Source organism: Corylus avellana, chromosome ca3, assembly GCF_901000735.1.
Source record: "Corylus avellana chromosome ca3, CavTom2PMs-1.0".
Classification (NCBI taxonomy): Eukaryota; Viridiplantae; Streptophyta; class Magnoliopsida; order Fagales; family Betulaceae; genus Corylus; species Corylus avellana.
In genome coordinates this window covers 28,550,056-28,621,845 of record NC_081543.1, presented here as the reverse complement: position 1 = coordinate 28,621,845, position 71,790 = coordinate 28,550,056, and the positions used below count along the sequence as shown (strand labels likewise).

Genomic DNA, 71,790 nt, shown 5'->3' with positions numbered 1-71,790 from the left:
CCCAAGGGCTTTGGGGGTGGCTTCGGCCACCCCTTTTTTGGCTATTGGGGGTGGCCGAACCACCCCCAAGGGCCTTGGAGTGGTTCAACCACTCCTAATGGCCAAAATGGGGGTGCCTAGCCACCCCCATTGGCCAAAATGGGGTGCCCAGCCACCTCATGCAATTTTTCAAATTTTTTTTTTTTTAGGTTTATTTTTTTAATATTATTATTATTATTTTAGTATTTTTAATTTTTAATTTTTAAGGACATGTGGAATATTTTGGGAGTGACACGTGACATATCGTTTTTTCTCACGGAAATCAAACGGAGGTAATAATTTCGTCTTTTCCCATAGGTTAGGTAACATTTCAGACTGTTTTGAAAACCTAGGAGAAAAAACAAAAAAAACTGCAAACCCAGGTACTAAAAAAGTTATTAACCCTATTTAAAAATTAACAAAAAAAAAAAAAAAAACAACTCATATGAAATTAAAGGTAAATTTGAAATTTTATAAAAGTTTCAGGACTATAAAGGTCATTTCATCACTTTTAACATCCAAAAACTGACAAATGGAGTAGATTACATTAGATTGAAAGTTTTGATGGTCAAATTAAGAGGTTTTAAAATTTGTAAAGTCTTTTCAAATCGTATAGTAGTTGAAAGATCATTTGCGAAGGTTTTTCAAAAATTAAATAATTTAAGACATGTCCTGTCAACATAAGACATAGTGCGAAATTAGCATTACTCATGAACCAATAAAAACTAATAATATACAAAGAAACAAAATAGGCTATGAAAAAAGAAAATAGAAAAGACACAACAAAGGCTTCAGGTGTGGTAGAAAGTAGACACCACTACCTACCCTGGCCCACGCTGGGCCGCATAAATGTCTCATTAACAGTCCCGGTCACATCTGGAAACGGTGCGTCCTTATCTTATAAAATAGGATGTAAGAATTATATCTTTGATCCAACGGCTGCTGGAGTTCCAATCGGACTAGAGAGAATTGCGAACGTGATTGAAGTAGGTATGAAAAACATGTTAGTATAATAACTCATGTCATTTGAATATTTTAGGCGAAGGGAAAAGTCAGGCTGCTGATTTGTTCTTATCCCTAATTTAATGTTGTTACATGAAATCTGTCGCATACAAACTGACGTGACAGCTTATGTGACATTCATTATGCTAACGAAATTACGTAACACTTACTGTGGTAATAGTTTACACGACACTTGTCATATTATCTATTAAAATATGAATCGACACATGAAAATTTGTAATATAAAATGTAGTTTTCTTATAAAAATTTAGCTATATCACTTATTACAATTAATCGTCATAAGATGTCTCGTATCACAATTTTAGACTTACATTAGATAATCCACCTTTCTTTTTATATAGTCAGTCAACTGTCATGAATGACCAATGAAGGTCATTCATTGTGATTCAAATCAATCCACTATATCAATGTGATTCAATGCATCTTCACACAATACATTCACAATCTATATCCACAAAATCTTCAACCTCTTATTTAATAATAACTCATATTACTTTTATCAATATTTTGTATTAAATTTAATACAGACAACGTGATTTTGCAGGTATCCATCAACAAGCGACATGATTTCATAGCTTTCCTTCTCGATTATACTCAAAACAAATTTGAAGATAATGATAAATAAATAAATAAAGATTTCTTTATATGTGGTGCCAGAAGGCCCAGAACAATTGCTGGAAAATGAGATTAAGTGATGAACTTAATATCTAACATGAGCTACCTCGTGTGGCTGTTGTGGCCTGAAGCCTACCTCCATTAAACCTGCAAGTCAACCTTCCATTATTAAACACTCAAATCCCTATAGACACTAAAACAAGCTGGTGGCCTCAATGATATGGACAGACAGATTTAGATTTTCAGCAATTTGCTACTGTTTGATTTTTAACAATTTTGGACAACAATTGTGAAAATTCATATACGACTCACCTGCTCAAATTAGTGATTGGGCAACTTAAAATTTAAGGGAAACTTCACTTTAAACTCTTGAACTACCACGTGATTTGACATACACCCTCCAAACTTTGAATCCTCTTGATTTAGACCCCTGAATTTTTAATTGCAATCAATTTACCCTCCTCCATCAATTTTTGCCGTTAAAAATCCTAAAAAAAAAAAATTACCCTTCAATTTTCTTTTTATTAAAAAAAAATTGAAAAAAAGGTCACAAGTGTGATTTTTTTAATATATATAATTTTTAATTTGAAATTTTATAAAAACATTAGGAGTATAAACGTCATTATCTCACTTTTAACATTTAAAATTTGACAGTTAGGTTTAAATTGACTGCAATTAAATGTTTATGAGTTCAAATTGAGAAGTTTTAAAATTTGGGAATATGTCAAATCGCGTGATAGTTTAAGAATTTGAAGTAAAGTTTTTCTTAAAATTTATTTGTTTAAATAAACTCTCTCGCCCAATGTGTGTTTGATCTATTGATTTGACAGCCGACAATGCAGTATCAATCAGGACATGCAGATATTCTCCCTAAACAAACAAACAAAGCAGATAGGTATGTTGTGGACCAGATGTGTGTAAATTTCAAAAGTCCCCAAACATAAGCAAGAAAAAGAAATGAACAAAAAAAAGGAGGAAGAATCCGGATCTAAAGAGAAATATAATAATAATAACAATAATCAAAAAGAGAGTTTACGTTGAGTTTTGACAACTAACACATCATTGCATTATTATATTCTAAGCCTTGAGACAAATAGCATAACATTAATTTCAGTCCATGCACAGGTCCGAACGCGTGCAGGTGGCAGAGCAAAAGAAGAGTATCGGAATTGGCTGCAATCCCCTACCCGGATCGTAGCTTATCTGACTGCAATTGTAAGAAGCCTTCGATGAGGCCCACGTGCTCAAGACAGGCAATTGCACGAGATCTGGTCCAAAAGAAGACATGTTCAAGCTCAAGAGTTGTGTTCCATTCATGTCTTTTTTCTTGGAATGTTTATTTTCAAACTTTTATATAGATACATACATTACCTGATATGTATAGCAGAAAGAGATACCAAGTAAGATGTGAAGGAATTTGGAATAGTAGAAATAAATATGACACAAAGTTTCATCAAGATGATCTCCATCCACATACCAATCATGCTATAGAGTTGACTACTATTGACAAGTCAAATTCCAGAGCCAGATGTACAGTTACTTTGGGTTCAGCCATATGAATCACTTAATGGAATTTGGATAAATCTAAAGCCATAACTTGTTGGAAATGAAATGTAGCAAACTAACCAGATCACAACATTGGCTGAAATGGTTAATGAGAATAGCTGTAGTTAGGAATGTTTCCATTGTACATATGACTAGATACATCATGAAATTGGAATTGACCCTTACAAGCTTCTCGTTGCTGCTTCCACTAGATTTTATTTGCCTGGTGTGATGGAAGGCAAAGAAGCTATAGTGGAAGTAGCAAAAAGAAGCTGGGTAAGGGACTGCACTATATTGATTTGAAACAAAAAAAAAAAAAAAAAGTACAAAAAGTATAGTACTGACTACAAAAGCAAAGGGCTTACAGTTCTACTAGCCCTCTTCCTCTGGCACAATATTAAGCAAAGCGCTTACAGTTCTACTAGCCCTCTTCCTCTGGCACAATATTCAGCTTTTTTGGAAATGAACAGATTTGAAAAGATATAAAAGCTCCAAAAATAATATTTTGAGATGATCCACAGCCATTGTTAGGATTTAGACAACTTAATGGGTCAGCTGCCCAAGAAGCCGGCATTTCTTGCAATTGCTGAGGATAAAAAAGCAGGCTTCAGGTGATCAGGATCATTCCAAGGTAGGCCAAAATGAAGGAGGGTTTGCTTTGACAATGGCTTTTTAGAAGGTGTTTTTTGTTTTTTTGGTTGTGATGTGACATAAAGGTAAAAGTAGTTTTGAGTGTTTTGTGTTTTGAGTTGATTGCAAAAAAGCAACCTCAAAAGGTGTCGCCAAATGAGCCCTGAATGTTTAACTGTCAAATGTGAAGACCTTAAACATTCGTTATCCTCCAATCCAATGACAACCACTTTTCATAAGGTTGGGCTATGCAGTACTGCGTTGTAACCATTTTGATTTGTAGATTTTGGCCCTTCGGGGATCAACGATCTCAAGAGCAGCAAGCACACACTTGTGGTACGAAAAATCTTCAACTGTCCCGTCCATCCGTACCACTTCAAAGCACCGCGTATTCTGATGCTTATGGTGGCACCCAATCTGTAAAAGATAGGGGAAAGAATTATCACCAAACCATCCACGGAAAACATCCAATATAATCAAATCAAATATGTCATGAACATTAATAGTGACCACTTATAAGCAGGGACTTCGGGCACAAATCCCCATCTTTTCAATCTTTAAATGATTTGCAGCCAAGCTGCAAACTCGAGCTGCATTCATCTCTTCATGATGTTATAGTCTAGCAAGAAATTAAGGTTTTCGAGTCTACAAGCACTTCAAAAGCAACAGTTCAGGCTTTCTGTTGATCTTTCAGGTTCTATACTTCTGTGCAAACATATGAAAGAATTTTTTATTTTTTTTAACAAGCTTGAACCCACACCCTCACCTGAACTTTGCTACACATGGATAAATAAACACTTCTAATGTAAGTAAGGAGAGATTTCTGTATAGAATACAACCATGTGTATTATTTAAAAAAACAACACATCAATGACAAAGCAATACAAAAGTCATATTCGTGCCAACTAAAACCCTTGGAAAAAGCAACTTGTGTTCATTTCCATTAAAAAGATCTCCTCTACAACTGATCAAACTCCAAGTATATGTACACCCACGCCTAGTCCTCCTCTCCCTTATTTATGGAAGGAAGAGATGCCATTTCATCAGAGGACTAGTTGCTAAAAGAAGTAGAAAATTATTAAAGGTTTGACCAACTTATTTCCTTTTTCTTTACAAAATTTTGTATACCTTTATGTCCTGAGCTCCACTTCCAATCTTTTCGTCCCTTCGAGGATGAAAATATAAAGCCCTCATCAAAGCTGACTTGTCTTTTTCATCTAAACTGTGATTGATGGGATACCTACAACCAAAACAGGTATGGTTCTATAACGAAATTCCAGCCTAATAATTCAAAAAAAAAAAAAAAAAAAAAAAATCATATATATACACAGAAAGGGAAACAAAAAAATAAGGGGTAAACATCACATCATTCGCAGAAGTATCATATTAATGTTGAAAAGCAAAGCACCAAAAATAAGACTATTTGCTATTAATATCAGGTATGACCCTTGTGCATACTAAAAAACCTATACACAGAAAAGCAAATCAACATAGAACTTCCCGTTGCAGTTTAAGATGATGCCACCAATAACTAAAGATAATCAATCAAAATTCAAAAAGAAAAGTTCGGGGGAGTACAGCTTATTCTTTTTTATTTTATTGGTAAGTTACACATGCACTAATGAGCCTTGAACCCATGAACTCATCTTCTATCTTGTTCTAAGTGGAAGGTGCTATTTGAGCTCAAACTTATTGGACTAACAGCATATTCTTAGTAACTCAAAGGTAATCATCAACCAGTCAAATTGTGCTACAGAGGAATGCCGTTCAGCTTGGACATTGGCAAGAAAAGTTTCTTTGACATGAGGGTCCAAAGATTTGGAATTCTCTTCCCTTGTGTTTAGTAAAACAATTTGGAAAGATAGGAATATAGTAGGACATTTGAGACCATTTTATGATTGGCTGACAGCCAATCAAATCTTAATTTTTGAGACCATTTTATGATTGGCTGACAGCCTTAGGCAGTGTCCATTCCAGGTCTCTTTTGAATTTTGGAGAACTATTCCCCAAATCTATCTCTCATTAGCAAAATCTCCCTGCCTCGTTTTGCTGAAGCTCTACCAGTATGGTACTGTGCTCCTTTTTAGTGTCTCTATATTTGCTGAACACTTCCCAACCCTAGACACTCTAATATCCTTTTTCAAATCAAACCTACTCCCATCTCAAGTCAAAAGGTAGATAATAAAGACATCCCATTGCTTTGATCAGGAGTGTTCGTAGTGAATGGTGGTAAGATCTTCTGAACTTCAGATTGTAATACTTTAGGAGCAGTGTAATAGAGCTTTCTCCTCTTTCTAATAAATTTTATATTATTAAAAAAAAAGTACTTAAAGGTAGCGCCTTCAAACCAAAACAAAAGATATTAAGACAATACTGACCTCTTTCCTGGACAACACCAAAGAGGGCACATCTCAAGGAAACCCATGGAATTATTGTTGGACTTCTTAATCATGTATTACTTTCATCCTTTCTTAGTTAAACTGAACTCCCATCCTCCAGATCAAATAATATTTTATAATACATTAATGCCTTTTACTGATGGTAAGAACTCTCTAAGACGTCAGTGACTTGAATTAATGTATTAAAATCGATATAGAATTTTTTTTACTAAAACTATTTTTCAATATGAGAGTCTTACTAGGTGATGCCATTAAATTTGAAAAACACAGACATTGTTTTAGTTGAGAGTCCCATTGAGCTAGGAAGATGGATAATGACAAGTAAAAAAATATTGACAAAAAATCACCACTCATAAATTATTAAGGAGCCACTAAGAGTAGCATGAGAGAATGCAGCACAATATACAAGGCTAAAAAAGAGGAGAATCATTGGAGGTCTTAACTTACTTGTGCAGTAGAACCCTCAATCCATGGGCCCAATTCAGAATATCATTTGCTGTCAAAAAACTTCTTAAGAGTGTTTTTGATATTTCTGACTTTTTAAGTCCTTTTGGTACAAGATCGCCATGCTTGTAGGCAAATTGAGCATCACATTTGTCAGACATACTTTTGTGTATAACAGGCATTTTGATCTGTATATTCTGTTCATCAGAAATAATTTTGCTGCCCCAAAGATTATAAACATCTACAGGCTTCAAAACCTCATTCCCCTGATTAATGTGATTGAAAGGATTAGATCATTGGAAGACAAAAAATGCAATGGCAATATAGGCATGATTAAAAGTATAAGAATCCTAGTGAATACAGTCCATAGAGTTGGTTGAGTTTCACTTTGTATATTTGTCTGTTAAAGAAGACTGATCAATTTAGTGACAGGGATGCAAGAGAAAAAATGAAAACGGCTAGACAGGAATGCTTAGCAAAGCTGTCCTCATTTAGGGAATCATAATTGCATCTCAAAAAGCCTTGAAGGTAATAACACAACTTGATTTTAATACAAGCGTTGAATAAAAATCAACATGCCACAACTTCTCAAATTTATCTCAAAAAAGCTTATCAAGGCACAGGATCCATCAGAATTCCGCAGTTAAACATGCTTCATCAAGAATTTGCTAGGATATATAATCTACTAGGAAGTCCTTGTCTAGCATCCTAGTGAAGAACAAAAGAAAAAGGAAGGATACCAACACATTATCTACCTTCCCAGAATATATAATATCAAAGTGACCACCAGTCCCTGTAGGAATAACCTTTCCCCATGCCAATGCATCAAGGTTACCCTTAAGATCATCCACAACACCAGCCTTAGCAGCTTTAATAAAGCACGCACCAGGGCTCTGCACAAGTAACAGAACACAACACATAATTTCCTTAATTTGAAAAGTAATAGCAATACCAAATTAAAGACAAACGTATATGAGAACTAACAGAGAAACACGCTTGCATAAAGGGTGACGAGACAGATGCATGTTCTCTATGTTGTGCAATGCCTTTTGCATTCAAGCCAACAAACTCTCCTGTAGCTGATAGACTATCAGCAACAAGCAGCAAATGCCGAGGAAGTATAGACTTGCCAGTATCAGATATTGCAGATTCCAGCCTCTGCGCATGAAAATGGTTAAAAATAAGTAACAGTTTCCATGAACCTTGAATGCAACTCCTGGGTGTTCCAGAAGAAACAAACTTTAGTGGAGGGAACGCACATTGAGAAAATATTTCCATCCAGCATCTATTCCATAGGCCAAACAGAAATCATGAACATTATCTGGATGACTTCTTGACCAATCGATCATATCCATTATTTGTAGACAGTCATTCTTAAGCAAACTCCAGAGATTTGTTCTATAAGAGTCTCCTGACATAGAAACCCTCAAGTATAGTTCACCACAAGAACTATGACGACAACTTGATAGATTAGGCAGATCATGCCACAAAATATCCACCTTCTTGATCTCAGGGTAACCTACAGAACATTTTAGAAAATTCAGTAATTAGAATAAATAAGTCATATCAAGCATAAATGATACACTCAGCAAACAATAAATAGATTAAAAAAAAAAAGTAATTTAACCTATAGAAACGGAAACACCAAAGCAAGACTAAAGAGATGCCCTAATGCATACCAACCTTTAACAACAGCTCCAAGAAGGAAAGGTATGACTGACTGTCGAACTGTATCCAATTGTAAAGAAGAATTCTTGGAGATCTCAGCTATTGTGACATTGACGCAAAATGTATCATTATTTCCCTTCTGTGTTTCAGCTACAGAACAACACCTGCCATTTAAGCAACCAAGTCAAAAAGGGCAGTAGAGCTCAAGGTAAAATTTAAATGCACGTGCTCACAGTGAAATATTTGCCTCACATGTGAGAAATCGTACATGTGGAACATGCTAAAACTGCTTGTAGCCAATGTCTCCCACAAGTTTCTTTTCATTATTTATAATTGTATATATTCAAATTTTAAGTTTATGTTGTTTAAGCCTAACAAAAACAAACACTTCATAAAATTTATGCAATGTAATAATATTTAAGAGCTCAAAAAAACAGCTTGGACATGAAAATAATAAGCAAATGATAAATAGTACGTACCTATATATTTTACTGGTTTTAACTTGGATAAAGTAACAATAAAAGTTTGCATTGTGACCAACTATTTTCAATTCTCATTTTTTTCAAAATGTGGACTCGGGTAAGATATTTATTTACAGTGTATGAATTTGATTGAATAATGTGTGACCAAGAACAATCATTCGCATGATTGTTAGCTGTATATTTTCAAGATATATAAGTTAGTGTAGTCTTATGTCAATGTTATGATAAGATTAAGTGTTAATCTAAATTAGTAGAAAACCATAGGTAGCCATAAAGGATGGCTGTAAACTCTCAAGCTTAAAGAAGTTGTTAATCTTGATTAGAAAAGAAACAAAAAAAAAAAGACAAAATTTCCATCTAAGAAAAAAAAAAAACTAGCATGCTATTAAGATATAGAGCTAATTAGTTATGTCTAACAACAAGGCCTTAGTTGTTGTAATAGCCATAAAGGATGGTTGTAAGCTCTCAAGCTTAAAGCAGCTGTTAATCTTGATTAGAAAAGAAACATTAAAAAAAAAAAAAAAAAAAAAAAAAGAAGATAAAATTTCCATCTAAGGAAAAAAAAACTAACATGCTATTAAGATATAGAGCTAATTAGTTATGTCTAACATCAAGGCCTTAGTTGTTGTAATAACAACTTATAGAGGAAAGATTTTAATTAATAAGGAAACCAGGCTTTTGGTCACAAAAAAAAAAAAGAAAAAAAAAAAGACATGGTCATAGTACTATATCGAACACCTTCATACTTTCGTAAACCAGTCGTATTTCGTATGAAAACATGAGTAAAGTTTTAAAAATGAAACAAAAATAAAGTTTTCTCCACAAGAGATTGAGAAACATGTCATAACTTACATTGTGAGAGAGAGAGAGAGAGAGAGAGAGGAAGGGAGATTAAAACAACAATGTTGAATCTTTGAGATATGTTAAATATCAATTATCTTAGAACCTTAAGTAGGTAGAAAATGGTAAATTTAATCATTTCATTAATGCTTTAACATTTTTCCTCACGTGTGAGCTCGAACACCCCCTCAACAAGTAATGCCCAACACGTTGAATATTTAACATGAAATTTTCATGGGGTAAACTATGGAATCATAGATCGAACTCATGATCTCTACTCTGATACCATGTTAAATCATTAGTTATCTTAAAAACTTAAGTTAATAAGAAATAACAAATTCAATCACTTAATTAATACTTTAACAAGATAAAACAAAATGATTGGAGACTCTTTGTTTCAAAATTTGATCAAAGATACAATGAATGAGATTAATTATATCTTGTTTCTATGTTTGGTACATAGAATGGATATTCAATTAGAAAAATGAATAATTATTACTAGGAATGAAAGATGGTGATGAAATAGTTATTCATATTCCTTAGTTTGGTGACAACACATATGTTGTCAATGGAATTGAACCAAAATCACTAAAAACACTGAATTAAAAAATAAAATTATATATAAAATAAAAATAAAAACCTACATTATTTTTTTTTTCAAATCCAAATAAAAAAAATATTCCCATAGAAATAGCTATACCTAAAAATGGGTGCAGTCAAACAAAAGATAGTTATTCCCATGGAATAGTCATTCCATTCCGGGGACTTATTCCGCAAACCAAAAGTGGCCTAATTGATTTTTGGAATTTAAGAATCTTCAAAAAAAAAAAGAAAAAAAGAAAAAGAGATGTACAATTGGTTGCAACCACAATTTGGAGACCCAACTGATATGCATACATACATATGTGTGTTATTTTGAAATCTCGATAAATTAGAGCATGCTGGTGACAGCAAGTACTTTTACAAGTATATATTATGAATTAAATTAAGCTTGGAGCACCAGCGCAAAACAGAACTTCAAAAAGCTTAGGAACAAAAGTTTCATTGTAAGACATCTAAAGCAACCTAACAAAGAGAATGACTCAAAGTGAGTGTAGCAGCTACATTCCATGACCTAGCACTAAAATTCAGATGCATGACTCACTTAAGTTAAAAAGGCCTTCCTCTAGGCATGTAGTTCAATGATGCTTTCTCCTGGGATCCATAGTTGAGAGGTGTGAATGTTATTCAGCTCGTTATTGTCATACGCTTTACATGTAAAACAGCTATGCAACATTTTGTTCTAAACAAATTCTTATTTACTCTGTTCAAATTCATAATTTATATCTGTACATATCCAGATGAAAAATAATCATAGAATTACAATAACAAATTGACACAATCTCAGCAAGTTAATACCATATTCACTTGTTCTAAGAAATTATAGATATTGAATATCACTTAAAAATTTAGAAAACTTTTATATAATAGCCAAAACAAATTATCTTCAAAATTCCGGAAATTTAGGCACTAATAAAATGGTAATAAGTAGCACCTATGCTTGACATTTATTTTGGTTATTAATTGGTTCGTGTTAACATGTGACATTACTCCCATAGGTAGGCATATTATTTTCAACCAATTACCACGTTATGAGTTTTGGCAAAATTTCAATTCTCAGTAGACAAAGAACATATTCCTGTTTCAAACTAAAAATGCAGTGAATATACTGTAAATCCCCCTTTATAACTGTTAACTAAATCTTTAGCTCCACAAAAGAAGCAGCTTACTTGCTTGTTATTTGCGCTTTGGAAAGATTCAATTTTGACTCTGTTCTGGAAGAGTTACACCTCCTGTAGAGGGAATTGATGACTGAATGCACCTTTAGTCCTCTTCTCCTCACAATTTCCTGAAAGTACACATATTTATACCAGATATACGGGAGTTGCATTAATGTAGAAAATATATGAATTTCCAAATAGCACTACCTTGCATATATGAAAATGGCAAACCCAAGGACTGAAATGCATCTTGCTACAAGTCTGTGGGGAAAAGCTAACACCCACAGAACAGATAAATTAATATCAAATGAAAACAAGAAAAATGTACCAATTGTTAAAGTAAAACATGAAACAGGAGTTAAGCAAATAAGAGAGAAATGAAAACTAACATTATCATGACAGTAGACACAATGTCTGAAAATATTAGTCTCTCCAAATGATTCTTAACTTCTAAGGCTCCATACTCGAGCCCATGCCTCCGTCTTCCAAGTTTCTTGGACAAAAAAATTGACATAGTTCTGTCCGTCTTACGTTTTTTCGAACCAGACTCCAGAACATTCTGTACCATTAAATCAGAACATAAAAGTTTAGTCAAGAATTCCCGAAAGACAACAATATGTAATGCATTTAATCAGCAAAAACATCACTTACCACTCTGAGGATTCAATGAACCCATATATGCATAGAAGATAGCAAGTAACCAACGTAATGGAAGTCCATGGACAGGTCATGCCCCACTTCCAGAGAAAAGAAAAAACAATGATCTACTAGAGCATGAGCTCCAAAGACCATAACAAGCTAATGCCAGGAATTATAAGTAATTTTCATTATCAATATCATTAATTAAGCGCAAAAGGGCACAACCCTAATACACAGGGAGTATACAAAAAAAACCCCTAATCTAAAGAAAAAAAACAAGAAGTCAAAAAATCTACAATACTAGAAACAAGCAACTATTTTAATAAAGTTTTTTCATTACTTATCAAAGAAAAAAAAAACTAGAAACAAGCAAACTATGATGGGCAAATATGTGTATATAAAGTGTTGAACACAATCTTCCGCCACTCTGTCACCAAAGTCTTTACATCTTCAAGGTTTTAATTACCATGCTAAGGAGTATGTTTCATTGTCGTCCATATCTTGGTCAAGAAAATACCTCAAGTGTCTTCACCAATATGAAAAATAGATCGAAAATATTTTGGAGAATGGAGAATACATAAGAAAAAATATCAAATAGGAAAGTTGGAGCATCATGAGAAATTACAGGGGTGGTAGGACACACGTCTTAATGGTCAATTGTTTCTTTTGTGAAGCAGGGGAAGGGAATCATTTACTAAAAGTAGATTCAGTGAAGTGCATTGGTTGAAGTGTAATTTTACAGAATTCATTAAACATGATTCTGACAAATTGACAATTGACTTGCACACATTTAGTTAATGCTATTGCAGGTTATCTCATATATTTCCCCAAAACAAGATGGCATGGAAACCATACTTGAACTGTTGAGAGAGAGAGAGAGAGAGAGAGAGAACACCTTCAGATTCAACAGTGGAGAAGTTTCAAGTAGGCTAATTGGTTGGTCCAAAGCACTGTATGCGGCTTCTGAAATGGCAGAAGCTGAAAATGAACCAACAGGCTGGCCACCTATCCCATCATGAGCATCAACGCTCCCACCAAACAAGTCGTCAGTGCTGCTGTTTGGAGTAGATGCATCCTTCTTACTATCATAAGAGAACTGAATAAGTTGATTACCATATGCATTTCTCACTGTTCCATCATATGCTGTGTACAAATCACGCATTAAGAACATAAGACGACGGTTCAAAGTCCCAGGTAGATCAGCATTGTCACTAAAAGAACTATCTCGACTTGTGACTGAATGAACAAAACATTCTAGAGGATTCAAACCAGTTATAAAAGAATTCTCAACAACAGCATATGGAATGTAAGACCGAGTATGTTCAGGAGTGTCATCAACCTTCTGGACTGAACCAAGTTCCTTCTGATTATTCCAAGCAGCACATGAGAGCTGGTGGGGAATTCTAAATGATAGTCGAACCAGTGAATGTTGCAAGCCAAGACACATGCTATGCTGGACCAATTTCAGCAAATTACCCTTGCTTCCAGCCTTAAACATAGTCAACAAGGAGTTGTCCTTACCTGCATACTTGTAGACTAAATTTTGGATATCCCGAAATACTTGCTTGAAAGCATCAACAGAAGCTTGACTGAGCGCAGCAGATTTTTGCTTCTCAAAGCACAAACGCTCCACATCAAGAACCACAGCATTCTCTTCGCCACCTTCGACGAGAAAATCACGACAAGAATCCAACATCAACTGTTTGAAATTACACGTCTGATCTGCTTCTTGTAACCCACAACGGATTTCATCCATCATGTTTTTCCACGAGCATGAGTCAGAGGAGAGGTATAAGTCCAAAAGTGAAACACTCAAGCCCCTCATTGACAACCACTCACAGAGAACTTCCTGAGCAGTATACAAGAAGTCAAGTACCTTACCCTGGCAATGTTTGACCAGACTTTGAAAAAGGTTACTATTATTGTCACGCAACCAAAAAGATCCTTCAGAAGACAAAAGCTCTCCATTACTAATGTAAACACCATTTGAAGGAAAAACATAATCAAACCCTTGAGGCAGAAGCATGCTGAATAGTTGCTTGCCAGTCCAAACAAAACTATTAAGTGAGGGAACTTTGACAACTGCTGGTGACAAAAGTTGATGCGGGCAAAACATTTGCAGCTGCTGCATTTGGAAAAGGTTCAAGAGAACACCATCCTCCATGACCAAATGAGCAGCAGTTAAACTATCATGACTAAGTGAAAGAAGGTTCCTACCACTCTGCCCATTAATTAATTGTTTATCTAAACCAACAAGCTCACTAAGTTCAACTCTGGCATCAATTGATTGAGGAACATAGCCATGAAGACAATCACCATCAAAATCCCCACGAAAAGGAGAACAGCAAAGTGGGTTTATAGAAAGAACTGAAGTTACTGGTAGGATCTTAACACATAGAGCTATAAGGGAGTGTTTATGTATAGAAGGAGGTCTGTTTATCAACACAATATCCCCATCATTCAAAGGCCTATATATAGTGTCCCCAATTTGGAGCTCAGTGATACGACGCACACGAACCAGAATACCTTTTCTACGAACATAAACCTCTCCCTTCTCAATGAAACATAATCTACAACAATCACTTAACTTATCAAAGTTCCACCTGTTCAAACGCTCAGAAATATGCAACCTCTCAGCAACATGACATGGTATACCAATTTCACTGAGCTTGATATGTGGATCACCAACAACCACCATGCGGAAACAATGATCACTCCGCTTCCCAAGTACAACATCTTTCATCCATCTCAACCCAGAAGAGTGTGAGGGATCTGCCCCTTTTGTTTGCTGGCCATATACCAAATCTTTATTTGAAGACACATCTGAGCTTAACTGCATATTAAAAGTATATATAAGCAAAATGAATAATGATCCACAAAAAAACTTACTCAAATACTGGGAGAAATCAAGGTTGTGCAGCTTGCCTTCGAAATTTTCAGGCAGTCCAGGGCACGAGAACCTAGCTCATTAGCTATCCCCCTAAAATCAACCAACTTCTTGTAGGCCCTGGTCCGTTCATCCTGCAATGCTTAATCAGGTAGAATCAGCACAAGTAGAAAACGAGAAATTCTGCAAGATTATGTGTGAAGGAGAGCAGTGAAAAAGAGAATTCTTACAAAGATCAATCGCTGTCCATTAGAAAATGCATGTGTAACTTCAGTCACACGATGACAATTCGGTGTAACTGGGAAACAGTTGAGAAAAAGTGAATCTGTCCTCAAAACAAACTTCTTGATCAGCTTTGGATCGATATCATCCAACAAATAATGGACCTGAAAACCAAAAATAAGGCATCATAAAAGAGGGGACAACATAGACCCTCAAGTTAGCATAAGAACTAGAAGAATGACTGACTGTGAGAACCATTAGAACAAAGCCAAACAAACAGCTCAGTAATTCTGAACAAAATTGGTGAACAGAACAAAGCATGGTCTGCAGAGAAAAATGAAGAATAAAAAAGATGGTAAAAGTATCCTAGCGATATGGTTTGATGTGATACTCTTGGTTGGTGTAGTTTTGGCCTAGTTACTTACTACTAAAAGTACTTTAGGCCTAGTAAATTTTCCTAATCCTTAGGGATGATTGCAAAAGCTACTAGAACATACATTAACTACTTTTCTCCTATCACCCACTAGCCAGTACTTAAGAGAACTATTTAAGCAGATGAATAAAGATATTAAATTATTAGATAGATTCCACCTCTAGAAGATTGGTTAATTGGTTGATTAAATTTGAGCAGATCCATAAAAAATAGCAAGTTAGCAGCCATGTCGTACTATTGTTAGAATGTAGTAACAAATCCAAATTCAGAGGATTTAGTTGCACTTCTAGAAGCTACAGCATGAAGGAATGGTCTCTTGGTAGGAAAAAAAAAAAGAATTATAGGAATTGCATATTGAAAGAGATACATTATGGATGATTAATGAGAAAGCAAAACATCCCTTGTAAAATAAATAGCCTTCCCTTACATTCTTTTTGTCTATAAGCAAATTTGGAGATAATAGTCTCTCATTTCCATAGAGAATATTTTGGGGGAGGGAAAAAAAGGAAGAAGAAGAAGAAACAATTGTTTGGAAGCGAATAACAGTGAAGGCAGAAACCCACAATGCTTGATTTGGATTCCATGGCCTTTCACAATGCTTTAGAAGCCATACTACTTTCCATATAATAAAATTGAAAAAATAATTAACTGTCGCTAAGAATAAACCTCATTCCTTCTGGGTTTCCACAAAGAAAATACAAATAACCATTGATTCCCTGCATTTAGTTTTCAACTCTGCATATCAACATAAAATTCATAACCATATTATAGTTTGTAAGTGATAGAAAAAGATAGGATTAGTAGTGGAGAAGGCTGGGGAAGGGAGGAGTCAGCACATGAACCCCAGATTTCCACTTTTATAGTCCTTATTTAACACTATCAATATCATACTCTGCCTCAACATAGAGTTTTTTTCGTTTTTTTTTTCTTTTTTTTTTTTCTTTTTCTTTTTCTTTTTCTTTAAATCTCAGTTTAACAACCGACAATTTTACAACATGAATGCGTTTTTATATGTATATGAGTGATAGTGTTTTATAGTTGGATAAATGGTCAAATGAAAATGGCTTCCAAATATAACTATTCAGGGATGCAATTTTAAAACAGCACGTAATCATGCGCTAATCACAATAATTCAAATGATCAAATAAGGTTGCAGAATTGAGACATCTATATTGGAAGGCCATGTTACCTGGGCATGTGATAGAACCCTTCTGTTTGGTTTCAAACAACTTTCTTCTTGTTGTTCATCTTTTGGAATAAAATCCCAAAAATCAGCAGGCAAGCCCCTAAAATTTTTCTTTTGAAACTTCTTTGGCAACTTTTCGTTTACCTCTGCTATAATTGCACTATTTCTAAAGAGTTCCGTAGAGGAAACTTTAAACTTCACTGTTGGATACCACTCTATTGACTTTCCCTGTTTATTATGGAAGCATGATTTTAAAATCACAAAGGCTTGAAAAGAAAAAAGATTAATAAGAGCATAGCAAACTTACAGTACAATATTTGCAACTCTTAGGTTGAGGATGGCTAGATACTGAATTCCCACCCTGCCACATGCATAATAAGGCGAGCATAAAACACCATCAACAACAAGCAATCAACTAGGAAACATGCATTTATCTAAAAGTTAAAGTATCCCACGTTACAATCCACAAAGAAGAGATATATGTGTAATGATAACTTGTAGCCAAGAACTTTATCATCCACAAAAGATCTACACAAATACAATAATTTTAGACAGTGAAGATGGTGTATAATATTAGAAACTTTAATGAGCTTACCCTCAATAAGCTAAAGTATGTTCCTGAATTGCTTTTGAGTGGATGCGATGGAGGTTCAAAGATTTCCTCTCCATCAAATTCTTCTGACATTTCGAATTTTAAATTGTAAGTTATTAGGGGACCTTTGGGATATTTTCTATGTACTTGAGTAGTATGCTTTTTACTTTTCTTTCATAATAAACATATTATTAGGAAAAGAAAAAGGATTTCTTTATCAGACAATGGAAAAAATTCCATAAGTAAGATAGGCAGATGTAGTTTGCACAAAGGTCAACACCAGATTTACACAAATCTTTTGGAAGAGATGCTCTCATGTTAACATTAATGCTGATACAGCTAGTTTTAACCCAATTAATGCCAGAAACAAGTTCAAGACAGAAAATAAATCAATAAGAAACTTCGATGCAAATTTAACGCATTCCATGCTCTATTATATAAATAAATCTAACCACATTCTGGTAAAGTGGAGAAAAATTTGACTTGCACAAAAAAACAACAGTTCTATTGTACAAAGAGTGAGGTACCTGACCTTGACCTTTACTTCTTGCCTGACAGATTTACATCCGGGGCAAATTCTGTTCAAAATCTTTACAACTTCCGATAAATAATAAGGATGGAGTATGGTGAATGGAAATTTGATAACCCCAAAATGACCTTAAAAATCAATAATAATAAATGTTTAGTGCATTTTCCAGTAAAAGTATGAAGAGGAACCCATCATGTAACATATATTTAATATCACTTGCCCAATCATACCTTCGCAGTATTTTAAATCATGGGCACCACATGTGGAGCATTGTGAAGAGGGATTTGGGAGTCCCAACTTAGGATCAGTGACCTCACTGACTGCATCAATCGCTATAACAGATATCTTCTCCTGTTACAGTATGACAATGTTAACTGTTTTTATTTTATGAATAACATTATCTAGATTACTACTCCTAGTAAAAGAGATTCAATGATCTTTCATGGAAAAGCCACGATTACACTGAATGGATCATCAACAGACAGAAGATAGCATTATTGACTCAAAGAATGCTTCAATAGCAAAATAAATAAAATTTTAGGCCATGGTTTACAAAGACAAGAACTTACCAACAAACACATGCCACAATTTGGCATATTAGGGTATGATATATATAAGGGATTGCGACCAGCCAGTTATGAAGAGAGTGAAACTTAACCAATTGAATGCAGCAACCCACTAAGGAACCCAATTCACGTTTCAAATTCCATCACAAACCCACATCATTGTGCATCATAAGAAGAATGTACAGATTGACCCACAAGCCCAATTAAATGTCTATTTTGAAACGATAGTACCATTTTTCTGATAAATAAATTTATTAAATGCACCAAGGGACACAACATAGTAGCATTTTCTGATGCAAAAAAATAAAGTTTTTAACAACACCACAGGACACAAAGGAAGTTAAGCATTAGTATATTATCTAATACACCGACATCAAACAAAAGCTAAAACACAAAAACATAAAAAGTTATTAAAGACACCAAGGGACACACATAAAGTTCATTATTAGTATTTAAGATAACACAGCCAGATCAAAGAACCATCAAAATACAAAAGTTTCTTCAACAAGTCAACTAGCCTCTGTCTCCACCACCCACATTATAGGAAATAGAAGAAAGTGCCTTTTCAATTAAATTTCCAGAAATCTAAATTCCTCACCCTTGAAATGCCATTGATTTCATTCCCAACCAAAGGCACCAAAATAAACATATATCTGCCTGTTTATATCAAAATTTTATGAAGGGACATCAAGCTAATAAAATTCACCAAAACCTGAACCTGTACTCATGTTTGATTCTTCAAACCCAACCTCGCCCCAAAATTAGCTTAAACCCCAATCTTCACCCATAAATGAGGTCAAGCAGGTAAATTAATTAACGCAACCCATTGCAATTCCTAATTAAAGATATTCATCATTTTTTTATTTATTTAGTATTGGCAGCTACTGGTTTGCAAGAAAAAACAAGCACTGGCAAACCACCAAATAAACAGCTAAAGCATCAACCAATTAAAAGTACTTACTATATCTGTCTGAGTAGAAAAATTAAAACTTATGCCAGTGAGCAGACCAGGTGGCACTTGTTGCTCTTCATGCAAGTCATAGTCCATGGGACTCGTATGGCAACAAATCAAACAGCCTGCATAGCAAACCAAAAAAACATTAAAATAAGAAAGGCTGAACAAGCTTCAAAATTTTCCAAGCACAGAAATTAACATGGTAGCATGACAGTCTGAACAAAACTTGATGTTTATCATGAAAAGCATGCTAAGGTGTAAAATGAAAGGCATAAAAAGAAAAAAGAAACACCCAGAATGCCTCTCCTTGACCAACTGAGTTTACTAGCATGGCATGCCCAAATACATGTGCCCAAAGTAAATAAACCACCAAATAATCAATCTTGGATGCCTAAGGAAAATACTAAGATTAAACTGGAAAATTTATAGGAGGCATAAAGTAACTTCTGACATTTTTTTTTTTTGATAAGTAATGTTGTATATATCACAAGCGCAAAAGGGCGCAACACTTAGTACACAAGAGAACGCCTAATTAGAGGAAGATAATAGAACAAGAAAATCGGAATAGCTAATCACTAAAGGAGCTAGATAAGAATTTGTCCAATTGAAGAGGGTATAGAAGAAAAAGGACTTAAGTTCCTCCAAAGTCCTCTCTAAATCCTCAAAATATCTCGCATTTCTTTCCCTCCACAAACACCACATAAGACAAAGAGGGACCATCTTCCACACCATAGCACTCTGAGAACAACCTCCCGTCCACCAACATGCAAACAAATCTGCCACACGCTATTAGGCATAACCCAAGACAACCCAAAACGACTGAAGAAGGCATACCATAAAGCACTGGCAACCTCATAGTGGAGAAGAATATGATCAACGGTCTCCCCATCCGATTTGCACAAACAACATCTATTAATCATGATAAGTTGTCTCTTCCTAAAGTTGTCCAATGTAAGTTGTCTCTTCCTAAAGTTGTCCAATGCAAGTTGTCTCTGCCTAAGGTTGTCCAATGTAAGTTGTCTCTTCCTAAAGTTGTCCAATGTAAGTTGTCTCTTCCTAAGGTTGTCCAGAGTAACTTCTGACATATTACTGTGGACATATGAAAACGAAATTCAATCAAAACCTGTCACATATGCTTATAAAAAATGTCTGCTATCTTAGCAGGTAAGGTCTTTGTAGGCAGCACTACAGCCTGATATCAAGTCTTCCAAGAGCTCGTACAACTACTTCACTAACTTGACCGCCAAAGAGGTTTAGGGAAAAGGAATTAAACATGCTCTTTTTTTTTTTTGATAGGTAAAATGAAGAGAAGGAATAAAACATGCTTATAAGTGAACATATGGAAAAGTTCAAAAGAATCTAAAAAAGCAATGAGATTAATGACAATGGTAAACGAAGTAAAACCCATCTCAAACTATTGCAGAATTTACCAATTTTTTCGTTCACAACTAGTTTATTTTACCCCTAATTAAGGTCTTATCTATTTATTGAATCATTCCATAGCTCCCTAACTTTGGTTGTGAATCACACAGCTTACATCTCTTACCCCTCAGCAAGAAAATGCTCAACCATATTGTCGAAGCTCCTCTCTTATTATGAGCTCATACAGAAAGTGAATGAATAGCATAAAAATCCCTCCTAACATAGTATTTTAGAATATGAAGTTCAGAATGTCCCGAAAAATTAGAGAAATTTTTGAATTGAGAAGGCAAAATAATGGGCAAAGATTTTCTTGTAGCATATGGAACAAAGAAAATTAGCAAGCAGAAATTTCAGATATCTTTCAAATTTAAACCATTTAATATTAGTTCATTCCATCCACAAAGTGGAAAGGGCGACAGTAGCTAGCATGTACCAACAATATATGAAATGTCAACAAACACAAAGTTTTTATATAGACATCCATTTCAAGTATAATTTGTTTAATTATGTTTTTAAGCATGTCATGCATAATATAGCTTCAACAGAATTACCATCCTTACTTTCTCCTCATAATGATAAATATAAGCTAAGGAATTAATTCAAAACTATATGATGAACTTTACGTAACTTCCACCATGCATGAAATTAATATTGTGTCCTAAATTCAAGGATGAAAAAAAAACATGTCTAACATTCGATATTAGCTACCGCATCAAGGACCTAAAAATTCCAAGTAATCCAAAATCAGAAACTTGTTAGTTTTCCTAAGGTATCAAGTGTGCTGTGAACCGAATAAAAAATGAGTTATACAGTCCTGGACCTCAATGTAGAAAACTAAATTGGTATAATTCCAGGCACAATGACTAAGGTAAATAGGAAAAAGAGTTTCACAGAAATATTCACTTCAAGAGATCAAGAATGAAAAGTCCCTATTACAGCACCAAAAAACAAAAAAGAAAAGAACTAGGCATACGTCAAAAAAAAAAAAAAAAAACGTCAGTTCATGGTACATGGCCACTTTGTGATGAATGTGGTACTGATGGCAACTCATGATACATAGGGTGTAAGGCTCCATGATTTCGGGCGGTAGACTTGAATTACACTTTACTAGTTTTATCATCTTCTCTACATGATATGATCTTACAACCAATGTAAAGATAGTAACAGAACAACAAAAAAGTAGTACCATGCTAGAAAATCTAAAACGTGGACAAACCAGAATCTAGGATCTGAACATGTCTTGATTGAAACTCATACATTCGAATTTGAACAGAGATCAGAATAATGAAACTCATGATAACAACGAACCATTACTAACCACAAAACTGACAAACAAGTTCCATCCTTAATTGATAAACACATCAAAGATACCATAAAAAGGACTTGTAGATTGATCAAATATGCAGAACAGATTATACCCTACTTATCAGATATTGAAACATGCGAAAAAAAAATTGAAATTTGTAAACTCTTGCTATTAGTTAACACAGAAAAAACTGTCATCACAAATAGGTAGCAGAACAAGTCCCCCACCTTCAATCAATCAAAATGTCAAACATAAACCGCCAATATCACTCATTGATCAATCAGGTATACGCATCAATTCATAAATTCATAAATTCATGTAGCAAACAAAACCTGATTCGCTCAAAAGTTCACATCTCAGACAAAAATACTGATCATAGCAGTGACAACAGATGACGCACCTGAAACCCGATTTTCCCGACAAATTTACGGGCAGCAGTAATCAAAACTGATCAGTAAACACAAAATTTCTATGCACATTGTTTAGAGTTCAATTATTTACCCCTTCAAAACCGATGATCAACATTACATGCAACACACTGAACACAGACCCGCCATCATGCCATGCACATTGCACAAAACCTTTCAATTTCAAGACCCCTTATAAACCCAGAAGCTATTTTCGCATGCAAATACAGAAAAATACCATAATCACCAAAAAGAGGAAAAGAAAAAAAAAAAACAACCCCACATTCAGCAATCAGATAAAGAACAAACTCCCATCAAACAAAACACGGAATGCAAGATTAATCATGGAAAACTAAACAAGAAAAAATAATAGCAAAAGAAAACTTTACTCACTCTCTCTTTGAAATAAGAAAACACGGGCTCTCTGTAGGACCGCTTTTGCGAAATAGATGAGAGAGTGCAAGGCCAAAATAAATACCCTATGGGGGATTTGCTCCGACCTCTGAGACAGTAAGACTGATACACTGAGCCGGACCAACCAACCAGTGTAGAGTTGTGAATAGAGAGGGAAATCTCAGAGAGCTCCTGGGTTCTGAATGAAGAAGAGGAAAAGAGCGACAGAGAAAAGTGAAAGGTTTTTTTAGTAACGCCGCCGGTCTGTTCCGCCTTAACCAAAAGACAAACGTTGAGTCCAAGAAGAACTGTGTGAGACCTGAGACCGAGATAAAAGCTTGTGGGTTGTGTCAGATATATAAACCCAACTTTTGTCAGCACAAAACAAGAAAAAACCCAACTTTTTGTTGTTGTTGTACGATTCAGGCCCCCGAAAAATTATCAAGAATTTTGGGAACCAAAAAGGATTTCTTTTTTTTTTTTTTTCTTTTTTCTTTTTAACAACAGGTTGTTTATGTTTGTGTACTTGGTTTTTTTATCGGAAGATAAATATATTAATTAGTAAATATTATTTAAATAATTAAATTCACTTCTATCTTTTTCTTTTTCTTTTTATTTTTCATATTTGCACTCATTTTATCATTGGAGGATTTTGACATTAGATTTGTTTCAAATACTAGTGATGGTCATTGAAGACATGAACCGCTGGCCACATTTATTATTAATCACTTCTTATAATGGTATGTAGTCCAATCACCAATAGATCGGGACAAAATGAAAATTTTCTTTCCTATTTATTTGGGAAAACTTCACTTACTTTACAAACTTACGTTCTTTTTGTAGATACTCTTTTATTGTTCAAAATCTCTCACTTTGGTGTATCTAATTTTCGTTTCGTTCCAAATACTCCCTTACAGTTAGATATTAGAGTTAAATCAAACAGTAGAATGATTAAAATACCTTTATACCCCTACAATTTTTAAAAAATCCAAATTTACCATTATTTATAAATAAAAAATTATTATTATTATAATGATTATATTAATAAAAAAATAAAAAATAAAAATAAAAAATAAAAAAGAAGAAGAAAAAGAGAAAGGTGACCTCTGGAGGGTCACGACCCAATGGAGGGTCTATGCCGGTAGTCATTTGTGACCCAAAGTGGGTCACAAAGTGACCAGGGCGGGTCACTTGTGCGGCGGGTCATTTGTGACCCTCCAGTGGGTCACCACGATGGGTCTTCCTTTTTTTCTTTTTCTTTTTTAATTATTTTTTAATAAAAATTGAGGGTATTTTAGGAATTTCACACCCCTCTGTTAAGATTTTTCAAAAAATCCTAACGGAAAGGAAAAAGTAAAAGGAAATAAAAATTGGATACACCGAAATGAGAGATTTTGAACAATTGAAGAATATCTACAAAAAGCGCATGAGCTTGTGAAGGTAAGTGAAGTTTCCTCTGTTTATTTTATAATCAACATTTGAAGTCAATATATATATATATATATTAAATTGTGTTAATATTAATATTATATACACAATTAGATACACCAACGTGCCTCATTAAACCAATGGGTTATTTGGGTGCAGTCCAATTAAATTAGTTCAAAGTGTTCAAGTGAATTTAGGCTAGAGTTTTGTTGGTGGGTGTCACAAATATTCTAATACAAGCATTGAGCACTTCCTTTTTTCTTTGTTCTTTTTTTCTTTTTTTCCTTTATAGTCTTTCGTTTTGGGAAGGGTTTTTTGTCTTTTGGGTTTGCTGGGTTGGGTTACATGGGGAGACAGAAACGCCACCCTATGTATGCCCTAAGTTTTTTAGAATATTGTTGCTTTCCAAATATAGTGGTACATATATTTTAATCACCCTTATTATACGATATAATTTAGCTAACAATTATGGATGATTTAAGGCAAGTCATATATGGGATGGATCCAAATTCCCTATTATTCTTATTAAGAAAGGAAGCGACACCAAATAATAACAAGGGAGTGAGAGAGAGGCTCCCCTGCTAGCGCGAAAGGCTCAGCAAGTAAATGCTATCCCGACAACGAAGCTCATCTCCCATACCCTTATCCAAAAAAAGAGGAGAGATCATCAATCATGGAATCCTATCTGTAAGGTATCACAAATAATTAGCACTTTTTCAGGTAAAATTGTATTCCTTTTTTTCCAGAAAAAAAAAAAAAAAAAGTAATACTAGAGATATTGCAAGTTTTATTGCAAAGTCCTTTAACAATGAATTAAGATCCTCTCCTGTTTCACAATAAATAGAGCATTGCAGTTCATAATTAATGAAATAATTATATGAGCTAACATATCAATCATATACTCTTAATTATTTCACTGATTATTAATTATTGCATCGATTTGTAAATGACTTTATATGAAAAGTTCTAGTAACTGATGATGCATTCTCAAAAAAACAAGTATCAAAGTTACAAATTACATCATATGCATGCAATTCTCGCATATATTTTAAATACTTGTCAATCAAATATATCAACCCAATTTTAAGAAGAAAAAATATATATTTTTATTTTGAGAGAATGTCATTTCAACCCTAATAAAATGTTTACTACCCTATTATCTGTATCAAAAACACTAAAATCTTGTCTTGCTTTTTTATTTTAAAGGATGTCATTTCAACTGTCCAAAATATTGCTGTCGTGTTCTCTTCTCACATGGTAGGGTCATGAAATAAAAGAGAGAAAATACAAAAACAATATTGAAATGATAATTTGTCTTTATACTTTTTTTCTTTAGTTTTTCTTTCCAATGGGGAATTAGTGAGGATTTGGGGAGCCATTATTAGCTCAGATTTCAAAGCTAGAGGGGGTAGTGATCATTAACTCTCATTCCAAAGTTAATTGTTAAAGATGAAAACTAACTTAATCTTGCTTTCTTAAACCTTGACAACCTAATGGCCTACAAATTTGACATTGGTCTGGTTGATTATTAAGCTAACACTCAAATCTTAAACAAATGCATTAGAAGTATCACCCACCAACATTTCCATTGAATATTGAATATGCCTATTTGTGTAAGATGGGGGTATGTTGGCAACAAAGGGTGAAGTTGACTTGATCAGGATTGGTTGCACTAAATTGCAACAAATGTGGGCAATCTTTGTTGAGATTGAGAGTCTCAAGTCCACTTGTCCTAAGCAAGTGGACTCACCCTAAATTGCTCAAAATTGACAAGTCCAAACCTTCTCAATGTAAAGCTACCTAGTTGGCTGCAGTTCGGTCAATGAATTGCAGCCAATCCTAATAAAAGTTTACCATTAAAGTACATATGTTGACTAAACCAACTTATATGGTAGTTTTGTTGATTAATAATAATAATAATAAAAGAATGAAAAGGGCACTGGATTAGGTGGATTTGAATCTCCTACACTTTGAGTATCCAAATTGTTAGTCATCATAAAGAGAGGAGTGGCATAATCCACTTATCTCTACCTCCCCCAAACAGCCCTCACCTACTATCGAAACAAGTGGACCCCACAATTCCTCACTTTATAAACGTGCCCAAATTGCCAACAAATTCAGCACTTAAATGTATAAATTATCTTCCATGTTAGGTTTGGTGGTTACACATCATCGAATGTTTGAAGTACAGACAAATGATTTGGATCTCCAATAGTTTTATGTCTTATAAGAACACTCAAACCTATAGTTGAATTTGTAATCACCGTAATGTTTGTTGTCTTTAGCCAGTCCAATATGAATGAGAGCAAAAGACGTTAGTCTATAAGGGGCTCTGATACCATATAAGAACACTCAAACCTATAATTGGAGGGTTTTTTCTCTCTCTTGTTTAGAGAGAGAAGCTCTAGGAAAACCCTAGGGTTTTTTCTCCAGCCGCCTCCCCTGTGAGGTCCTTCTTTCCACCTCGTGTGGCCCCTCCAGGGAGGAGGAAAAAGTTTTGCCTTTTCCTTTTTCCTCCCTTTCCCTTCGTTTTTCTCTTTTCTTTGTGCTTGTTTGGTTGTTTTTTGTATTTTCTTTTGTTTTCTTATGCAGCCTCGCCATCCATCCTCGCCGCTTAGCCCGCCGTCCGCAGTCTCCCAGCCGGTCGTCGTCCAGCCTTTCACCTGCCATCCAGCATCTCGCCCAACTCGTTGTTGTCCAGCCAGCCTAGCATGTCGTCGTCCAACCAGTCACCATCCATCCTACCCAGCCTATCGTTGTCGTCCAGCCCAGTAGTGGATCTGATTTTTGAGGTTTTAGATCCGGTTTTTTCAAAACTCAATCTAATTTCCCATGTAGATCTCGCTGCCAATCAAGCCCTTCCTCCATCTTCACTGGCTTCCCCAGTTTCCCTTCTCCACCAGCCGATCCTCGATCCGTCCATTGCTCACTGGTGCCCATTCTGTTCTTCGCTGGCGCCCGATCTGTTGTTGGGTGCTTGTTTTGTTTTGTTGCTGTTGTTTGTCTGTAATTTATGTTTTATTTTGCTGTGTAATTTCTATTTTATTTTGTTGTTTGTGGGTTACTATCTCCCTGCCACGATATGGTTTGATCTTGAGGTGGAGATTGTTGCTGGTGGTCATTCTTCAATGACTCCTATTTGGTTCTCTACAGTGCCTGCTTGGCAACAACCATTTTATAGTGGTTGTTGTTTTTACCACAATGGACTTCTCACGAAGTTTTTTTGCACTTTGTACCGCTTTGTGCGGCCCTGAAATAGGCCCAGCTTGCTTCTAGACCTTCTGGTTCCATTTGCAATCACCATTGCTTGCTATTTGATCATTTTGGGCTGGATTCAGACTTTGTTAATGTATTTATTCTGCAGTTACCATTTGGGCTCTGTTGTTGGGATGTCTTCCCCTTTTGTGTTTGTTTTAATCATGTAATCCCATTTCCCTTGTTTGCTTAAAAAAAAAAAAAAAAAACCTATAATTGAATTTGTAATCACCTTAATGTTGATGTAGAGATTACATAGAACTCTTACCTCCTATCCTATAATACATTGGATAATTATTATAAAGATTAGATAGAACTCCTAACTCCTATCATATTATTTATTGAATAACCATCTCTAAAGTTTAGATAGACATAAACTACTAGTAATCGGATAGGAATGATGAGTCTAAATTGCTAATTATTCAAATAGTAAATGTAAGAATATATATAAAAAGTAGCAAGATAGTCCGCGACTTGTTCAAGTAAATAATTCTATAAAAATTTTATACGTTTTGTTACTTTTAATAGCAATAAAATTGACGAAAATCTATTTTCACTGACAAAGGACAGAACTGTTAAAGCGCGAGGCATTGGAATCAGCGAAGGCTGCGAAGCACTGTGGCATTGCTACTCACTAGTTAAACGACAGCCGTGGGCTAAAGGGTGAAGATTTACTCAATCCAAATGCAATTATGCAAATATACAATAAAGTTGCTTTTTTTCATTTTTGTTTTCAGAGCAGAATAAAGTTGCTTTTAAGTCTCAAAATTATAAATTAAAAAGTAAAGCAAAAATAAGCACACACCTTCCCACTTGCTCTCTGAAGCTGAAAGGTCTCACTTGCTGGAATAATAAGAGAAAATAATTGGAAGGTTTTTTTTTTTTTTTTTTTTTTTGCAGATTGTAAAAATTAAAAAAATTGATAACTATATATATATATATATATAGAAAGAATTGAAACTCGTTAGGATAATTATCAAATCATATCATATCTCAAGATTGATCATATGTGGATTATTAAAAAAAAAAAGAATTATACGATAATTATTATGCAAGTTGGTTTCAAGTGTGCAAAAGGAGATTTTTGAGCGGCTTGACTAAAAGAAAAATACTAGAGTGGTACCAGTGGGCGAGCTTCCGGTGTTAAAGTCATTAGAGTATCTTTTAAGGATTTATCTTACATCTTGTATGCTATAGTTTAATCAACGATCAACATTAAATTTTTTAAAATCTCTTTTTTATTTTATCTCTTTTATTAAAAACTTCTAAAAGTAAGTCAACTTTAAGATTCAATCTTAACCGTTGATTAAACTATAACACTGTTATTTTAATAACAACATGTAAGCCGAATCCATTCTCTAATCAGAAAGAAAGTAATGTGAAAAATGGTCTAAGACTTTAATAGAGACAGGGTACCTTTAATGCTTGAATAAAATGAGAGGTGTTAGGTGGCGAAGACTAGGAATAGGATCTTCTCCATTTCATTTGAAATGGAGAGTATCCTTCTCCGTGAAGACTATACATCTTTTCATGAGTTTTAAATCCTCCTTATGCTAGGATTACGCCTAATGAAGCGGAGGTCACTAGTTCGAATCCTCCTTCCCCCTCTTGTGCGGATATGTCCAAAAAATAAAAAATAAAAAATCCTCCTTATGCCAGGCTTCTCTTGAAGTGATTCCCTAGTAAAAATTGATCGAATAATATCAGGGCCGTAATAGTGCCACGATTAACTACCTAATCGTTCAACCGCAAACCGCCTAGGGCAACGCAGTTAGCAATTTTTAGATTTGACGCTAGTTAATCGCCTAGGCAGTTAGTGAAGGCGGTTAGCCAATTTTACTAACCGCCTTTTCACCTTATAGAATATCATTGGTCACACAGTCTACTCTTAGACTTTTATGGGCCTTTTTTTGCATTGGACCTTTTGGTGGAGGTGGCCCTCTTATTAATTGGGTCCAAGGCTTATTCATGGTGTTGTCAAAGTAAAATTGAGTCATTTTACGCTTAAAATATTATTTTTTTATTGCATTAACAGTATATATAATATTTTTTTTTTTTTACATGTTCACATAAGAGGGGGAAAAAGGAAAATTCGAACTAGTGATCTCTGTTTCATGAGACGTGGTCCTCGGTCGATTGAGCTACATCTTGAAATATATACCATGTAATTTAAACATGTTATCACATCAATTAAAATTTTAAATAATATGAAAGCATATAAATCTGTAAAATTAAATTCAAACCATCAAATAAATTATATATTTTACTTGAAACGAGCAACCAAAATTGTTTGACTATTATTGAAAGTGGAGAAGTAGTTGGGAAAGGGAAATGCGATGATGTTTGTGGAAAAGTGTAAAGAAAACGGCGGTGGGAACGTCCGTGAAGACGGAGAGCTTGGGAAAGGTGTCTACGTGGCATGCATGCTGTAGAGGAAACCACGGAAAGGAGTGTGGTCCCCTGGGCAAACTTTCTGCCCCTTTTGTGCTTTTTATATGAGTTGAGCTTAGCTTCTCTCCAATAATTACTAGTACATTTTAGTCCTGTCTCGTCAGTTTGAAAAAAGGTCGCTAGATTTCACACGTGATAAAACATACCTTGTGCTCTTCAAAATTTATGTGAAAAATGTTTTAGGTTTGCATTATAGTTTTCTTAGAACCAACAAAATAGTTTGTGTTAGTGGCGGTCAATTACCAATTTCGAGTCGAGTTAGCTCAAGTTGGGAAGAGTTTTGCCCGACCCTATTAAAAATGTACGTTTTTTTATTTTTTATTTTTTATTCTACGCAACACAAGGGCCGGTGGAGGGAAAAAATGTTTTTTTAATTTTTCTAACAAAGAATATTTTGGCAAGCACCACTATCGATATTACAAAAAAAAAAAAATTTAAAAAAAAATCATTCTATTTGCATGGGATTTTTCTCATTAAAGTTTGGTGAGTCTTGATATACGAGTCAACGACAAACTCATGCCAAACAACTTCGGCTTGGGAACTCCTCGGAAACCCCAATTTTCCATGGTACCAATGGCATCAATTAGCTTCGATTTTTTAAAAAAAAAAGAAAAAAAAAATAGTCAACATCCATATTCTGAACTTTTTATTTTCTTTTTTCTTCAAGATATAGCACGTTAAAATTAGATGCTTTTAAAATATGTGCCAATTATTCTGGGATTTCAATTCGTAACAGGGTTAAATACTTGAAATCTTCGTATGGTTTCACTTTTTTATTTTTTTAGGGTTTATTTTGTATTATAGAAGGTTTTTATGGTTTTGGTAAATGATGAAATTGATCATTTCGTTCATTGATCGTTAGTTGATCTAATGAAACTCCACGTGGACCAATTAGAAGTTGACATTTGACATAAGTGTCCATGTCATCAATGATGACGTGGTACCTAATTAAATTTTTATTTTTTTAAAATTAAAATTAAAATTAAAAAATATATATATTTTCATTAAAAAATAAAATAAAATTGGGGGTGGCTCTTTGGCCATAGGGGTGGCCAGGTCACCCCCATCTGGCCGGATGGGGGGCTGGGCAATATTTTTTTTTTTTTTGAAAAAATATAAATTTTTAATTTTTTAATTTAAATTAAATATATATATATATATATAGGTGCCATGTCATCACTGATGACATGACCACTTATGCCAAATGTCAGCTTCTAATTGATCCACGTGGAATTTTGTTAGGTCAACTAACGGTTAATGGACGGAATAATCAATTTGGTATTTTACCAAAACCACAAGGACTTCCTGTGATACAAAATAAACTAAGGGGAAAAAAATAAAAAAGTGAAACCCTATGGGGATTTTAGGTAATTAGCCCGTCGTAACAATTTGTTATTTAGATTGCTAACAAATCGAGCAACAAATATGATAAAATTTTTATAGTGCCACACTTATTCGAGCAAGAGGGTAGAATGTTTGATATCCGCTCAAACAAATAAATTCAAAAAAGTTATCTCATATTTACGGTAAGAATATTAGTAATTAGTATAATAAAATTGTTAAAAATCTCTATCATATGGTACAATGAGTCAATGAGTCAATCATCATAGTACTGTCCTAGGGCCCTACCCCAATAATAATGAAGAGAGAGAGAGAGAGAGAGAGAGAGTGGCAGAAATGGCAATGAATTGGTGTCCATTTCGGGTAGCTTTATGTCATATGAAAGCTACTATTCACTTCCAAAATGAGACCCTACAAATTACTTGGGTTTGCTGGGTTGCCATTTCTCATTGTCTCATCCCTCACAAACAATTACTACTCCATTTTCTGGGTTTCCCACAAATTGAATAAGATGGTTGTGGATATGAAAAGGGATCTCTTCTCTTATTCTCCCCATCTTTTTGGATAAAGGTATGTGAGAATGGCTCTCCTACCCAAATACCGGACTTCTTGCACAAATAACAACTCCTCTACTAGGGTAGAAAAGCCTTCTCAGTTCTCACAATCCCTCTATTATTACTCAGGGTCATTCTTTAAACAGAAAATAATAATAGAGAATCACCATCTTGTAGTTGTATGTGATGGAGGCCTCTCAATGCACATCATCTTTGAGATTTTATTTTATTTTTTTAATCTCTTGGAGATTTTTGTCAAGGAAATATCACCCATTATGCATACTGAATTTTTTTCTCTAAAAGTTATCAATACAAATAATAAAAGAAAAACCTGAAGGGTGGTCGAGTGGTTCAGCCGCCCCCAACCACCCAAGAAACACTCCTCAAAACTGAGGGTTCCCTTCATTTTTTTTAAGTTGTTTTTTATTTCTTAATAGCTTTTAGGGATAATTTTGATAGTTCAAGTACAAAACGTGGGCTCTCCAGGAAACAAATAATGCAAGCTAATAATGTTAGTCCTCCAAGGCCCAAATACGCCTGAATGAGATTACACATCACGTGTGCTAAATGTTTTCAATATGGTAGACAATAGAAATAGGGCTGTAAATAAACAGAGTCGGCTCAACTTGGCTCGATAACAATCCTAACTATAAATAAAAAGAAAATAAAATGGATCATCATAATGTAACATCCAACAGGTAATTGATATTATTTGATTAAAAAAAAAAAAAAAGGTAATTGATAAAAGGGTGTGAAGATTTAAATTCCAATTTTGCAGCAAAACATAATCACTTTCATTCCTCTCTTATGGTACAGGTACAGTGGCCTCTTAAATGCATATATTCATAGAGACTAACAGAAAAGAAGAAAAGAAACCCACTTGGTTCTAGAGTCCCAAAAGAAAAGTGGCTGACAAGCCACCCCCTTGCAAAATTTAGAAGGTAATTTATGAGGAAAAATGAGCTATCACCCAGGTTAACATTACATTGTTGAAGCTCCATGCAATACAATAACCTGCTGCTTACAGTAGTTTTCATGATGCCGGGGCATACTCTTGAATGGCTGTTGCCAGTTTATTTCGATCCTCCTCTGTTTTTGTCCGAATTAAGAAGGTACGTGCGACGACGCTGTTATTGCCACCATCATTTCCATCATTATCGCCCTACAAAAATCAAACAAAACCAAACGTTTCACAATGCACACAACAGCTTCAATGAATGTCAAGTCACACATCTTTGAATATCAGGTCACATACAGACCATCAGTTATCTAGAGTTGAAATTTGGGGAACAAGAAACAGAATTATAAACCAAATTTATATGAAGCAGGTTCTGCACGTCTAGGGTCGAAATTTCTTCAGAGCAGGAGCATCCTAGAGCATGTTTTTCTACATGTATTTATACGTTATTATATTACACATATAATATAGAGGAGACAATTGCAAAAGACAAATTTATGTTTACATCTCAAATTAGTAAAGATAATAAATTTCTCTTGGGTGTCATAATATCTAAAAAGAACAGGTCCTTAAAAAAATATTTGATCCTGACCTCTATAAAGAATACAGAAATAGGAAACAACCGGGAGAAGGTAAGAACTCCCAAACTACTTGCAGCCCTTATCCTAGGAGCCAAATGCTGCCTAAAAGCAATTATACATGGCTTCCTTTCTACAGCAAAATAGAAAATAAAAGGGTTTGACATTTGATCCTGAGCTCTATAAGGCTGCCTTCTAGTATTATTAACTGCATGACAACCAGGGAAAAACTAACTAAAAATGTTATTAAATATAAAATATGCACTTTCATCATGTATTTACCAAAGAATGAAATATTGCAACGACGGAGTTCTTCTGTAAATTTGTCTTGATGCCAGGATACAGCAAAGCATTAAGCAGCAGTTTCCCAACCTGCAAATAGTAAAGGTTATAGAAAGTGAAACTCTTTTTAACAATAATTTAAAGTTGCCATGGTTTAAAGTAAAAACAGGCGTCCAAATGCCAAATAACCATGCTAGAGTGGGATATATTCTCTCCCCACTCTAGCAGGGCTTCCATACCAGCTAATATGTTGCTTGTGTACCTTTCCACTTCACAAGTAACAAAACAAACTTATTTCCCATTTCACTCTTTTACCTCTCATATCCAACACTCCGAATGGCACATAAACAAAAGTGAGAAGCAAAAAAGAAAAAAAAAAAAAATCCTTTCTCATATCAACTTTTCATGCCAACCCTAATATTTAAAACAAAAGTATTAAGGAAACATACATCATTTCTAACAACAATGGTTGGTTTGGATTCTTTTGTACCCTTGTCGACACCCTCTTTGCATTTAATGTAAAGCTGCCCCATGCCTTTATCTTTCCATGCATCTTTATCTGCTGGATCACTTGGCTGAAAATACAAACACCATAATAAGTCAAATTGGCACTAGGCAGATAGCAAGATCTCAACTCATCCACAGTAAGCAGAATGCAACCCATCGAGCAAAAACATATCATTGAATATCATTGATGTACACCCATCAACATAACCTTCTTCACTGTCAACAGCATCATTAAACTGAATATGTGAATAAATGGGAATAGCACGGCCAACTCATTTCCATCGTTAAAAGTCCTACTTGAGGAGAGGATGGAAATTGAACCATTATCCCACCCAGTTAATATATGGAGTGCATAATTAATGGTTGTCTCAACATGAGTCCCCTATAAAATTTCTGAAAAGCTGCCAGATCACTCTTATACCAGTTACAACTGGTTCCCTTCAACAAACTCATGCATGTTCACACATACACGTGTATACATGTATAAATAAAGTAAACTGTTGGCACATAAGCAAGTTTGTGAAGGCAAGTCAGCGTTGTGACATGGCAAATTTCTATAGCCCGGATTATGGGCTCAGACAGCCCACCACATCTAATCATCCATTATGATAAATATCACTAGTGATGCACACAATATTAATTGTTCTTTTTTAAAAACCTCAGTCAGTCCTCCCTCTGATTACACCAGGACTTTCTATTTTTTATTTTTTATTTATTTATTTATTTATTTTTATGAATAATAATTTATTAAAGAAGAAGAAAAGCTCATGTACACAAAAAGTATATAGGAGAAGCTACCACCCTAATGGGGTCAAAAATCTAAAAAGATAACAAAATCTACAAGATTAGAGGAGGGGAGATTAGGAACAAAAGTAACAGCCCAGTGTAGAAGGGAGCTCAACCAAATCCACCATGATGTATATGAAACCGATTAAGGTATAAAGCCATAAATCTAACTGCAGTACTGTAATATGCAACAGAAACATCAGCATTAATTGATAATGGAATGAATTCAATATAGTTCTAGCCAAATGAACAGTCGATGGATAAGCTACTACACCCTTAAATTGGCTCTGCGTGAGCCCTGACATGACAAAGCAAGCTTGCATACATATCAAGTATGCATTCTTCTTGTCTCACCACTGAAATAGGTACATTTAAAACAAAGTTCATTGATGATATTAACAAAATGACATGACCTCAAACTGTCATTTGCACAAATTCAAAATGGTAATATTTATTCTGATAAAAATTAAATACGTGTAGCAATGAGACATATGACATATATAGTAAGAATATTGCTTTCTCTAAACATGCAAAATAAGGGCAAACAGCATAAATGAAAGCAAACTAAGAACGCTACAGATGCTGTCTCGATAAGATGATATCATATAAGTTTTCACAACTGAAGCGACTGGCCCTTGGACCAATTGGCATTGCCTCCCCACTTAAGTAATAAATTGAGGGTGGGATCATCGGTTCCATCCCATGCGGTTGCACAAGTTGTGTTTTTACATATCAAAAAAGGCTTTCACAACTGAATACCTTTACATAAAGCTTGCACTTGATTTCATGAACTACAACTATGCCCTTCTCTTCAGACTTTTTAACAGATGGGCTGCTAGGCTGCTCCAACTCATTTTCTATAAAAAGAAGAAGAAAAATCATTACGTATCTCATAAAAAGAAGGCAAAAAAGAAAAAAAATCGATGTTTCTTACAAATATAACCATCAAATTAAAAGTTCTACATACATAGCAAATAAGGAGTGGATTCAGACAATAAGTGGTCAGACCATGAAGGTGAACATAACGCCTCATACGAAAGAACAAAAGCTATATCTCCTATTTTATACATACCCTCTAGTTGAAAAAGAAACTGGATAACAAACTAAGCAAAATTCCTACCAGAACTCTGGTTCACACCAAATGTAAGAATTCAAAGAGGCATGAAGTTTTTCATTTCCAAACCAAATAAGAAATCATCTTTTCACACTAACAAAGAAAATTTCAACAGTAGACTCAGTTGTTTATTTGGGGGCTTTCAAATTGCAACAGAAAAAAGAAAAAAAATAGAGAAGTGTTCATCTGTTCAGTAAACTCCAAATTTAGCAAGGTAAGAAACTACCTTCATGTTACTGGAAAACTTTTTTTTTTGATAAGTAATGAAAAGTTTATAGAAAAAGCATTAGGCGCCCCTAAGTTCGTGTTAGAAGAGTTATTAGGGTTGGTGAGTCATTAGGGTTTGGGAGTATTTTGGTCATTGTAATATTTCTCTAACCCAATATAATAATATGTGTGGTAGGCTACAAGAGAACAAGTTTAATAGCCTCCAACTTTTATATCTAAACCGTTCATACAAACTATAACATGGTATCAGAGCCTTAGGGTTTAGATTTTGGCCATTTGTTTGTAGTCTTAGTTTTCCGCTCTTTTTGTTTTGGTTGAATCCCTCATTCTGTTGTTGGGGAGTGTTCTTCTGGTGGTACCGCCCATGTGGGCTTAGTGCCCACACGGGTAGTGCCCTAAAAGATGTTCGTTGTTAGAAAATACAATATATATATATATATATAAATTCTGTGTTTTCACAGTGGTTGTCGTTTAGTTTTGTAGCACTCGTAGTTGGTGTCGCCGACAAGATCTGAGCTTCCAGCATGGTGTTTTTTGGCACTGTCTGGTCGTCTCCGACGAGTTCTGGAGGATTTGTAGTGTTTCACGGCCGTATTTTGTGATCTCCAGCGATTTCTGAGTCTCCGGTGGCCTTTTGTGGTGTTTTTTGGCGCTGTATGATCGTCTCCGACAGCAAGTTCTGGTGGTTCCAGTGGATTCCATCAATTTCCGGCAAGATCTGGTCATCGCCGGTAGGTTTTTGGCAAGTTAGTTGGTGAAGAAGATATACGTTTGGTTTGGGCTACATGAAGCTTCCATCGGGTTTGTTGCTCAAGTAGTTCCTCGTTGTTGGTTGATCACATGAAACGTGATCGTTGTTAGTCGTCAAGATCCGATCGGCCTTGGTGTTTTGCTGTGAGATCCGATTGGCCTTGGTGTTTTCCGGTGGGTTCCGACTGGTCCTTGTTGTTTTCCAGCGAGATCCTATCAGCCTTGGTGTTTTTCGGCGAGATCCAACCACCCGTTGCGGTTTCCGGCGAGTTTTCAACTAGCGTTGAAGTTTTTTAGCGTATTTTCTTATTATTTTTTAATTTTATTACTCTTTGTAATGTATGCTCCAAGCTGTTCCAGCTTGAGGGGGAGTTTATGTTTTTCGTTTGCTTGTTTCTTCCAAGTTGGACTTATATATGCTCCAACTTGAGGGGGAGTGTTAGAAAAGTTATTAGGGTTGGTGAGTCATTAGGGTTTTGGAGTATTTTGGTCATTGTAATATTTCTGTAACCCAATATAATAATGTGTGGTAGGCTACAAGAGAACAAGTTTAATAGCCTCCACCTTTTGTGTCTAAACTGTTCATACAAACTATAACACATATAAACATAACATGTTGAACTGAAGTCACATATATTAGACCAAGATAGAAATCTAACTTAAACAACCAGGCAGTACTATTGAGAAAACAAGCACAAACTGTATAACAAGAGTATGCTTAGTCATTGTACTTTCGATAAATGGCTTAAAAAGAGCTCCAAAAAACTACTCCCTCCATTCCATATTATTGGTCTTCTATTTCATTAAGGGTCCCAAAATATTGACCATTTTAAAAAATCAATGAACACAATTTCAATAACTTACCATCTAGTTTATTTAAAAAGTCAATTCCCATTTTTTCATTGCTTTGGTTGAGTTTTAAATTGAGGGTAATTTTTGGAAAGTTATACCTCTTTTTATTGAAAGACAATACGTTAAATGATTTCCCTTAACAAGTTGGATTTTCTAAACAGACCATGGACATGGGATGGATAGAGTATTATTGAACTTAAATTTAGAAGACAAAAGAAGAGTAAAAATTCCATTTTCTCACCACCATCTGCATCGTCTGAAGCATCATGGTTTGTGGGAACCGAACTTTGAATAGCAGTGACTGAACTTTGACTCCCTGAAAAGATAAAAAAGTAGGATGTCAACTCATTTCAATCTCATCAAAGTAACACATACAGCTCTGGATTAAAAAATGGAACAGCTAATAGAGATAATTAAGGATATCAGTTTATTTCCTGAGCTTTTAACTAAGTTCTAATGGCTTATTTACTCAAAAAATTTGCATTCTTTGTTATATAATAACCAATATGGTCATTACCAGAAAGGTCCTGGGTTGGATTAACTCTTTGTGAAACACTAAGGCATGGAACTCACTTTAATTCACGGAAGACAGTGATGATAAACACAAAAATTTCAACCAGTTTAAGTTTCGGATTAGAATAAATCATAACTTTTAATGACTACCTACCTTTACCCTGTGACGTAAAGGTGTATATAGTATTTTAAAAGGTTCACTAGAATTATTCATTTGAGCCTTACTTTAGTCTAGTTTACCATCACAATATCTTCTAAATTTATACTAAAATATTTTTACTTCCAACATTAGAAATTAGATTTTTTTTTTTTTTTTTTACTTAATTTAGGCTCCACTTAGGAGTGAAATGCATTTTAAGCACCAACACTTTTTATTTTATTTTATTAAATTCTGTTGTATAATTACTTTTTTAAACTAAACAGCATAAAGCTACTACATGCATATCACTTCCATCAGAGATCATAGAAATTTTTTGTTAAAATTAAATAAAATAATACCACCAAACAAGACAGGAGTTTGAATGTTCGAGGATACTCCAGAGCTCCATGAAGTTGCAAAGCTTGCAGTTGTACCCACGGAAGTAAACCCAAGGCTTTGACTCTTTGAAAATACTCCAGAGCTCAATGAAGTTGCAAAAGTAGTGGCTGTGCCTGCTGGAGTAGATCTAGAGGTTTCACTATTTGAAAATACTCCAGAGCTCAATGGTTTTGCAAAGGTTGTGGTTGTGCCTGCTGGAGAAGATCCAGGGGCTTGACTGTTTGAAAATACTCCAGATTTAAATGAATTTGAAAACAATGTAGCTGTTCCTGCTAGAGTAGACCCATGGGTTTGACTGTTTGAAAATACTGCAGAGCTCATTGAAGTTGCAAATGGTGTTGGTGTGCTCACAGGAGTAACCCCGGAGCTTTGACTTTTGGAAAATACCCCAGCACCCCATGACTTTGCAAAGTTAGTGGTACCCGATGGAGTAAATCCAGCTTTCTCTTGAGGTAAATTTATCCCACTATTCTTGGTTTCAGGCACCATTTTATTTTCAGTGGTTCGAGATTCCGCACCAGACAAGCTACCTCCATTTGCTGCATTTACTTTGAGCCAGTTGACAACATCACTAAACTTCTCCTGAAAAAAGAGGTTGAATAATTTTTTTTTTTTAAGTTAGCAAATTTATAGCCAAAGCCAAACCCCTCCCACCAAACTCTCAATCCCAAAAAAAAAAAAAAAAAAAAAAATTGTTTACAATTAAAAACAACCTAATTTTTTTTTTGGGTCAATGCCTACTACTTATAGCTATCCTCCACGGTTAAATAAAAGTAATAAGATTATAGCAGGATTCTAATTCTAGTCCAACTGTTCATGTTCAGGTTTGAGTTGAAGAACCAAACTTAGTATCGGGCAAACATCAAGGTTCAATCTCTAGATGTTGACATTCCCCCCAAAGAGTAAAAGAGACTAGACGTTAGGGCTACTTTGGAATTGGCCATAGACACTTTAAAACAAACTGCTCCTAGTGTAATATATTGCACGTTCAATCTTCTAATAGTATGAGCATATATCCTAATCAACAATGGTTGACCACAAAAAAAATAAAAAAAAATGAGAGACAATAGAGCAACCAAGTCTGCAAAAAAAGGGAGGGGGTGGGGGGGCATAATTTATCTTTTAAATCTAAGTATCTGTGTGCATTAGAAAACGAATAAAGGACATTTAAAAGGTTGGTAAACAAAGTCAATACTAATTTGAAAAACTAATGAGTTTCTAAATATATGTTACATGCAACCATGCATGCATACATACAGTGTCACAATAACAGGCAGACATATATGTACTTACACTCATAGTTAACATAAAAGTGAATTCAGTAAAAAATAGCAGTTGAACCCTCCAAATTAGCTTCTGTAAAATATATATACTTCAACCATCAAATGGGCCTAAAGATATTAAGATAGTAGACATATCTAGATACTACAAAAAGGAACAAAAAATAAAAAATCAACTTTCAAATAGATGAAAATCTGTCTGGAATTACCATAATGTTCGAAGCATGAGCTAGGTAGTCCCGGACACCATCTTCCCAAAGTTCATCAGGATGGTTCTTCAATTGTGCTTGCACCCAACTGTTCACAATAAACAAATAGAGGCATTGTATCATGGAAATTAGAAGAGATTCTGCAGGCTACCTAAGATCAAGAACGATGAAGGACCAAATATTAACAACAGGAAATATAACTAAACCATTTAGAACATGGAAGTATTATGTAATTTCGTAGAATACAAAAGATATCAAGTCATTGCAAAGTTGCAGAAATTTTTTTTTTTTTTTTATAAGTAATAAGAAGTTTTATTAAAAAAGCGTAAAGGCACCCCAAGGTAAGTGTAAAGGTGCCCCAAGGTCATTGCAAAGTTGCAGAAAATTAACTGTTGTGAGTAACAAAAGGACTAATCACTACGCCAAGACTGACCATAGAAATGGAATAGCCATAAGCTACATGATGAATGACAGAGTCAAAGTGGTAAAAGAAGAAATAAAAATAAATAAATAAAAAATAAAAAAAACAGATATAAGAAAGTTGGACCTTGCAAACTGGGTATTTAGAGCTCTCACATGCTGCCGAGATGACTTAGCCCGTTGCATATCCAACGTAGTTGTTGCTGTCAACTGTTGAGATGATTCTGCCCTATGACCATCAAATGTAGATCCTTCCATTAGTCTTTTTTTCCGGAACTGCATCACATTGAAATACAGAAACTATAATAAGCCTCCACACAGTCAATGACAAGATAAAACCACATAAAAGAAAAATGGGATATATATGAGTACTTTTCTCAAAATAAAGTGTTACGGTAAACCACCAACAGCTGCTTCCATTGTGTCTACGGAAGACACAGTCACATTACTTTTATTATTTTTGTTGAGTTCCAACAGACGTTGTGCTCATTTTGAGAGTTGGTGAAGATCCTAAACAACTGAACGCTAAAAGAAGGACAATTTCAAAAAGGAATGCCATGGCAATTTTTCCAGCAACCATTTCAATTTAACTTTCTCATCTTCCAAATAGCTACATTATATTCAAGAGCTCGTGATCACAACACGAGGTGGAATTGCATGGAAAATTCATAGCATGAGGTGCGAGGTTGTACAAGCATTTCTGCAGAAAGAAGCCGCTTCTCCAATAACCAAAATCAAATCCTTCTATCCGTTAAAACTTTTCAATAACCCATCGAAAAGACTTATAAATCTAAACCCAAGTTAGCAAAAATGAACTACTTTTGCAACACCCAGATCAGTCGTGAGTGAAGCACGTAATCGCGCCGTTGCCATTGCTTTAGTTCCCGGTTTCCCTCATTTCATTTTCGCAGTCTTGCTCAAAATACCACCCAAGTGGACAACTGGGGTTAATATTCTACACTTGCCCCTAAAATTTACCACCAAAAAGGTACCCAATATGAACACTTCAGAATTTCCCAGAACCATAATTAAACCCAATCATCATTCAACAAATCATACTTCAATTAAGCTCTACTTGGCAGCTAACAAAAAAAATAACCCACTAAAAAAAATCAAAGAATTGAATTTTTCACGCTGTATATTCTTCGAATATTTGCTATTCAGTAAACAAAATTCAAACTTGATCCAAATTATCGTTACTCAGCTCAGTAAATTTATTTTTTTAAAAAAAAAAATCAAAATGTTAGTTCATTTTTTCCTGGCAAAACAACAGAGCGAAAATCATGTAAAATTAAAAACTACGCAAAACCAATAATTGAGCAAATTGAATTAGGGATTTTGGGAGTGTCGGGTACTCACGGCCGAGTCGTTCGTCTCGGGGTTCGAGTCGGGCACGCCGAAACGTTTCGTTCCGTTCATGATTGTGAAATTGGGGGTTTCTTCGAAAAGCGAAAGAGGGAAAAAAGGAAGAGATTTTAGGGTTTCTTTTACAAAAATAGAAAAATTGTTCTTTGGGTTCAGGCTGTGTGTTAAAAGGGAAAAGGCTTTCTTTTTTCTTTTTCTTTTTTCAATTTTCATTTTTAAGTTTTTTTGAAGCCGCTGGATCAGGTGGGGAATGAACTTTGAACTGGGACCGTTGGATTGGGGATGGTCATGGGGGCTGACAAAGGTCGACATGGGTCACGTGCTGTTGGAATTGTTTAAATGTACGTGGATGTCCATTCTTGTGGGGCCACCGCAGCCACTAAAAAAACGTGGGCAAATATGGGCCTCTTCATTGAAGGGCCTTGGGCTAGGGCCTTTAGCAATTCTTTTCGGCCTATTCCCAATAATTTTAGTTTTTTTTTTAGTTTTTTTTTTTTTTTTTTTTTTAATTAATTTATTTTTTTATCTTTCTTTTGTTGTAATCTTCCTTCCTCTTTTCTCATATTGAAAAGACCAAAATAAATAAAATTACAAAACACTTCTGAAAGCACAAAATAATTTCACATCTATGTCACATTATAATATTTTATTTTTTTTTTCTAAAAAAAAAAAAAAAGAAAAAAGAAAAACCCCTCAAAACATAGGAGGTATTTATTGAGACTCATAGAAAAAAAAAAAAAAAAAAAAAAAAAAAAAAAAAGATTGTCACTTGAACTCCCTCATTGAGGTTTAGGTAAAAAGGGATTGAAAATGGTTTGTTATAGTCGATAGCTAGAGCAAATGGTGCACTTATGGGAATTAAGAACTGTGGAATGCAGTTTGGAGGTGAGAACAAGTGGAAAACAATCTCAAACAATTCCCGTCTAATATCGATTTTTTTTTTCAATCATAATTAGCAACAATTCTCTTCATTTTGCTGCTCTTATATTGAAGATTTACGAAATTCAGTAAACCCCACATGTTAAACAACTTTGCCTAATGCTTAAAATGGTGAATCATTCCTCACAGATGAATTTACATTACAAGTTGCTAACATCTCTCTCTCTCTCTCTCTCTCTCTCTCTCTCCCCTTTCTCCTTTTTTGTGTTAGGAAACCCCAAATAACAGAATGAAAAAACCAATAAATTCAAAAAAAAAAAAAAAAAAAAACTATTTTGATCTTCAAACTAAAGGCCTTTGCTCTTCCTCTATACCACCCCCATTTTCTAGCAAGCTTTTGTCTTCTTTGATGGACAGTCTTCTCTCCTTCAAAACAGTGGATGCCACTGAACTCCTACCTGGCAGTTTGTTATCAGGCAACATCTTCACTATGATTCCCATGGCTATGAGCAACAGCCCTGTGGCGTGCTGTTCAGTCAATGGCTTTGTAAATATCAAGTATGACAGTAACAGGGTGACTGCCTTTCTAGCAGTTGTTATCTGCATGCCCGCATCAATCAAAACCCCAATAGTTATTTCCATGAAAACTGCTCTTATTTCCATGATAATCAAACGCTTTTATCAAATATTGCTAACCACAAAGTACAGAACAAATAGGCATAACTATAATAGTTTATGAAAACTAGAAATGACGAGATGCCCTATGTTTGTTGATGTGTTTTGAGGGGTGTTTTCTTGTTTTTGATTTGAAAAAGTATTCTGACTCTAAATAAAGATGAAAGTTGTTTCAGTATTTTAGAAGTGTTTTTGGGTGTTTGTTAATTTTTTTTTTTTTTTTGAGAACAGAAAACGAAAAATTTTATATATGCTTTAATCAAAATCTGTATCAAAAGGCAATGAAATTTCCCACTAGTTTTAAGTGATTTCCATCATAAAGTAAAGCAATATGTATTTACCATGGCAGTGGTGGCAGCCCCAAAAATGGCAATGAGGGATAAAACAGACACTTGCCCGATGTATGTGGCCATGGCTTCAAACACTAATACCCCGTACACATAAGGATGCTGCAATTCATTCACAAAACATTATAATAATGAGCCCCAAAAACAAAGAAAAAGAAAAGACGGAAAATGATCGGAACATTAAATATGAACAAGCAAGAAATAAAATAGGAGGAGGTGGCAATTAAATATCAAAGTCTAATCAATACCTAATCTGAAATTACAAAATACACAAGTTGACTAAGTTGTAAGGTTCTATTCAGATTAAATTAACTAATGAAGTGGAATCAGTAGTTCAATAATTGATTATGAAGATAAGAAAGGGAAATAAAATAAGAGATAAAGTACTCATTGTTCTTTTTTTTTTTTAGATGAATAGTACTCATTGTTCTTACTTGTGAACAAGAATTCCAAGCCCTAAACAGCTCTCCTGTGAGAATCATGGGAGGGACTAAGAAAGGCAGCCCGACAACTGTTGAGCAGAATAGCATCTCCGTCTGTCAGAAGAAAAACAACACAAAATTATAAGTAAAAACAATAAAAGTTTGGTTCTTCTGTCATGATTTACTTTTGGATTCACAAACCCAGGGGAAGAAGAATGAATCACCTGTGTGGTATCAGGATTCATGGTAAAAATTGCTTCTTGTAAATTTCCCAGAAAGGCATCCATGATCAGAGCACCCGATATCATTAAAACGCCAAAAATGCTAAAATTAGGGGATGTCTGCGCATCTGCTAAGGTGAAAAGGATAAGACCGAGTACTAGAAGCATCGCAGAGATGTATTCGTGTAACGGGTATTTCCTTCTCAAGCCAGGAATGAAGGCACCCATTATCATGACCGGCAGGACCTATTTTCCCACAATCACAGACACTTACATTAGAAAAAGAGATGGCATCTTACATTACATATTCTGCATCACCAAATTATAACATCCAATATCATAAAATCTCAAAATTAAGTATTCTGATTTTTCATAATCATAGCAGAAACGAAGTTGACCAATGACAGAAGCCGAAGCCAAAAACAGTTATTGTATCTAACTCTATCAATTTTCAGATTACAAAGAGTAAATAGAGACCAAGACTTAAAAAAAGAAGTTTCTTCGGGGTTTACCTTTGTGGATTTGAACATGATCTGTGCCGGATAATTAAGAAATGCCAAGGACCCCTTAGTTAATCCATGAGAACCCATAAGAACAGCAGAGAGTTTCACATATGTCTTCCAAGGGTTAACCATTTGCTTGGTGCTGAATCCTTGTAAGGACATGAGTATCAGGTAGACAAATCCTTGCACAAAGGTGAAATACCAACCGTAGCTGGAAACCAAGAGAAATAGGCATTTATACATAAAATTTACTCACAAACCAATGAATAAATAGAACTTATGGACAAAAAGATAAATTTGCAATGGTAGAAACACCAAATTACCTGAATTTGAGTCGATTATACACGAATTCCTGGTATAAGCCAAAATGACATGTCAATGCTCAGACAAGAAAAGGGTTTCATTTCAAACCCAAAAAGAGAAAACTATCCAAATTATTGCTATCCATAAATTAAGGTTAGCAGTTGAAATCAAATACCAATAAAACAGTAACCGAAGAGCATAGGAATAACAATTCAAAAGGCACGTACAACTTAGAACTCACAACTCTTTTTGCAAAATGTGTAGCACAAAAATTAATTTTTTGAGAAACTAAGCGGAAAGCTATAGTACAAAAACAGTACGCCTCTGTTTGGTTGCAGAGAAAACGTGGAAAAGAGAAGGGAATTCAAATTTTGGATGCTAAAATTCCCCATCACTGAAACCCAAGGAAACAAAATCAGTAAATTGCAACTCAGATATACACTATAACATTTGACCGATCCAAAACAACATAAACATGCGCTTCGGTCTCTTTCCCCACATATTCTCAGCAACCAAACAGAGAATACCAAAAATATCAAACACCCAGAAAGCAAAACGACCAATCACCAAAACAAGAAATACCCATCAAAACCAAACCCAAAACAACCACAAATCCTCACATAACCATGCGAAAATTAAAAACCCAAAAAAAGAGAGGAAGAGACAGAGACAGCCAAAAAAGTCAACTTAGAGTGAACAAACCTCACAAATTCCATTAACGAGGTAGCCAAAGAAGAACCCAGAAGAGCAAATGAGGAATTGCTGCCATATAGGCCGACCGGAGAGCGAAATCCCGAAGAGGGACCTGACTTGCTCTTCGCTCTTCATTTTCTCTCCTCCTCGAACAACCCTGACCGTCCGATCTTTTCCACAATCAAAAACACCAACCAAAAGCGTTCAACGCTCATACAAGCAAAAATCCCACAAAGCAGGCCCACCAGAATCGCTTGTTTCAGCGCTGCATGGCGATACCTATGAAGAAGTCCGGAGAAAAAAGCGGTGGGCTTGATCAATCACGAAGAAAAGTATCTGAGCTGGTTTCAAAAGCTTTTCCGGATACTCTCTCTCTCTCTCTCTCTCCCTCCCTCTAAAGCTTTAGAGAGAGAGAGTTCTTTGGGACTTGGCCGCAGGCTTTGACTCTTTGAGGCTTGAAACCAGGAAGGTTTTCACGATTTAAACGCAGTTGCAGTGCATTTGGAGGTATCACTAAAGGTCAAGTTTTTCATGGAAACGTTCGCCTCTCGAGAAATTGTTAGTATGGGATTTGGTAGAATAGAATGTCTGGCATAGACAAGTCTATGGACCTCTTTCTTGCCGTGTGAACTTTTCTGAAACCATTCTATACAATTACTAGGCTTTAATTCGCTACACCTTAGAGTTTGCGTGTAAAAATAAAGGAAAAAATTGAAAAATAAAAAATCTAATTTGCAATTAACTCTATGCAATATTAAAATAAATTCAAAAGTTTTTAAAATATGCAAAAAAAAAAAAAAAAAAAAAATTAATCCCTCCAATCAAATTCTATTCACTAACTTAATAAATTCACGTGAAACGTTAGAGTCAATAAAATTGTGATACTTGTCATATTTAAGTCAATGTCACAATCATGAAATCTATTAAATTAGTCGACATAATTTGACTGTAAGGACTGAATTTTTTTTTTGGCATACCTCAGGAACCTTTAACTTCATTTTGCTACTACAAAGAGCTAATTATAAATCAGGTAAACCACAATGATTAATTTTGTATTTTTCCCTAAAAATAAATAAACAAAAATAAATCATGATTTCAGATCCAGGATAATTTAAAAAACACGCGGCTTTAAAGATAGCGTATTTTAAAAAAATTTACAAATAACACTTTTTTATAGATTTTTTTACCAAACTGCGTTTTATTATTGAGTTTACCCTCAAAAGGCCTCATACCATTTAGAGATAGTATATTTCTTATAAAGACATAATCTTTTCCATGTCTAGGCAACGTGGGACGTCACAACGCTCCCCCCATCTCAGGCTGGGCTATGGCTCTGATATCATATGTAACACCCATGCTCCAAGTGATATGATATTGTCCGCTTTGAGCTAAGCCCACCCGGTTTTATTATTAGGTTTACCCTCAAAATGCCTCATACCATTTAGAGAGAGTATATTTCATATAAATACAACATCATCTTTTTCATGCCCAGACGTTATTATTTTTTTCAAACTTGTTTTAAAATCGCTAAGCTAAATGGATAGTGTAGCAATAAGCTGGTATGATGTAAGTACTAATACCCTGTGAGTTTAGTTATGATTTAGGTACAATAGAAGTTATCTTTTATAGACTCATTGTCATTTTGACTTACGTACACATGCACATAATATGACTTTAAAATTAACACTATTAATATATTCTGCATTGTTGGTTAGAATTTTTTGAGATCTTTTTAGTGTAAACTCATGATGCAGTCCTTAGTTTGTTTGTTTGTTTGTTTTTTTTTTTTAAAAAAAAAATTTACATGTTGAGGTGGCTGAATCTGGACAATCTAATTAAAAATCATGCCTATGATTTTAAAAAGAGAAATGCTAGATATTATTCTAGTGTTCTTCTAATGCTCTCTCAACTGTGATTTGGCTTTTAAAATTATCGTTAAATTTGAGATTATCATTATTGACTTTTAATCTATTAGTAATTTTAAAAGTTGCATCACAGTTAGAAGGACACTAGAAGAATACTAGAAGAACACCTATCATTTCTTTTTTAAGAATATCATCACTATCAAACTACACAACAAAAAATAAAATATAAAACTAGGATCTTTGTGTTATAATACATCACCTTGTGACCATTTTTTTTTTTTTAATATATATAGAAAAATTGAAAGGAAATTTGTTCTTTTTAATTGTTTGCGTTAAGAATTAATGTTAAAAATTGACTGATGAATAGATTGAATCAAATTAAGAATACGATAAATAAAATTAAAAAAATTTAAAATTTAAAAATAGTTATGAATCATATACGAAATTTCATTTTAAAAAAACTTTAAGCCTCAATCATTGTTCATCATCCAAAAAAAAAAAAGAAAAAAAATTCCCTTTGTGACTTGTGAATGGGTACAACTACAGGCCGGCGCGAGATATCGGCACAAGTTGCTGCACTCAGCTCGGACTCATTCCCTTTAAAGCACAACGTGTCAACGACTCAACGTTAGCGGGGAGCAGGGGGCAGGGGCAGGGTGGGCCCCAGTATGGCGTCCGAGGAAACTCTAGGAAATTGCCAAATGCCAGCTACTTCCAAGAACTCAAGAAGAAGAGAACGATCATAATTGAGACTAGTTTAGGGAAAAATTATATCTAGTTTTTATTATTTTATTTAATTTGGATTTATTCTATAAGTTTTTTAATTTTAAAAATGAGGTTTTTAAGTTTTGCTATCACAATTCAGGCCATTCATTTAAATTAAACGGTCAAAATAAAATATTATTATTTATTATTTTATCAATTATTGAATATATTATAATTGTCTTATCTTGAAAGTAATCAACTACTGATATGACAAAATTCTAACCATTTCATTTAAAAATAATAATTAATATTTGAAGAAATTTACATGATAGAATATCTTTAAAAATATTAGAGGATCATGATCCGGCCAAAAACAAAAAACAAAAAATCCTAATTGCATATTGATTTTAAGATAAGATGAATTAAACTCATTGAAAGAGAAATGCAAGATATTATAATTATATCTAATAAATTGATGTAGCATTCCCAACTAATCATTGGATTAATCATTGTTAAATAAATAAATAAAAATCTAATAGTTAATTTAGAATGCCACATCAACATTGTTAGACAATTACAGATTAAAAATATATATACATATATATATATATATATATATATATATGGAATATCTAGCATTATCAAAATAAATTTATTGCTTCTGACTTAAAAAATTAAACTTGTGAAAACTATACAGAAAATTATAATTGTAATAAGACTTTGGGCTTCTAAGTCAACATTGGTTTTATTCATCTGTCCCTCTTTGGGAGCCCAAAGCCTAATCACTAGGATTGTAGGTTTGGGCCGCCATAGACCAACTCTTGGACTTTGGACTGTTTTCCAATTTTAGAATAAACATCAAGAGCCAATTTTTATTTTATTTTATTGAAGTTTTGCAATTTTCGAATTATAGCATCAAATTAGCATTGCTTTTTCTATGCTGATTTTGGCCTAAGAGAAAGCCCCTATACATGTAAAAATTGAGGCAGATGATCCTATCAACTATATAAAAAATAATCAGTTTAATTATTTAAATTAATATTTTAATATCCTTCTTTATTTATAAGTTCAAACTTTCATTTACCAAGTAAAATTCAATACGCGAAGTCTCCAAGGGATAGTTCAATCGGCTGCGGACTACGCTTAATGAAGCAGAGTCACTAATTCGAATTTTCCCTCCTCCTTCCCTTGTGTGGACATGTCAAAAAAAATAAAAAACTCAATACGTGAAGCAGTTAACTGAAATGAGAAATTGAGAGTAAATTATAAATTCAAGGTTTGAACTCATAACTTTTTTTTTTTAATATTATATTAAATTATTAATTATCCCCAAAAATTTAAATTGAATTGACTTAATCATTTAACTAGGGCTTGGATTCTTGGAATTTGGACTTCCTGAGCCATGAAGATGTGCATAACCATGGCTTTGGAAATCAGAAGAATATTCAGTTTGGGAAAAGGAAGTTGAGATAAAAATACAGAAGTCCCTAGCATCTGAAAATGTCCACCAACTTTCTCCCTAGTAAAAAAGGTCAAAAAAAGAAGAAGGAAGAAACAAAGAACTAATTCGAAGTGCCTATCAGAGTTAGATTTTTAGCAATTTGTTATCTAAATTATTAGTAATTTTGGCAATAAATGCGAGAGCTTTTATCAAACTCATTTGTTTGAATATGTTCAGACACATCTTTCTTGTATTTATTGTACGAATTGCTAGCGACCTGAGTAACAAAATTACTGAAAATGGATCTGTGTCTCAAATCCTAAACCCAAAAAAGCAGTCGTCTAATTCTAAGATCATCAAAAGAGGTCATCCAACAGGTCATTAAGCAAAGAAGTCCAAACTTCAACCTCTATATCCAATGCCACCTCTTCTTTATCTTCAACCAAGATCCTCCACTTCCCACCCTTCTCCATGTCCCTGAGATATACTTTTCTTGAATCCTGAAACTCCCATCTCAGCAACAGTTCTTGATCAGAATTCCCACTAAGCCAATCTTCTGCCGCCTTCAATAACTCATGAAGCTCAAATCCATCGTCTTGATCAACCCTCTCTCTAAAGAAATCTAACAACATGTTTTCTGCACTACTGAATTTAGTACCATGTGGTGAGCTTTTTGTTTTGACGAGGTCAAGGAATTCTTGAGCCTTCTTCTGCTCTGAACACGGTTGCATGGGGGATTGAGGAGGAGCTTCATGGTTGAGCTCAGACAGTGCAATGCGTTTTTCTAATTCCACTGGCTCTAGCTGACCGAGACACTCAAACCGCAGGATCTTATGTAGAAGCTTTTTCTTCGTGCCTGCCCATCCACATATCACATTTCTGTCAGAATATCAGCTCAACAAAAGTTCTGAGTTTTAACTTTGAACATCGATTCTTCACAAAAATATAAACCATATTTTTATCTCATAATAATGATGTGGTAGTCTCAACCAACATTCGAATAAGTTCTTGTTAAAAAAAAAAAAAAAAATTTAAAAAAGAAATAATTTGTGTTAATAATTTGCTAATATTCTCTTATAAATTTAATAGATCAATAATTATATTTGTGGAGTCTACATAAATCTACAAATCTAATGGTTGATTTGTAAGATGATATAAAAAAAATATGAGCAAAATATTGACGGAAATCATTTCTCGCATTACTCTTTAAATTAATACTCTAATACTTTCCTATTTAATTGAGATAGGGGGTAAACTATAAATTTAGTGATAGAAAATTATGGACTTAACCATTTAAATTAGGAATTAGAGTAATACAACTGTCTTCAAAAAATAAAAATAAAAAGAGTAATACTACTTCCATACAACTTAATGATGTGACAGCAAAAATTAATTAGCAATTAAATTAACACTTGTAAAAAAAAAAAAAAAAAAAAAAGATTAATTTTCACTATTATATTATCTCAATTATATGACAGTCATATATATCAGTATGTTAAATAACACTACTCTTTAAATTAATTATTTTGACAAGTATTGAAAATATAATTTATTTTGAAAATTTGAAATGTCTACTTGTATTAATTCATGTCACACACTCAAGTATGGAGGGACATATATATATAAATACCTTCTATGTGGGCAAGTTTACTGTGGAAAGGCGAGCTAATATCTTCATCATCTTCAAATGGGCAATCCAGCACCGACACTGGACTGAGTTGTTCCTTCTCCTCTTCATTTGGCCACTCCTGTTATGATTTACGATGTTAATGAACTTAAAAATTGACACAAAAATAGGCCCTGCAAGAAAAATGCTCGGGGTATTATAAAACTTTTATTATAATTTTCTTATAAATTCATGTGACCGTTTATATTATATAAAAATAAGTGTCACATACACTATCATCAGATGGGGCGGGCACCTCCAAACACTCTAGTCGGTCTCTAGCAATAAATTATTAATTTGACATAGTCAACCCTACAACTATGTCACCTGTCCATTAAGTAAATAAATACACCCCAAATCTTAGTTAACCCAATTTAAAATATGCATGTACAAATAGTAATTAATTCGCCTAAATAAAACCGAGAACTGTTAACTAATAAGAGATTGATATTGTAAATTAAATTATTTAATTTAAAAGAGATGAAGATGTTAATTCTGATATTATATTGAATTATTAATTATTTTAAAACTTTGATAAATAAAAAATTATAAACTTAATCATGTAAATAGTCCTTGAGTAGTGATTTTTAACACACTGACGTGCTTAAACAGTAAGCACGCTGGTATTAAAATATTATAAAATAATTTTTAAATAATAAATAAAATAATATTTTAACACCAGCGTGGCTTACTGTTAAGCATGCTGTATGCTAAAAATTACTGTTAAAAACAGTTATATATGCCCAAAACAGCAAGCCCACCAATGACAATGAGCCCCATATATTATTTTGTACGACAAGCAAATTAATTAAAGGTCAACAACTTGTTTGGTCACCGACAGTTGGAAAATAAGAACAAAAACCCAAAACTACCCTACCAAAACCCCAATCAGTGTTCCCAGCAATTGCATGCTTCTCTGTGCGATAATATTAGTCCTTGCGAGTTTAAACGCCGTGGATCCCGCAAATAGACAACACGTAGTGGGATCGTAGGCCTCGTAACACTCGACGGTATTTAATTCCATAGATCCCAGTCGTACCGTATCCTTTTCCCTAGATATACCCCACACGTGAAACCGTGAAAGTCATGCAACCCCATCACCAGCTGTTAATTCTCTCTTCCCGCTGACCAATAATTTTCAAAATTCCTATCACGTCCTTCCCTAGTCCCACCTACGTGTAGTCCTCCGCGCGCACACGCAATATCAAATAATTGTAGGGCAGTTCAAATCAAATTGCACGTAATTTGAGTAATTTTACAATTTTGTAGAAAAAACTAACCAATCAGAGAAGGCAGGCTCAACAGCAGACAAAAATACGAAAAGTACTGAATAAAAAAAAAAAAGCTCTTACCTTTATGTTAGCTCCGGAGTAGGTGGAGGTGGTTGCCGCTAAGATGGAATCGTCGCCGACTGTTTGGCCTACTACCTTCTTGTCCGGTAAATCCGTTTTACCTTCCACGACGTCGTTTTCGCTCGAGCTCACGGAGTTACCGCTGGAGGACCGTAAAATCTCCGAAGTAAAAAACTCGCTCTCGGCCCAACTGTCGCTGTGGCTGCTGGTGCTCGTTGAATCGGACGGTTTGTCTCGCTCGTTGGGAATCTCGCGGCACAATGTACACCGTCCGATATCGCTATCTTTGTTTTCGGCTTTCCTCCAAGAGCTCTTTCTGGAAAAGAGCTTCCGCGAAAGGCTTCGAGGTAGAAGCCCTTTCAGAGGTCCGTTTCGTGCGGGCGTTGACGGAGACTTAACGGATTCATGAAATGGGAGTTGTTTCTTGACGGCGTTGATCACAGCCTGCGAAGCTCTGTGCAAGGCCGAGATTGTAGTGGAAGCAACCGCCTTCGAACGGGTTCGGCGGAGAAAACGATGCCGTTTGGCGCCGGTCGTTAGTGAGCATCTCGCTTTGAGATCGAACTCCAGGAGGTATCGAAGGGTGCTGCAGCACTGTCGCCGGGGAAACGATTTGAAGCCGTTGGATGAGCAGGAGCTGAGGAAATCGTCCCGGAGATAATCCTTGAGCATCAACGGCCTCCGTTGAATCATGACGGGCTTTCTGATCAGCGTCGACTGATCATCAGAGGGAGTGATCGAAGCCATTGGTTTAACTGGTCAATGAAAAAAGTTGAGAGACGGAGATAAAGCGAAAAAAGCTGCGGTGTATATATAAAGTGTAATACAGTGTGCTGATGAGTAAAGCAGTCACAGAGGCTCCATAAATTCACCTTCTGAGACTGAGAAAGCCTGGCCAGTGCCTTTTTCAGAAAACCCACTGAGAGAGAGAGAGAGAGAGAGTAAAAGGGTGTGATTTAAAGGTGAGAGAAGAGAAGAGAAGAGAAGAGAAGAGGGGGAGGGAAAGAGAGAGGTAGGTTCTGGGGTGGAGATCTCAAGGTGAAGGGGAAAAATTAACCCATTGAGGAAGAAGGAAGATATTAGATATCAGAGTGAAGCAGTTGGGAGAGGAATAAACAGAAGAAGAAAGTGGGGTGCTTCTTGAGGATGATTTTTGAATCATAAAGTTCGGTTTTTTTCATATTAGTAGTTTGAATTTTAGTGGGCATTGAGTTATAAAATTACAAGTAAAATTTATTACGATGTAGTTATTTTATTTAATTTTTATTGGTTTTGGACTGGTGTGAGACCAGTAGTTGACCTTCCTTTAATGCTGGGGTGTTGCAATTTCTCATATCGTCCATGCAGACTGTCCACAGTTCACGCACTTGGGCACGTGTGCATGTCCTTTATGTTGGCATCAGATATACATGCCTCCTAATTAATTACCTTCTTCGCTAGATTTAGGAGTGACTAATCCTTTTTATATATATATATATATATATATAAGAGCATAGAAAAAATTAATTATTAAATCATTATTTTAAAAATAGAAGTAAAAGAAGTAAAGATTAATTTTTATGGTTATAAATATGACATTCTAATAACATTGTAATAAATATGTAACATTAGTCTTTAAGAGATAGGTTTCATATAAATAATGATGTTACGTCATTTAAAATTTTAGATCATAAAATAGTTCATTTTTATTTTAATTAAAAAATTGGGTGGGATGGTAAGTGATAACGGGCCTACATTGAACCTACTGCTAACAAATTAATTACAATGCAATGCAGCTGGTTAATTGATCGGTCAGTTTGTTCAAATTTTTGGTTGGCCTATTTAGAAAACCATCACGTCAATCGACCAGTTTGATACATTTTGGTTGACTTTTTTTTTTTAATTAATTTCTCAACAACCAAATAAAGGTAAAGAAAATGATCAACTACAACACGAAACAAACTCTCTTTTCCAATTATTTTTCTCAGTTTTCTTAACAACCAAATAAATACAGGAAAAATGAAACGAGAAGAGAATAACTTCAACTGGTCGGGTGTAAACTGGGTATTTTGCACCCTCGAATAAGAAGCAGACACCTTAACTTAAAACACTAAAAAACAATATAACCATTTACACAAAATAATTTTCATTTTCTCGACAAAATAACCATAAAACTATTAGAGTCACTGTCTTGGTTGGTTTTGGAGACTCCAATGTTGAAGGCTCGGAAGTAGGTGATGAGTTAGAACAAATGAAAAAGTCAACAAGACTAATTTGAATTAAAGATACAATATTTTATCTCCATTATATTTGATGTTTTTACTTGATATGTTAAATTTCTATTGAAGGCTGCCCTCACGCCTCGATAGAAAGGGCTCTCTTCCGGGGAATGAGATTTGGGAGAGGATCACCTACGAGTTTAAACAATTTAAAATGATGCAATTGGTGTTGTGACCTGCAGAGTGATTACGATCTTGGAACGACGTATTTTAATTGGTGTGAGAAAGATAGAGACCGGAGTGATCACGATATACATTGGTGTGAGAAAGATAAAGACCGGAGTGATCACGATATACATAGTTCAATGGTCCCAAGTTTTTTTATTTTATTTTATTTTTTTTTTATTTTTTTATATATATATATATATTGCAAAATCCTGTTTCAAGCAATCAATCAACCGAAGAACAAATGAAATTAAGGCTACTGCCAGTGATAATATATAATATAACATCCACATAGATTAGGATAAGAATCTTCACATTTGATTGATGATAGGTGAACAAAGAATAATCCACATAAGATTATGATAAATTGAGATTGATTAGTAATTGAGAAAGACGATTAAACCATACTCGGAATGCTTGTTTAAGTCCATAAATTGTTTTTTTCATAAGTTGCAAACATGATTGGGGAACTGAGGATCAATAAAATTAGGGGACTGTAAGTTTCATAAACACCCTATCTTTTAAGAACATCCAATTGTCTAAGATGCCAATCAAAATGGACAACAAGTGTAAGAGTTACATGAATTATAGATGGCTTAATAATTAGACTAAAAGTCTCAATGCTACCAAACAAGCCTTGAATCGTTCTATGGAACCATCAAGGCTAGCTCGCATGTGGAGATTATGTTGGGAGGCCAGGGGAGTGTAGCAATTAATGTTATTATGGAGTCACATGCAAGATGAAGATTGTTCAGTGTACACATACGGATGAGATTGATAAAAGCTTCCGTTTAAGGAGTGTAGCTATGTCATGATGGACTCACGCATGATGATAAGGAGATAATAACACACGTGGAGATTAATAAAAGCTAGCTTCCGTTTGAAAGCGAGTGTAACACGAAAGCGCGTTTCTTTTCACATGTGAAGAGAAAAGTGTTATGTATATATGCACGTGTGAAGATTGATAATTTTTTTTGTTTGAGAGGGAGTGTTATAATATTTATCGTACTGGACTCCAAGTTGTAAGACATTAATTCTATGTTTGAAGTGCAGTGTAGTAAATATACAGGGTTTGATGAAAGGGATTGTAGCCCATAACAAAGGACCACTTACAAGTGGGTCATTGCATTGCAGTGCACATGCCTGGTAGTAAGCAGCCATTGATATTGCTAGCACCACGTCATCATGATCATCACCACATTGTTGGATGGAGTTACCATTAACTGGGAAGAGCAAAAACAACACATTACAGAAAGGGGGATTCAGTGCAGTCCAAGCTCAAATTCGATTATATATATGAACTATGGATCTTAAAATTAATTAACCAAAGATTTGAAATCTAAACCCAAGTCCGAATCGATTGGAATGGGAATCTCTTTATTTTATTTTTAAGAAAAATGCTTGCCTAACTTACAATTTTATGTATGGCGAATTATGGGCTCATGTGTGACAGTGCCATGCACATCAGTTAATTATCAAAAGAATTTTGCACACTTGGAGTAGTGGTTGCAATCACCCTCGAGTTAATTGGAGCGGTCACAACCATCTCTCATGAGTGAAATCTGGTGGTTGCAATTACTATCTCCCGGCCATGTGATGGTTAGGAGCAGTGACATGACATCAGTCAACAAAGGTATGCCTTTGACTTATGTAAGAATTTGCACATACCATATTTGTAAATTCTTTTGTTGGGTGGGGGTTGCACTGAGCTACCCCCCACACATCACCACTTGAACATGGCTCCGCCCGGATCTTTGTAAACTATTGGTTAACAATCAAATTTAAAATGTATAACACAGAGAAATATTATACTTTATAATTTTTGTTCTTCTAAGTTGGTTTATAAATGTTATATCACTGTCTTATGAGTTTGTGACATATTTTTCAAATTTTTTTCAAAATAATAAATCTCATGTGATGGTCATACATGATTCTAGAACCAACTTTTATTGTAGCAGCGTGACGTGCAGTGAGTGCTGATATATAATCTTGAGATATGCTATAGTGCAATAAAAAGATCATTTTTTTTCTTCCATAAAAGTCTTAAGTGGCAAGAGGCCATAGGACCATCAATGGGTGGGGTCACAGCAACTATGGATGGGGCCTATAGCCTCTTGCCACCTAGAACTTGTAAGGGCCAAAAAAGGTTTTTTTATTGTACTGTAGCATTTGTCTATAATCTTTGCTCGCATCTTAAAATGATGTGAAAAGTCCTAATTATCATTTTTCAAAGAAAAAAAATTAATAATAACACATGTCATGTTTTTAATTGAATATGAAGTGATAAAGTAACGCAATCTGTTAAGTTACTTAATATATAGAAATTGATTTTAAGGAGTAAACTGTTATTTTGACATATCCTAAGGACTTATAAATAATTTTTTATACCACATGGAGTGATTTGTAATTTAGGCCAATTATAATAACTTATAAATTATTTTTTTATACCATAAAGAATAATTTGTAATTTAAGCCAACCATACAAACCAATTTTACATTTATCCCTAAATTTTAAACTGCCATATAAAAAATAAAATTACAATTTTACTAAATACTTAATTACGTTTTTTAAAATTCAATTTTAATAAAATATACCCTTCATCCCAACGCATTCCTATCAAACTTTCACCGAACCCGTTGATGGTGCTATATGTTTGGTCATTTAGTAGACGTGGAGACCCCAAGTGGGTCGCCTAATTTATATATGAAGAGGACATGCAGCCATGAGGTTATTGATTTTTTGTTTTTTTTTTTTGCGAGTATTTTACTATATCATTATTCGACTTAATTAATGATCAATTATCGTTTTAAGAACTCTAATGTAAAATTGTCATAAAAATATAATAATTTTGATACGTCATTTTGAGCATCTATATTGATTTATATGCTATAAAATTAGTAAAAATCTGATATTACTGCTAAATTACTTATTATTGTTTCAAAAGTGTAAAGATAAAATCCACTTAACCCTCAAACTACCATTCTAATGATAATCTGTCTCTAAAACTATCAATTACGACAATTTACCTCCAAAACTACCAAAATAATGATAATATACCCTTCAATGCTAAAAAATGACAAAATTACCCCTATAAAATTTTTATAAGATAAAAATACCTTTAAAATTTAGTAAGAGTAATTTTGTCATTTTGTTAAAATTAGGGGTACATTGTCATTGTTTTGATAAATTGTCACAATTGATAGTTTGTGAGGTAAATTGTCATTGAACGATAATTTAAGAGAGTTAAGTACACTTTACCTATTTTTTTTTTTAAAAAAAAAGATTAAATTAAATTATTTATGTTGACACAAGGATTTAATTAATATTTTAATAAAATTGTGGCTTTGGCACTTGAGAATTAATTAATTAATTAATTATCAAAATTGATCAATTAAGCTCTGACAAACACGAAAACCCTACGCTATGGACACGATCAAAAGGCTGAATTCAAACACTTTGTCGGAAAAAGTCTCGGGTTTCATAACCCTATTTAATCTCTGTTTGTCCCTATGAAGATCTTGCAAATCTTAAAAAGATTTAGGTTGTCAACGTGTCACACGATCATCAAAGAAGTGATCATGTTGAATAGGTTTGCTTTATGTTGGACATAATAATTAACTTTGCCAAAAAAGAAAGAAGAAGAAGAAAGTTCAATTATATTTGTAGGATAATAGGGGTACGTAATTGTTTATTGCAATATTTATTTGTCCAATCACTAATATTTTGCAGTTCAATTCACTCTCACTCGCATGTGTCCGTATCGCTTGTACGACTTGTTTAACTAGATGGGTGACATATATAATAATTATTTATAATTATATTGTATCGAGTTGTAACGAACATGACTTGATTAAATTTGTTTTATTTATAATAAACATAAATTATCTCGATCAAACACACATTCAAAACTATTTTATTTATTGTCTCCCTAATTTATATTGATTTGAACATTTAGTGGAGACTTTTATAACTGATTTGGTGTTGATGCCTTTTTCTTCAACCGTCATGAACTCGGACTCGAACAGTGCTTCTACCACCTCAGCCTCTTCTCAGTGGTTGTCGCTGCTTTTAAGTGGAGGTTAAGATAGGCTTGCCTTCATCAGTGTCATTTTTGCTTCTGTAATGGTCTTGCGCGATCCATTGAGAGGATTGAGTCATTTGTTTGACACATTTCTTACAATTTGTAATATTTTTGCACTGTTTTAATTTGTTTTTGATCTATTGTTGGGGAACCACCCCTTTTTCGTTTTTAAGATCGTCCACTTCTTCTTCATTTTGAATTAAGAGTGAAAATGATCATTCCTTATAACACATTCTTTATTCAATTAAAAAAAAAAAAAAAAACTAGATTCATGATGAAATAAATTTAATAGTCAATACTCATAACCATAATTAAAAATGTAATAAGAGAAATGCTAATTTGACTCGTTTATGAATCATGTCTAATTAAATTGACCCGTTCTAATTCAAATGTATTACACCAAATCTTAACCTCTTAATTTTGTGTCAAAATTTGGTGGATCTCGTGGGTTATGTCAAACATTAATTTGTAGGTAGCAAAAGACAGAGGTTAAAAAGCCAGCAAGGACTAACAGGATAATGGATAAGGTGACTGTACCGTAAATAGTAGAAAGTTAAGACAATTTCTAATAATACAATGATTTTTTTTTGCCTATATATGGAAACTTTTTTCTAGCCTTTTGCTACAACTCTAGAAATCTGTCCCAACTCTATTGTTAGATTGAGAAACTCCATAAAGAAACTTCAACATTCCTTTCCATGTCATCCTCTAAACAGTACTGAGGAGGAGATAGAAGCAGCCCTTCCGCCATATTCACCAGCAATCCAGGCATGTCAAACACAGCCTCCTCATCCATATACATCACACTTTCTTGCTGATGATCATCATCCAAAACTCTCTCTCCGCAATCCTTCTCAACCAACTGATCATCATGACTCGGCCGGAAGCCCTCCGCCGCCTCCGCTGCAGCCCTCCTAATCTCCCCGGCGTCCGTCGAAGCCGGCACGCGACAACTCCAAGCCGAGTCGGCGAAGTTGAGACAAGCAGAGGTTCCTCTAAGCGCCAAAGCCGCCACGTCATGCGCCCGCGCTGCCATCTCAGCACTCGGGTAGGTCCCAAGCCATATCCTTGTCTTCTCATTGGGCTTCCGCATTTCGGAAACCCACTTGTTGTTGTTCCTCCTCCTAACCCCGCGATACACAGGGTGCCTCGTCTCCTTGAATTTCTTCCTCCCCGCGCGCCTCTTGGGCTTGCTGGAAGCCAGTAAAACTTCTTCGTCCGAGTGGTGGCCGGCGTCGGACAAGGAAGAAGCGCTCTCCGGGTTCTCAGTCGGACACCCGAATGGATGAGGGTCTGAGTATCGGGTGAAGATATCCATTTGAGAGTGAGTTGCGTAACTGAAAGGGCAATTGTTTTCAAGTGATTTTGATTTTGTTGGTCCTGAAGAAGGCAAGGGAGTGAGCGAGACAGAGAGTCGTCCTTTATGGCCTCGGTGTAAGTGTAAACCGTAAACGGTATTCTGGAGGCTGCGGCTTAGACACGGATAATCCGTGTCATGGAATTGTGTATTTTTATAATGCTTAATTAAAAGACTTAGAGTCCTAGGTTTTGACTGCTTGTTCCTTGGTGTGTCTGTCTTGGACTTCTCCTCCTCCAGCTGGCATATCTTAGTAAACCAAGTGTTTATGACGTGGCGTGACTTGCCTGCTCTAAATAGCACGTTTTTAATTTCGTCCAGTAATTTTAAATACACAATTCTTATTTTACTGGTCTAATAGTATGTGAATTAGATGAATGTTATAACCTGATCGAGAAAAAAATGTATGACTTGGGTAATTAAAGTCAAGTTAATTTTCAAAAGTTTTCTTACCTTTGTTAAAAGAAGAAGGAAAAAAAATTAAGGGTCAATAATCTTGTATTTTTTTTGTAATTTTATGGCTCCACCCTCAGATAATTATGTGAATTGTCAAGCTCTTGAATTTATTAGTCTTTTCATGCATGCACCAAATTAGATACTGTTTACAAGCTTGAAAGTGAAGGGAAGGCTAATCTGCTCTTGTTCACACCAGATACTACTGTTGACACTTGAAAGTTAAACCAAATATCAGGTTGTGTACGAGGTTTCGCACACGCATTCTCATGGATCACGTGGGCTTTCTAGAAAGAATTTTCTGCTTGATCCACGTGGATATTAAGATGGGAAGCTGGCTAAGATATTGGCTTTGGAGGGAATTTGGAATGGGTTTGATGGAGGGGTCCTCGCAGTAGCTTTACCTCAAGAAAATGGCTGATGACAGCTAGATTGACCTAAGTAACCATGCAGTACGTGTACCTACTGAGGTAGGCTAAAAGGGGAGGAGAAGCTTAAGAGGATTGTGAATCAAACATAAGATTTGAAGATTATTTTTAAAAGGGAAATGTTAGGTTTTTTTTTTGGAGTTTTTTTTTTTTTGGTGTCCTAAGTGTTAAATTATCAATTATCCTAAAAATTTAAGCTTATAAGAAGAAGTAAATTTAATCATTTAATCAACACTTTAACACTCTTCCTCATGTGTGGGCTCTAACTCTATTTTAATAGATGAGGCCCAACACGTGAAATTTTTAATTTTAAATGAGGGGTGATTTAAAGAAGTCAAGGTTTGAGCAAATCACTTTTCCTATCAAAATATTAAAGGCCCAACACGTGAAATTTTTAATTTTAAATGAGGGGTGATTTAAAGAAGTCAAGGTTTGAGCAAATCACTTTTCCTATCAAAGTATTAGTTAAAGACCTAACACGTGAAATTTTTAATTTTAAATGAGGAGTGATTTAAAGAAGTCAAGGTTTGAGCAAATCACTTTTCCTATCAAAGTATTAGTTAAAGACCCGTAAGGAAGATATCCAGATATCCTTAACTAAATGAAACCACACCATCGTCAAAAGACTTAATTATTAGGGGATAGGGTTGGCCCAAACACTGTTCATCACCGTTTCTCAAAAAAATCAACATCAAAACATTCTAACTTTTTCACTTTTAATATCAAATCATTCACTTTTTATTATTATTCAAATAAAAAAATCACTACAAAACAAAACTTTTTCACTTTTCCATACCACTTTTTCATTTTTTTTATACAAAACATTCTTACTTTTTTTCACATCAATCTACATCAACTACAGCATTTAGGCCATCCCATTTGCCAAACACCCCCTAAATTAGCAGTATTTGCCTTATCCAAGCATCCAATCAAGCTAAGACCACGTTAATATAAGATTGACCAAAGGAAAGGCACATGTATATATGCTCTCATGCCCAACCCCCAAATTTTCATTCTCTCATTAATACTTTTATTGACTTAATAAGCATAGAAGGTGGTGTTGCTGCCTCTCACCCCTCCCCTCCCCTTGCCGTGCACCGTTCTAACATTTGGTTGTTTTGCAGAGATCCCGAATCAAAGACTAAGTGGGCGAAGTCACTAGTTTATTTTTGGCATTAACAGGATAAATGTTTGGTTTATATCTTTGGTCAATTTTTTGTCCATCTTCGTACAAGAGATGGACAAATCTACGATTGCGATCTATGAGACCCATATGTAGGTCTCACAGATTTAATAATAAATTTGCAAAAAGAAATGAAGTTAATATTTTTCTTATATTTTCATCTCATCCTACAAATTCAATAGTAAATTCATCCATTTACTATGGAGATACTGGATATGGTTACTGAAGAGAGCGGAAGGTTGGGAGAAAAGCATAGGGTTTTTTTTAAATTTTTTTTTGTTGACATTCCAAGCTTGCTTATACTGGATATGGTTACTATACAGTAATTAGTAAAGAAGTGTTAATTAGATACTGGATATGACGAAAAATCTTTCTGTAATAATACAATGATTTTTTGCCTAGGAAAAAAAATAGTAAGACAATTGAAAAAATACACTGATGAGAAGGAATAATATCAACCTATCCCACGGGTCCTACCCAACTCAATTTGATTTTTTACATCTTTTCTAAGCTAAGAGCTCTGTGCCTGTGAAAAACACAGGAAAAAATGAACAGAAAGACACACTTTTGTATGCACTATTTACGCAAACTTTTCCGAACTCTGTCCAAACTCTATGATTAGACTGAGAAACTCCATAAAGAAACTTCATGAGCATTGCTTTCCATGTCATCCTTATCTACAAAGGGAGGAGGAGAAAGAAGAAGCCCTTCAGCCATATTCACCAGCAAGCCAGGCATGTCAAACAAAGCTTCCTCATCCATATACATCACACTTTCTTGGTGATCATGATGATCCAAAACTATCTCTCCGCAATGCTCCTCAACAAGTTGATCATCATCATGACTCGGTCGGAAGCCCTCCGCAGCCTCCGCCGCAGCCCTCCTTATCTCTCCGGCATCCGTTGAAGCCGGCATACGCAAACTACAAGCCGAGTCGGCGAAGTTAAGACAAGCAGAGGTTCCTCTAAGCGCCAAAGCCGCCACGTCATGCGCCCGCGCTGCCATCTCAGCACTCGGGTAGGTCCCAAGCCATATCCTGGTCTTCTCATTGGGCTTCCGCACTTCAGAAACCCACTTGTTGTTGTTCCTCTTCCTAACCCCGCGATACACCGGGTGCCTTGTCTCCTTGAATTTCTTCCTCCCCGCGCGCCTCTTGGGCATGCTGGAAGCCAGCACAACTTCTTCGTCCGAGTGGTTACTGGGTCGGCGAGCGGAGGTGCCGGCGTCGGACAAGGAAGAAGCGCTCTCCGGGTTCACAGCCGGAGACCCGAATGGATGGGGGTCTGAGTATTGGGTGAAGATATCCATTTGAGAGTGAGTAACTGATCAAAGTGCAAGTGTTTTCAAATGATTTTCCTGAAGAGAGTGAGTGAGAGAGTGTCTTAATTTATAGCTTCGGTGTAAAGATTTATTTTGGTCGCATGGCTGCGGCCGGCTTGGACACGGACACACGGACTTTGGAGGAGCCCCACGGTTTCAGAGAATTTTTTTTTTTTTTTTGTTTATTTGCTTATTTAATCATTTTTATAATGCTTAAAGTAGTAGGTCTTGAGTCTTGACTGCTTGTTACTTGGTGTGTCTGTCTTGGACTTCTCCAGCTTCAGCTTACATATCATATTAAACCAAAGTGTTTAATTATGACGTGGCGTGAGTGGCCTGCTCAATATAGCACGTTTATAATTCCATCCAGTAATATTAATATTAATGATAAATGCTTGGTTTTTACGTTTTTGTCATTTCTTGTTCATCTTTATAAGAGATAAGAGATCAGAGATAAGGGGATGAGTAAATTCACTATTAAGTTAGTAAGACTTATATATATGTAGGTTTTACACATTTAATGATAAATTTGTCAAAAAAGAAAAAAAGTGATGACAAATATTCATCTCTTATTTTATTAGACTGATGTGTTAGTCCTCGTCAATCTTTATATTTTTAATAAAGGTTGATTCAAGAGTTAATCAACATGATTAGTGATGCTAGAAGGAAGACCTAGCTATGTTATTTCAAAATTGATATAACTTTTAAATCATTATCAATAAACCACTGATAATTTTAAAACTCATATCAATTTCGGGAAGACACATGAAGCACTTGGGTTTTCTTTCTAGAATTACTCGATAAATACAGCTATAATTCTTGCATTTTATACTTCATTTTAAATTATTGTTCCGATCACTAACTTTTGGCTTAAACGAGATATTAATGCAAGAAAGTGCGTATTTAATTTGTAGAAGTTTTAGCAAGGTTAATCATTTATGAGGTAGCATGGAACATGATGATCACAAAAGTTATACCTCAAGTAAAGAAGCTGCAGTGTTGAACAAAATGAGAGAGTAAAACCAAAAGAGATGTGCGTAGAGAAGTTGCAACCAAAAAGACAAAATCTCTTTATCCTGAAATGCAGCTCCATATGGGGAGTGAAAATCTGAAAAATACAGCAGCAACTCGTGAGCCCAAGAACAAAAGAAACAGTAGTCAGAAAAGCAGACAGGGGTGGGAGGCTAGATGCATAAGACACGGGTTCATCTAGAAAAATGTAAACTGTAGAGTTGACAAAAGTTAGGCTTGTTAAATCACCACTTATCTTAAATGGATGCGTTGATAGGAAGATGCCAATTTAATCACTTAATCATTACTTTAACACTCTTCCTCATGTGCGAGCTTAAACTCCCTTTTAATAGGTGAGGTTCAATAAGTGAAATATTTAATTTGAATTGGGTGATTTGACGGAGTCAGGATTTAAACTTTCTGGAACTCTCGCTATGATATCATGTTAAATTACTACTTTTCCAAAAGCTTTAACTTTTAGGAAGAGATAAATTTAATAACTTAATCATTACTTTAAAAAGGCTAACATCTTATCCCTTTTGATGTGCAAGAGGAAACAAGCAAGGAAATTACTTTGGAGCAAATGGTTATTTAAGGAGATCGCCATATCGATCTCTCATGGGCTGGGGGTTCGAAGGCTCCTGAAGTCCGAAGGAAGGAGTTCTCTCCCATTCGGCCTGCAGCAAAGTTCTATTTTCTTTTTGATGCAACACATTTCGATATTGACAATCTTAATTCATAATCCAATTTCAAGAACCCGTATCACAATCTTGATCTAGTTTAGGAACAACTTGGTTAGGAAAAGTGGCGTGAAGACTTAGGCTTCAAAGTTAAGCTTCCAAAACTTTTTGAGACTCTCACCGCCTTAACTATTGTTAGCAAGCCAAAAATTCATTTATCGAATCAATCTCATGGGAAGGAGGAAAAGTGACGCCGGGAAGAACTAGGATTGTTCTGACAGCGTATAAAAGCAGCAGAAACTAAGATTTGAAGATAGAAAAGGGAATTTAGGAAGAGAGAAAATAACAAGTAGGGAAGAGAAAATCCCTAAGTGCCCCAAATAAGCAAACAGAGAAATAACTCTGAAAGACTTAAATTTAATTGATAGTATAAACTGGATTGAAAAACAACAAAGATTAGATGCCTTTATATAGGCTAGGCACCTCCTAAACTAACAAGGAAAAGGAAAAGCAAACCTAATTGGAAAAGGAAAACAAATCATAATAGGAAAAGGAAAACAAATCCTAATAGAAAAGGAAAAACCCAATCCTTATTGAAAAAGGAAAACTAAAACACACATGCATAATTAAAATAACAATTTTCTAAAATTCCTCCTGCATCAGTCTCTCCAGGTTGGAAAGAACTCGCCCTCGAGTTCAAATCATCTTTTCCTCTATCTTTTGGATGTCCAATTAATCCCTTCATCTTCTTCTTCTTCCTCCAGGAATTGAGATATTGATAGGAGATTAGTGCTCCTTTCAATCACTAGTCCATGAATGACTCTTTCTCGTTGAGGTGCTAATACCACCTTCTTTCCCTTGATGCTCAAGGTATAGGTATTTCGTCGTCCATCATAAATAACACTTCGATCATACTGCCAAGGTCTGCCTAAAAATAAATGACATGCATCCATAGACACTACATATCCAAGGAAAATGACAGTAGTAGTAAGAAAGGAACACTTCTTCCGATTGATATATAGACACTCTTTTCATAGCGTGTTAAGAACCTCCCTGAGGTGTTTTAGGTGTGTCTCTTGTGAGGAGCTATAGATGAGAATATCGTCAAAGTACACAACAACAAACTTCCCCATGTAAGGCCGCAACACTTGATGCATGAACCTCATGAATGTACTGGGAACATTGGATAGCCCAAAAGGCATGACCATCCACTCGTACAACCCATGATGCGTTTTGAACGCTGTTTTCCACTAATCTCCAGGCCTGATTCTGATTTGGTGATACCCGCTTTTAAGGTCAATTTTGGAGAAAACCTTAGAACCTGCTAACTGATCTAGCATGTCATCTAAGCGAGGAATCGGAAATCTATACTTCACTGTGATTCGATTGATGGCTCGGCTATCAACACACATACGCCACGACCCATCCTTCTTCGGAACTAAGAGAGCAGGAACTGCACATGGACTCATGCTCTCTCGGATGTAACCTCTTTCTAGCAACTCTGTCACTTGGCGTTGCAATTCTTCAGATTCCTTCGGGCTAAGGCGATAAGCTAGACGATTGGGCAAGCTTGACCCCGGCATGAGGTCAATGTGGTGCTGTATATCTCTCATGGGTGGTAAACCAAGGGGTGGATTCTCTGGCATCAAATCAGCAAACTCCGTAAGCACCTCTTGTAACTCTATGGAAACTTCATCATCTACGTTGTCACCTTCTGATACCAACTGACGCCGGGTAGAACTAGGATTGTTCTGACAGCGTATAAAAGCAGCAGAAACTAAGATTTGAAGATTGAAAAGGGAATTCAAGAAGAGAGAAAATAACAAGTAGGGAAGAGAAAATCCTTAAGTGCCCCAAATAAGCAAACAGAGAAATAACTCTGAAAGACTTAAATTTAATTGATAGTATAAACTGGATTGAAAAACAACAAAGACTAGATGCCTTTATATAGGCTAGGCACCTCCTAAACTAACAAGGAAAAGGAAAAGCAAACCTAATTGGAAAAGGAAAACAAATCCTAATAAGAAAAGAAAAACAAATCCTAATAGAAAAGGAAAAACCCAATCCTTATTGAAAAAGGAAAACTAAAACACACATGCATAATTAAAATAACAATTTTCTAAAATTCCTCCTGCATCAGTCTCTCCAGGTTGGAAAGAACTCGCCCTCAAGTTCAAATCATCTTTTCCTCTATCTTTTGGATGTCCAATTAATCCCTTCCATCCTGTACTTCTCAACATCAATGCAACTTGATACCGGAAGAGAAACAATTTACAACCCATCACAATATGACTGCGAATGGTAGTTTGAAAATTCTTCATATCATATTGAGATAATTCAATCTTCACACGGTATTCATTTATCTTCTCCCATTCGTGCGGCATATAAATCTCCCAAAAAGGATCAACTATTTCTTCCTCATTGAAAATAAAATTTTCCTCCACCTCAATAAGATCTTCATCGTCGACATATGTATCATAAGTTGGTGGAGAATTCCAATCCACGAAACATTGAGAAGGATCTTCAACATCTTCCTCATATTGAAACTCTTCATCAACAAACTTAATTCCAAAGTCTAAGTCTCCATGTCGTTCATCCCGAAACACGCTGTTCCCGAAATAGAACAGGCTTGTGATACGGGTTCTCGAAATTGGATTTTGAATTGCGACCGTCAATATCGCAATACATCTCCAAGTTTTGCGCCGCTAGACGCTGGGTTAACTCCGCAACCTGCCTCTGCAAATCTTCAATCATCACGTCTTGTATACTGCGCTCATGGTAAGGGACTTCCTCCTTCGGAACCTGTCCACGTCGACCACGACCACTAGTCATGAAAAACTAATGAAAAAAATTCATCCCAAGAAGACGCTAAGCTCTGATACCAACTGACGCCGGGCAGAACTAGGATTGTTCTGACAGCGTATAAAAGCAGTAGAAACTAAGATTTGAAGATAGAAAAGGGAATTCAGGAAGAGAGAAAATAACAAGTAGGGAAGAGAAAATCCCTAAGTGCCCCAAATAAGCAAACAGAGAAATAACTCTGAAAGACTTAAATTTAATTGATAGTATAAATTGGATTGAAAAACAACAAAGACTAGATGCCTTTATATAGGCTAGGCACCTCCTAAACTAACAAGGAAAAGGAAAAGCAAACCTAATTGGAAAAGGAAAACAAATCCTAATAGGAAAAGGAAAACAAATCCTAATAGAAAAAGAAAACTAAAACACACATGCATAATTAAAATAACAATTTTCTAAAATTCCTCCTACATCAAAAAGGAATTTGTTGAGGAAGATTCTTTGGTAGATTGCCTCTCTAGTATTGTAACACCCCGGTCTTATATTGGAAATATGAGAAGAAGCCCACATAGAGTGAGTGGTTTATAAAGATAGTCATGAAACACTGGGATTTATAATGAATTATAGGAAAGTTCCAAATTGACTAGTCATTTTGGGGTGATAACGCAGATGTGGCTAGCGCTTTTTCCTGGGTCATTACAAGTGGTTTCAAAGCCACTTAGTAACGTCAAGTCATATGGTACTGGAGCACTACATGGCGTGACTTTGAGGAGGACGTCAGAAATTTATGTGGTACTGGAGCACTACATGACGTGACCTTGATGAGGATGTTAGGAATTTAAGAGGGAGAGTTTGTAACACCCCGGTCCCATATTGAGAAAATGAGAATAAGCCCACATAGAGTGGGTGGTTTATAAATATAATCATGGGTGCTAAGTCCCACATTGCCTAATTACTAGGTGAAACTTGACTTTATAATAAATTTTAGGGAAGTTTCAAATTGACTAGTTATTTTGGGGTGATAGCGCAGATGTGGCTAACGCTTTTCCTTAGGTTGTTACATGCCTAGTTACTAGGTAAAACTAAGCTTTATAATGAATTCTAGGGAAGCTCAAGATTAACTAGCTTTTTTGGAGTAATAACGCAGATGTGGTTACACTACAAAAAAAAGAATATTTTTTGACGTGGCAAACATGAGTTACATTTTGACGTGTCTAAGTAGACACGTCAAAAAAAATATTGTTGACGTGTTACATATTAACACGTCAAAAGTTTTTGACATGTCAAATTAACACGTCAAAAACTTTTGATGTGTCAAATTAACACGTCAAAAACTTTTGACGTGTCAAATTAACACGTCAAAAAAAAATTAACATTTGTAAATAATTAGGTAATTAACATATGTATTAAAAAACAATTAATTTTAATTGGCATAAAAAATTAAATTTGATTGGATAGGAAAATTAAGCTTATCATATTAGTATAAATTAATTGGTATATATGTATACGTATATATATCACATGCATGCCAATTAATATATATATATATATGTTTGTTGTATATATATGCATAATCATTCTATATATTGAATACCAATTAATATAATTATCACATGCATGCATATAATTCAACCATTTCATTAATATTAATTTGAACATGATATTATCATGCATATATATATCAGTCTACTAATATTAATATGATAGCCATATTAATTTTTTAAAAATATATAAAACATACTGAATACATTTATTTTATAAGACCCGCAAACCTCACATGAACTCGGCCAACACAAAATATGTGGTCGGTGAGTGGATACATCTAATTATCTATACATCTAGAATATTAATTTATTTATTCTATAATTAATTGTAATTGTGTTGTATGGATAATGTGTTATAGAAGAGGAAAAAATTATATAATAGAATAAATATAATTTTAATAGAAATTATATGACAGAGTAAATATAATTTTAATAGAAATATAATTTAATATATAATTTTAATAAAATTAAAATAAATATAATTTATAATATTTTAAATTATATAATATAATTAAATATAATTTTATATGTTTTTGACGTGCCATGTGTGGCACGTCAAAAGCTTTTGACGTGCCAAAAGTTTTTGACGTGTTGTAGTTAAAACGTCAAAACATTTTGACGTGTCTAACCAACACGTCAAAAAAAAATTAACATTTGATTGTAATTAGGAAATAATTGATATAAAAAATATGTATTAAAAAACAATTAATTTTAATTGGCATAAAAAAATTAATTTTGATTGGATAGGAAAATTATATTTTATCATATAGTATAAATTACTTGGTATATATGTATACGTATATATATATCACATGCATGCCAACTAATATCACAATATATATATATATATATATATGCGCGAGGATCTGGAGGGCATGATAAAGTTGTTCATTATGCCGTTTAACCAGTGTTGTAAGTTCCTCACTCTTTTCTAGTATTAGTGCTTTCGTATATGGAAAATAACCTAGCGGTGCCAAGCTTATAATTAGGTATTATATATATTCTGACGTGCCAAAACCAGCACGTCAGAAATTATGGTTGTTCCTTTTTTTTTTAATTATAAATCTA

General features: G+C 34.7%; 6 protein-coding genes across 8 annotated transcripts; all 6 read right to left on the bottom strand.

Moving 5' to 3' along the window:
• Positions 1-3,360: 3,360 nt before the first annotated feature.
• Positions 3,361-23,268, bottom strand: LOC132174963 (DNA-directed RNA polymerase IV subunit 1). Of its 2 annotated transcripts, XM_059586740.1 has the most exons (19): positions 22,962-23,268; positions 19,440-19,555; positions 18,143-18,263; positions 17,916-18,040; positions 17,099-17,152; positions 16,795-17,019; positions 15,181-15,336; positions 14,989-15,084; positions 12,959-14,896; positions 11,814-11,983; positions 11,632-11,698; positions 11,434-11,552; positions 8,358-8,506; positions 7,934-8,193; positions 7,659-7,832; positions 7,430-7,567; positions 6,678-6,940; positions 4,960-5,071; positions 3,361-4,248 (listed from the first exon to the last, which is right to left on the bottom strand). In XM_059586740.1, the coding sequence occupies exons 2-19, from the start codon at positions 19,524-19,526 to the stop codon at positions 4,078-4,080; spliced, it is 4,425 nt and encodes a 1,474-aa protein (XP_059442723.1). In that variant the 5' UTR covers positions 19,527-19,555; positions 22,962-23,268; the 3' UTR covers positions 3,361-4,077. The 2 variants fall into 2 exon arrangements, with proteins under 2 accessions (XP_059442723.1, XP_059442724.1); XM_059586741.1 differs by lacking the exons at positions 18,143-18,263; positions 19,440-19,555; positions 22,962-23,268 and having other exon boundaries at positions 17,911-17,929.
• A 9,460-nt stretch (positions 23,269-32,728) lies between these two features.
• On the bottom strand, positions 32,729-42,520 carry LOC132175497 (uncharacterized). Its single transcript, XM_059587470.1, has 9 exons — positions 42,365-42,520; positions 41,133-41,281; positions 40,586-40,673; positions 39,057-39,678; positions 38,287-38,361; positions 35,861-35,958; positions 34,258-34,383; positions 33,809-33,898; positions 32,729-33,152 (listed from the first exon to the last, which is right to left on the bottom strand). The coding sequence occupies exons 1-9, from the start codon at positions 42,422-42,424 to the stop codon at positions 33,024-33,026; spliced, it is 1,437 nt and encodes a 478-aa protein (XP_059443453.1). The 5' UTR covers positions 42,425-42,520; the 3' UTR covers positions 32,729-33,023.
• An 871-nt stretch (positions 42,521-43,391) lies between these two features.
• On the bottom strand, positions 43,392-47,037 carry LOC132176608 (UDP-galactose/UDP-glucose transporter 4-like). The gene is made up of 7 exons (XM_059588867.1): positions 46,423-47,037; positions 45,741-45,769; positions 45,427-45,628; positions 44,918-45,160; positions 44,706-44,807; positions 44,266-44,373; positions 43,392-43,849 (listed from the first exon to the last, which is right to left on the bottom strand). The coding sequence occupies exons 1-7, from the start codon at positions 46,546-46,548 to the stop codon at positions 43,592-43,594; spliced, it is 1,068 nt and encodes a 355-aa protein (XP_059444850.1). The 5' UTR covers positions 46,549-47,037; the 3' UTR covers positions 43,392-43,591.
• A 3,597-nt stretch (positions 47,038-50,634) lies between these two features.
• LOC132175642 (uncharacterized) lies at positions 50,635-54,578 on the bottom strand. Of its 2 annotated transcripts, XM_059587650.1 has the most exons (4): positions 54,315-54,578; positions 53,443-54,197; positions 52,055-52,172; positions 50,635-51,280 (listed from the first exon to the last, which is right to left on the bottom strand). In XM_059587650.1, the coding sequence occupies exons 2-4, from the start codon at positions 54,187-54,189 to the stop codon at positions 50,781-50,783; spliced, it is 1,365 nt and encodes a 454-aa protein (XP_059443633.1). In that variant the 5' UTR covers positions 54,190-54,197; positions 54,315-54,578; the 3' UTR covers positions 50,635-50,780. The 2 variants fall into 2 exon arrangements, with proteins under 2 accessions (XP_059443633.1, XP_059443632.1); XM_059587649.1 differs by having other exon boundaries at positions 53,443-54,578.
• Positions 54,579-60,595: 6,017 nt separating this feature from the next.
• Positions 60,596-61,276, bottom strand: LOC132176094 (dehydration-responsive element-binding protein 1B-like). Its single transcript, XM_059588219.1, has one exon. It carries the CDS (start codon positions 61,263-61,265, stop codon positions 60,603-60,605), a length of 663 nt encoding a protein of 220 aa, XP_059444202.1. The 5' UTR covers positions 61,266-61,276; the 3' UTR covers positions 60,596-60,602.
• Positions 61,277-63,986: 2,710 nt separating this feature from the next.
• Positions 63,987-64,676, bottom strand: LOC132176123 (dehydration-responsive element-binding protein 1A-like). Its single transcript, XM_059588251.1, has one exon. The coding sequence runs from the start codon at positions 64,674-64,676 to the stop codon at positions 63,987-63,989; it is 690 nt and encodes a 229-aa protein (XP_059444234.1).
• Positions 64,677-71,790: the final 7,114 nt, after the last annotated feature.

Excerpts from the sequence above, each read along its gene's own strand:
- LOC132174963 (XM_059586740.1), bottom strand. The coding sequence starts at position 19,526 with ATGGACTATGACTTGCATGAAGAGCAACAAGTGCCACCTGGTCTGCTC. Across the intron at positions 17,020-17,098 it reads AGAGTTGCAAATATTGTACT|GGAAAGTCAATAGAGTGGTA; the intron begins GTAAGTTTGCTA and ends CATAATAAACAG. Across the intron at positions 5,072-6,677 it reads TTGAGGGTTCTACTGCACAA|GTATCCCATCAATCACAGTT; the intron begins GTAAGTTAAGAC and ends TTTTGGTTGTAG.
- LOC132175497 (XM_059587470.1), bottom strand. The coding sequence starts at position 42,424 with ATGAACGGAACGAAACGTTTCGGCGTGCCCGACTCGAACCCCGAGACG. Across the intron at positions 41,282-42,364 it reads CCGAGACGAACGACTCGGCC|TTCCGGAAAAAAAGACTAAT; the intron begins GTGAGTACCCGA and ends AATGTGATGCAG. Across the intron at positions 38,362-39,056 it reads AACTCCTGTCTTGTTTGGTG|GGAGTCAAAGTTCAGTCACT; the intron begins GTATTATTTTAT and ends TTATCTTTTCAG.
- LOC132176608 (XM_059588867.1), bottom strand. The coding sequence starts at position 46,548 with ATGAAGAGCGAAGAGCAAGTCAGGTCCCTCTTCGGGATTTCGCTCTCC. Across the intron at positions 45,770-46,422 it reads TCGTTAATGGAATTTGTGAG|GAATTCGTGTATAATCGACT; the intron begins GTTTGTTCACTC and ends GGCTTATACCAG. Across the intron at positions 45,161-45,426 it reads TCATGTTCAAATCCACAAAG|GTCCTGCCGGTCATGATAAT; the intron begins GTAAACCCCGAA and ends GTGGGAAAATAG.
- LOC132175642 (XM_059587649.1), bottom strand. The coding sequence starts at position 54,189 with ATGGCTTCGATCACTCCCTCTGATGATCAGTCGACGCTGATCAGAAAG. Across the intron at positions 52,173-53,442 it reads ACTCCGGAGCTAACATAAAG|GAGTGGCCAAATGAAGAGGA; the intron begins GTAAGAGCTTTT and ends AAATCATAACAG. Across the intron at positions 51,281-52,054 it reads TAAACTTGCCCACATAGAAG|GCACGAAGAAAAAGCTTCTA; the intron begins GTATTTATATAT and ends GTGGATGGGCAG.
- LOC132176094 (XM_059588219.1), bottom strand. The coding sequence starts at position 61,265 with ATGGATATCTTCACCCGATACTCAGACCCTCATCCATTCGGGTGTCCG.
- LOC132176123 (XM_059588251.1), bottom strand. The coding sequence starts at position 64,676 with ATGGATATCTTCACCCAATACTCAGACCCCCATCCATTCGGGTCTCCG.